The 68,812-nt window shown below is 60.6% G+C and overlaps 2 protein-coding genes across 5 annotated transcripts; one reads left to right on the plus strand and one right to left on the minus strand.

The window, feature by feature from the left end:
* The first annotated feature begins 6,867 nt into the window (after positions 1-6,867).
* LOC138088282 (maestro heat-like repeat family member 5) lies at positions 6,868-31,284 on the plus strand. Its single transcript, XM_068983406.1, has 15 exons — positions 6,868-6,996; positions 7,904-8,058; positions 12,596-12,629; positions 12,718-12,737; positions 18,502-18,658; positions 19,865-20,046; positions 25,889-26,029; positions 26,487-26,601; positions 27,295-27,438; positions 28,381-28,557; positions 29,566-29,721; positions 30,247-30,369; positions 30,457-30,559; positions 30,879-30,953; positions 31,187-31,284. The coding sequence occupies exons 1-15, from the start codon at positions 6,868-6,870 to the stop codon at positions 31,282-31,284; spliced, it is 1,809 nt and encodes a 602-aa protein (XP_068839507.1).
* A 2,450-nt stretch (positions 31,285-33,734) lies between these two features.
* PTP4A3 (protein tyrosine phosphatase 4A3) lies at positions 33,735-40,737 on the minus strand. 4 transcript variants are annotated; one of them, XM_068983651.1, is made up of 5 exons: positions 39,939-40,737; positions 37,909-38,001; positions 36,616-36,746; positions 36,044-36,118; positions 33,735-34,339 (listed from the first exon to the last, which is right to left on the minus strand). In XM_068983651.1, the coding sequence occupies exons 1-5, from the start codon at positions 40,041-40,043 to the stop codon at positions 34,222-34,224; spliced, it is 522 nt and encodes a 173-aa protein (XP_068839752.1). In that variant the 5' UTR covers positions 40,044-40,737; the 3' UTR covers positions 33,735-34,221. The 4 variants fall into 4 exon arrangements, with proteins under 4 accessions (XP_068839752.1, XP_068839753.1, XP_068839755.1 ...); XM_068983652.1 differs by having other exon boundaries at positions 36,616-36,706; positions 37,896-38,001; XM_068983654.1 differs by lacking the exon at positions 37,909-38,001.
* Between the last annotated feature and the right edge of the window lie 28,075 nt (positions 40,738-68,812).

The following is a 68,812-nucleotide window of genomic DNA, read 5'->3' on the forward strand; positions in this document are numbered from 1 at the left end:
GCTTTTTTTGGCATCCCCTAACATTTTCTCCGGGGAGCTTCCCCAGTGGCTCAGTGGTAAAGAATCCGCCTGCCAGTGTAGGAGACACAGGTTTGATCCTTGGGTTTGATCCCACAGGTTTGATCCTCTGTCCCTGGAGAAGGAAATGGCAACTCACTTCTGTATTCTTGCCTGGGAAATCCCAGGGACAGAAGAGCCTGGCAGGCTCCAGTCCATGGGGTTGCAAAAGAGTTGGACACAACTGAGCAACTAAACAGAAACGTTTTGTCCAGACCTGAATTCCAGTCCTGCATAGAGTTTGAGGGGATCCTTTCTGATGCCAGCCATGCTGGGGTGAGTGTGTGGCTGCTAGGATCTGCATAAGTGGTTCTCTGCACTCTTACTACAGCCCAAAGAGGACTTCAAACGAATTGGGCAGCTGGTGGGCATGCTGGGGATTCTGTGCCAGGACCCGGACAAGACTACCCAGTGCTCCAGTCTGGAAGGGGTGGACCATCTCTACAAGCTCCTCATGCACCAGAGAGGTGAGCCTCTGAGGGTCCCCACAGAGGACCTGCTCCCACCACAGCCACAGCCTCAGCCCAACCCATGCCAGCACTCCTGAACCCAACTCCCGCCAGACCTCCCCCAGACCTCCCCCAGGCCCAGCCTCTAACCTCAGCCGTCAGCACAGTCATGGCTTTGTCCTGCCCTGCAGACCCACTGACTCCCCACCCTAAACTTGGACCCAGGCATGACCCTGACTTCAGCTGACCCCACTCCACCCACTGCAGGTCCCAACCTAGACCCCAAGCCTGCCTTTGCCCACCCTCACCCCTGCCCCATCCCACCCCTGACCAGGAGGAGAAGCTTCACAGGAGCAAGCACCGGCCCCCCAGGAGCCTCCCCAGGCCAGCAAGGAAGGAGCCCTGCTCTGGAGCAGCGGGGACCAGGAGGCTGCTCCGCCCAGCCCCCGGGAGGTGGCACTCTTGAAGGACCACCAGCCCAGCAGCTCCCAAGTCATCAAGGTCAAAGCCTTTAAAATGCTGGGCAGATCTGGGTGGGGGGATGTGGCCATGCTCTGCTCCGACCCCTACCACTACCCCTCTGCCGGAGCTCCCCCTGGGGCCAGGGTGTGAGTATTAAAACCGAGGCCGGGATCTCACCTGCATCTCTGGTGATTAACTAGAGCTTTGGAGGACCATGTCTCCTGGGAAGGAGGAGTTGGGGGAGGAGGGGCTGGAGATAGACGCTGGAGTCAGCAGCGCAGGCTTGAGTCTCAGCTCTGTCTCTCACGGCTGTGCAATCTTGAACAAGCTCCGTCTGTCTGAGTCTCAGTCTTCCTCATGAAATGGGCAGAGTGATGCCAACGAAGTTCCAGCCGCCAGGAATTCCTAATAGACGGTTCTGGCTGGCTAGCTCCCGAGGTGGGCATCCTCTGAGGCACCAAACAGTGTCCTTCTCGGTGACCCTCTGCAGATACAGCCTCGACTTCCTCACTTTCCCAAGGTTTCTCCCCATCCTCTGAGAGCCAAACCCTCCTCCTTTGAAGGCATAGCATGTCTCCCCTCTTTCGCTGTCATCTGACCTCCTGCAGCCAGGCCCTCCTTAGTCAGTGGCCTGGGGTGTCCAGCAGCTCCCCAGCTCTGTTTTGTCATCTCAGTGAGATCCCGAGTCTCTGGGACCGTCTGTATCTGTGTGAACCTTGCCTTTTCTGAAGATGAGCGAGGCTGGGACCCCGGGTGTGGGCTGGATGCTGGCATTGGCTGGACTGGCCGAGTTTCGTAGAGCCTCATGTTTGGAGTGGTCAGTTCATGATGTCTCCGCTATGGTGGCCCCTCTTGCTGTTGAACCCATGACTAATGAAGACCCCTGTACAGGGTGTGTCTGTCAGTCTCCCCATTAGACCTCCAGGCCAGAAGTGGAGTCCCACCTGGGCCCCGCACAGGCTCTGGTGGTAGAACCAGGCTTCAGTAAACACCCATTCAGTGGAGTCAGGCTGAACCAAATAATGAAGTGGCAGTACCTGGCTAGTAGGTGCCCAGTGGGTTTTGAATCCAGCCCTGTCTGACTCCAGAACTGCGCTCTCTGCAGCTGCAGTGGCTGTGAGCCCACTGAGGCCAATCCGGAAAAGGTCAGTAGGGAAAAACCTAAAGCCCTGGAGCCATCAGTTGTCCAGGGCCAGGATGGGGAAACCAGGCAGGGCTTCTGTTTACACCTGAGGACCTGGACTAGGGGAGGAGACAGGGCTGGAGGGAGGGTTCCTGGGGCCAGCTCAGAGGCGTCCAGGAGGTAAGAGGTCCCGGAGCACTGGGGCTCTCAGGTGGACGGAGTGACTAGGAATGTAGAGTCCAGGACCTGGGAAGAGCAGTCTGCCCCACTCTGCATGGTCCCCAGCACACAGGGATGGGGCACTCGGCTCAGCTTCTCCTTGAACAGGAAGCAGTGATGGACAGAGCACTGAAAGGGGAGAGGATGGGAGGGTCTGCTGATCAAGGCATGATGGTTCGGAGAAGGTTTGGGGTGGAGAACAGACCTGGGTTCTTGTCCCAAGTCTGTCCTGCATTCCCCATGTGGTCTTGTAAACACTATAACTTCATCGCTACCATGAGCCATCTCCACCTTCACCACCACCTCCAACAGCGTTCCTGTCACCACCGTCACTACCACCACCATCATCCCCACCAACAGCACCAGCACCACCACCACCATCACTAACAGCACCACCACCACCACCATCACCATCACTAACAGCACCACCACCATCACTAACACCACCACCACCACCATCACCATCACTAACAGCACCACCATCACCATCACCACCATCATCACCACCACCATCCCCACCACCATCACCATCACAACCATCACTAACACCACCACCACCATCACTAACAGCACCAACACCATCACCACCACCACCATCACTAACAGCACCACCACCATCACCACCACCACCACCACCATCACCACCACCACCATCACTAACAGCACCACCACCACCACCACCACCATCACTAACACCACCACCACCACCACCACCATCACCACCATCACCATCACTAACAGCACCACCATCACTAACACCAGCACTATTACCATCACTAACAGCACCACCATCACCATCACCACCACCATCACTAACAGCACCACCATCACCATCACCACCACCATCACTAACAGCACCACCACCACCATCACCACCACCATCACTAACACCACCACCACCACCGTCACCATCACTAACAGCACCACCATCACCATCACCACCACTGTCACTAACAGCACCACCATCACCATCACCACCACCATCACTAACAGCACCATCATCACCATCACCACCACCATCACTAACAGCACCACCACCACCATCACCACCACCATCACTAACAGCACCACCACCACCATCACCATCACCACCATCACTAACACCACCACCACCACCGTCACCATCACTAACAGCACCACCATCACCATCACCACCACCGTCACTAACAGCACCACCACCACCATCACCATCACCACCATCACTAACACCACCACCACCACCATCACCATCACTAACAGCACCACCATCACCATCACTAACAGCACCACCATCACCATCACCACCACCATCACTAACAGCATCACCACCACCATCATCACCATCACCATCACCACCATCACCATCACCACCACCACCACCACCATCACTAACAGCACCACCACCACCATCATCACCATCACCATCACCACCACCACCATCATCACTAACAGCACCACCACCACCACCACCATCACCACCATCACTAACACCACCACCACCATGACTAACACCACCACCATAACCACAGAACCATCATCAGTGCCACCTCCAGCTCACATTTTTTCATGCCCTGGGCTAAAATAAGATATTCACAAGTACTTAGCAAACCTAAGATTGTAGTATTCTGGGATTCTGAGAGTCTAACTATCATTCCAGATTGAATTTCTTCAAAAACATTCTAATACTAGAACTTTAACTAAAATTTACCATTTTAGCAAACAATTTTAAGTGCAATCTTAAAACAAATGATCTAACCAGATTTATATAGTAGTCTAATATTCTAACACAAAAAGTTACTTTTAGCTACAAATATGCCTGTATGCAGGTTAAGAAGCAACAGTTAGAACCGGACATGGAACAACGGACTGGTTCCAAATTGGGAATGGAGTATGTCAAGGCTGTATATTGTCACCTTTCTTATTTAACTTATATGCAGAGTACATCATGTGAAATGCCGGACTGGTTGAAGCATAAGCTGGAATCAAGATTTCAGGGAGAAATATCAATAATGATATGCAGATGACACCTCCCTTATGGCAGAAAGTGAAGAGGAACTAAAGAGCCTCTTGATGAAAGTGAAAGAGGAGAGTGGAAAAGCTGGCTTAAAGCTCAACATTCAGAAAACAAAGATCATGGCATCCGGTCCCATTGCTTCATGGCAAATAGATGGGGAAACAATGGAAATAGTGACAGACTTCATTTTCTTGGGCTCCAAAATCACTGCAGATGGTGACTGCAGCCATGAAATTAAAAGATGCTTGCTCCTTGGAAGAAAAGCTGTGATCAACCTAGACAGCGTATTAAAAAGCAGAGACATTACTTTACTGACAAAGGTCCGTATAGTCAAAGCTATGGTTTTTCCAGTAGTCATGTATGCACGTGAGAGTTGGACCATAAAGACAGCTGAAAGTGAAAGTGAAGTCGCTCAGTCGTGTCCGACTCTTTGCGACCCCATGTACTGTAGCCTACCATGCTCCTCCGTCCATGGGATTTTCCAGGCAAGAGTACTGGAGTGGGTTGCCATTTGCTTCTCTAGAGGATCTTCCTGACCCAGGGATCAAACCCGGGTCTCCTGCATTGTAGGCAGACACTTTACCATCTGAGCCACCAGGGAAGTCCCTAAAGAAAGCTGAGCGCTAAACAGTTAATGCTTTTGAACTGTGGTGTTGGAGAAGACTTTGAGAGTCCCTTGAACAGCAAGGAGATCAAACCAATCAATCCTAAAGGAAATCAGTCCTGAATATTCATTGGAAGGTCTGATGTTGAAGCTCCAAGACTTTGGCCACGTGATGCGAAGAACTGACTCACTAGAAAAGACCCTGCTGCTGGGAAAGATTGAGGGCAGGAAGAGAAGGGAACGACAGAGAAAGATGTTTGGATGGCATCACAGACTCAATGGACATGAATTTAAGCAAGCTCTGGGAGTTGGTGATGGACAGGGAAGCCTGGCATGCTGCAGTCCATGGGGTCACAAAGAGTCAGAGATTGACTGAGAGATTGAACTGAACTGAACAAATATGCCATTAAAATTATCCTCACCTTCTAATCAATAACTGGTAAACTAACATTCTCACCAACACTTTACCAAAATTTTAAAACAGTAAGAGTCTGTTAATAATAAGTATTCTAACATTCATATATTTTTATATCTAATGTACATGCAAACATCCTAACAGACTTTCAGACATCTCAACAAATACCCTGACATGCCCAGGAACAGTTTACCATCCGACCATCTTTGCAAGCATTAATGTCCAGTCAGCCTTCCCAAGTATGACTCCACCACCAGCGTTCCGTCTTCCTTTGGTTTCCAGTGGCTCAGAGTCAGAGCTTTCCCACAGAATTTTCTGGAAGGATGAAGTGTCTGTATCTGCACTATACAGGTGGCCACTGTCCCTGTGTGATGACTGAGCTCTTGAAATGTAGCAGTGCAAGGAGTTCCCTGGCGGTCCAGAGGTTAGAGCACAGCGCTTTCTCTGCTGGGCCCAGGCTCAGTCCCCAGTCAGGGAACTAAGATCCCTCAAGCCAAGCAAGTACAGCCAAAGTAAAAAAAAAAAAAAAAAAAACAGTGGCTGGTGCAGCTGACAAACTGGATTTTAAATTTTCCTTCATTTTCTTTTATGGGCTCACCACGTAACTTGAGCTATGTAGGATTAGTTCCCAATCCTACACCCTAGGCGGTGAGCGTGCAGAGTCGTAACCACTGGATCACCAGGGATTCCCTGAATTTTTCGTAATTAAATTTAAACAGCTTGGTATGGCTGGTGACTACCATATTGAGCAGCACTGCTCTAAGTCTTTCCAGAAGGTTCCACCTGGGCAGTCTCCCTCTTGGAGACTGTGGTCTGAGGCTGTGGAGCAGGGATCCCACCCCCGACCTTGCATTCCCCGAGAGTACCCTTATCCCCCCAGAGTGGCTCAGGGTCTGGGGTGGGAGGTGACACCCACCCCCCTGGACACCCCCTCCCAGGAGAATGTGGGCAGCAAGCAGAGTCGGACTCCCCAGCAAGCCCTGCTAGGGCATGGGAGCCCTGGGTTCTGGACCCAGCCTGGCCCTGCCTAGCCCTCCCAGGCGCCGTGAATGAGGGTAGCTCACCTGCCTTCCCAGGCCTGGGGCTTAGTGAAGGTGACCCTGAAGATCCTTCGAAGATCTAAAGTTGAGTTGCTCTTGGTTAAAACTCTGTGAGAAGGGGAGTGGGGACAGACGAGGTGAGGACTGGCCAGAGGAAGGGCAGGGGCGAGGCTGGCCGGGTCAGGCGTGTCCCAGAACAGCCCTGAGGTCTGAGAGAGGAAGGGCGCCGTGCCCCCGCCCCTCTGCTGGTCATCACACCCTCTCTTCCTGCCCCTGGGCTGTGGCTGGCTCAGAGAGACGTGCAGGAGAGCACACTGCCAGACGGGTGCCCTTGCTGGGGCCCCAGAGGGGTGGGGCTCAGGCACCTGCAGTGCTTAGAGACTTGGGGAGCCTGGAGCATTGAGACGGGGTACAAGTGCAGCCAATCAGGTGGGCGCCCAGCGCCAGGGACCATGGTGACGGCGCCTCCCTCCCACCGCTACAGGAGGTCATGAAGCATCTCACGATGGCAGAGCTGACCGACCTTATCTGGACGGCCGTCGATGGCCTGGGCTCCACCAGCCCCTTCCGGGTGCAGGCGGCCGCCGACATGCTGCTCACTGCCATCCAGGAGCACGGGGCCAAGCTGGAGACTGTGAGGGCAGTGGGGCCCCCGTGGAGGGCCCACCAGGATGGGGCAGGGGGCAGGGGGCAGGGGGGCAGGCCCAGCATCGGCACCCAGGGGCTAGAGCCGCGGGTCCCAGGTGGCGTCCCCAAGCTTGGGCCTGAGGGGGAGACCCAGACCCCACCCTCTGATGGGTGAGTAAATGCAGGACGGAATGGCCCACACAGGTGTCCCAGGGCCCTGGGGGGTGTTTGCAGGGTCTGGGGCAGACATGGGCTGATGGAGCGGGGACAGGATGGGAGTGGGGTGGGAGAGGAAAGCCCAGCCCAGACCCTCCAGGAGCTCTGGATCTGACTACAGACTGAGGAGGAGAAGCAACGCAGGGCCCTGGGGGGACTCCCAGGTAGAGGATGACTGATGCCTCGGGGCGGGGGGGTGCTCTTGGAGCCAGGCATGAATGAATGAGTAATGAGACCCAAAAGTGCAAGGGGAGGGGCCTGCCAGACATCAGAGCAGCAGGTGCCAAAGTGATGGCAGGACACGACGTCGTCTGAACAGAAGGCAGACACCCCGTGTCCCCCCAGCCCCAAGACCGGGGCCAGACGCTCTAGCCCCTGGGTGTGTCTGAGCCTTCAGCGACTGGGCAATGTTTGGACAGACTTGGACGACCCCAAATGCTGTGCAGATGGTGCTCTCCCCCGTCAGCCCGGGGGTCCCCTTCTGACTCGTGTCCAGGGCAGAGAAGAGCCTCCGCTGTCAGACCTCCCTCTTACAGCCCCCAGGGCAGGGCTGTGCGTCCCCCTCAGGAGAGCACTCTACCCGAAGGGGCTCCACGCCCATCGGGGCAGCTCCTGCCTCCCTGTTCAGGCTGCCCGGGGGCGGGGCCTGGCCCCCTGCCCAGACCAGCCCTCTCCCCATACTCTCCCTCCCCGCACAGGTTGCCAGCCTGGGCCGGGCCATCCACCTGCAGCTCTGCTCCATCCGCATCCCCCAAGCCAAGGAGAATGCCCTGCAGGCCATCACCCTGCTGGCCCGGAGCCACACCTCCGAGCTGGTGGCCACCTTCCTGGACTTCTCCATTCCGCTGGACAGGTGCCCAGCCCTCCTTCCCTCCCCGCCCCAGTGCCCACTGCCCATCCTCCCCCAGGCAGAGGGCAGGATCTCTGCACCCTGCCTGCCCTCCTGCTTGCCCATGAATAGGGCTGGGAGTCCCAAGGGAGCACTTCTCTGTTCATTTACTGTGCCCCTCCTGGGGCCACCCCTGGGGAGGCACCACGCACTGTCCCTTCTCTCGGTGACCCCATAAAACACCCCGCCCAGCCACCACCACCCATCACCTGGCAGAGAGGGGCCCAGGATCCTGGGTGCTCCCGGCAAGACCCCTGTCAACACCAAACCCTCTCCCCCCTTCCTGCTCCTCCAGGGACCCTCACCCTGCCCCCGCCCCCCAGTGGCACCACAGTCCCCAGGCCCCTGAGTCTGGAAACAGTACTTTAGCTCTAAAATCCCAGTTCTGAATCCCAGGTCTTCAGTCTATACCACCTGCTTACCCAGCCACCACGCACCTGCCCTGGGTCACTCCTGGAACCTTGAGGTTGTAGCTCCTGGTCGCCAACACCCTCTCACTCGCTCCCACTGCCTTGATCTTGGGGACACCAACATCTTTGGCTTACCCTGATGCCTCAACCACCTTCGGTTTCAAGCATCTGTCCCCTGCCCTGACCCCCTCCTGCCTCACTCCGGCTGGCACCCACCCCCGACCAGTGAGCCTCTGCCCTCCGGGACTCCACGTTCACTGCCTTGCTCACCTCCTCACGCCCCCTCCCCTGTCCTCACCTCCCTCCTTGCCAGCATAGAACCTACCTTCCGGTGTCAAAGTAACCCCCTGAACACGCCCCAAGCCCCTTGGCCCCTTTGTCACACTCAGCTTGCAAAACTCAACTGGCTCCGCCTACTTCGTGCCCGCACCTGTGCAGCCACGTGCGGGAAGGAGCGTGCCGCCACCCCCTGAATTCCCAGCCACACGTCTCCACGAAGCCCTCGGGGCGGCCCAGAAGCCACACTTCCCCACCCCTCCCCTCTCCTCGGCCCCCAGCACCTCTGCCCCCGCCTCACACGTGGCCACCGACCTCGCGTCCATACCCCTGAAAAATCGGAAGCTGCCAGAAGAGAACTGTCACAAGCTCCCGACACCCAGGACCCTGTTTCCAGGAAGATTTCTAATCTTCATATGGAAGGGATTTTTTGCTTTTATTAGCAATGTCTAGTGTTATTGCACTGTGATCAGAGAATGCCATCAAATATTTCTGGTTTATGTAATTTACTGATCTTTTAAACAATTTTTGTGACTATTCTATGGGCGCTTGAAAGGGTGTTTGCTTTTTTTCCTACTGTCAGGTGTAGGACTTGCTATGAAGCTTCACTTTGTAGATCTGTTGTTTAGCTGTCTTCTGCCTCCTTACTTGTGTCTGTTCGATCTGCCTTGTACTGAGAGTGGTGTGTTAAAGTGTCCTGTTATTAATATGTCTCGGTCTGTGTCTCCTTCCCTCGCCTGTGGTTTTTGTTAATACTGCATAAGGTTGTCATGCTATTTGGTGTATACATATTCTTAAGTGTTGTGTCTCCTTTATGGGTTGTGCCTTTCAGCCTTAAAAAGTGCCCTGCCTCGTCACATGCGATGCTTGAAGGGCTTGAATTCCATTTTGCTATCAGAATCACGTCCCCCACTTTCCCATTTTCCCCCATTTGCCCAGTATTCATTTGTCCGTGCTTTCATTCAACCTTTCAGAACCCATTCGTTTTAGGTGTCTTCCTATATACAGCGCATAGTTCAGTCTTGACCTGTGATCAAATTGGAAATCTTTTTATTTTAATAGATGAGTTAAGTCCATTCGCACTTGTCGATGCGACTGATGTGTCAAACCTCAGTTCTGTCATAACATTTTGTAATTGCATGTGTTTTATTTGGTACATATTTTTCTATGGCATGGGTATTCTTTGATCTTTGGCTCTTTTCTTTATTTAGGAAGAGTTGTATTTTTGTTCCAGCTGTTACCTTTGTACTCCTAACCTATTTTAGTGTCCTTCCTCCCTTGTTTTCTTAACTTTTTAACATCTGGTTTACCCTTTTTTGCTGATACCCTTAAACTCCCACCCATGCCCCCATGGAACAACCAGTGAGATTATTCATCCCTATCCAGCTGTGTTTTCATGTGCACAGTTCTTTGTCAACATTTGCACTGTACTCCTCCCACGGTTTTTAGTGAGTACACACACTCACCCCAAGTCCCTTTGCCAAAGATTCTAGGTCATCCCTTATCTTGACTAAGTTAATGCTCTGACAGTTTCCTCAAGAAGGCTTGTGGGTTCAGAATGCCCTGGCTTCTTTTATGTTGAAGGTTGTTTACTTGAAAGGTGGCTTTGCTGAATATAAAATCCTTGGTTCACACTTTCTTTTACTAACTTTTGTTTTTTGGTGTGTGGTTTGTTTTTTTGTTGTTGTTGTTTGGTTTTTTTTTTTTTTTTTTGGCCACACCATGCAGAATGCGGGATCCTAGGTCCTGCAAGGATTGAACCCAAGCCCCCTGCTTTGGGAGCATGGAGTCTTCACCACTGGGCCACCCGGGAAGTCTCTAAGTGATTTTTTTTAGTGCTGCTCAGTTGTTGCCTTGCTTTGTTTTTGAAAAGCCTCATGACAGTTGTTTGGTTTGGTTTTGTTTGGTTGTCTTTGTAAGTTGTCTTTTGGCCTGGAGACTTTGAAAATTGTTTTATCTTTGAAATTCAACAATGATACTAAGAAATGTCTAGATTAGACCTTTCTATGTCCATTTTCCCAGGTACCTGATAAGTCTTTGGGGCATGTAGATTTAAGTCTCTAACATTTCTAGAAAGTTCTCTAGGTTGTAATTTTTCTCTTCCGGTTTATTGAGACATAATTGGACATACAGCACTGGTTAAGTTTAAGGTGTACAGGATAATGATTTGACTTACTTATATCATGAAATGATTACCACAATAATTTAGTGAACATTCATCATCTCATATAGATACAAAATAAAAAGAAAAATTGTTTTCCCTTGTGATGAGAACTCTTAGATCTCCTTTCTTCGTAACTTCCGCATATAACATGCAGCAGTGTTAATTAATCACGTTGTACGTGGCACCCCTAGTCTTCTTTATCTTATAACTGGAAGTCCTTTTGGCCACCTTCATCTAATTCCCTCATCCCCACCCCTCGCCTCTGGTAACCACAAATCTGGTCTCTTTCTATGAGTTTGTTTGTTTTGAAGGATACTGCTACTGCTAAGTCGCTTCAGTCGTGTCCGACCCTGTGTGACCCCATAGACGGCAGCCCACCAGGCTCCCCCGCCCCTGGGATTCTCCAGGCAAGAACACTGGAGTGGGTTGCCATTTCCTTCTCCAATGCATGACAGTGAAAAGTGAAAGTGAAGTCGCTCAGTGGTGTCCAACCCTCAGCGACCTCATGGACTGCAGCCCACCAGGCTCCTCCATCCATGGGATTTTCCAGGCAGGAGTGCTGGAGTGGGGTGCCATCGCCTTCTCCTTGAAGTATAACTGACCTACAACACTGCACTAGTACCTGATGCCCAACATGGTGATCCTGTGTTTCTATACATTTCATAATGCTGTCAGCATACAAAGGTATTACCTGATCACTGACTGTATTCCCCACCCTGTACATTCCATCCCCATGACTTATTTTGTAGCTGAAAGTTTGTACCTCTTGGTCTCCCTTGCCCACTTCTCCCTTGGTTACAATTTTAAATATTGGTTCCATGCCATTGTTTTTCTCCTTTTTCAGAGGCTCCAGAGATTCACGTCTTCCATTTGCATGTCTTCCATTTCCACTTCTTTCTCTGTGGCCCTTAGTGCTTCTCTTAAACTCATCTTTATTGTCTTGGTGATCTTTCTACTCTTCCTCAATGTTCCTTTCTAAATTTTCACTTGAGTCGTATCTCTCTCGAGCACTTTATAATTTTTTTTTCACTTCTGAGTTCAGTCAACTCTTTTTTTCCTTCCTTATTAGAGGGTGTTCTTGGTCCTTTTTGAATTTATAATTCAAGGTGGTTTTCCATGTCTTTAAATGCTTGCTTGAGTATATTGACCTGCAGGAGAGGTGTCGTCTTACACTTTTTTTCTGCATCATGACTGTTTATCAGTGGAGGAATTTTCTTATTGGATCTGTGTTTTCTGTTTTCCAGGGAAGGGTTGCAATGACTCTGTGAATCTGTTAATTTTTCTCCTGTTTATATACAACACTATTGGAGTGTTTTGTAGGATTTCAAGTTCAATGGCACCCTCTTCTGTCAGCATAACAAAGACCAGATAACTTAGCAGAGTTTTAGTTTTGGTGGGAGGTGGGAGGGTTGTGTGTCTTCCACTTTCGAGGGTGCTCTTTTCTCTCGTGCAGGTCCTTGAATTTTTCCTATTTCACACCTCTACCTTTCACTAACCGATTTCAAAGGGTACGTCTGTCTTTTCGGCCCTTTCTTTCCTCCCCGAAGCTGTGTGTCTCAGAGGCTGCCCTTCAGACGAGCATCCTTTTCGGTCCCTTGCCTGGGATCCATGCTATGGTTTCCTTGTTCTCTTTCTTCTTGTTGTTTCGTAGTCTCAGGCTTAAGATGGACCTCGTCTTCCTGAAGGTAATTCAGATCAGCTCCGAGCCCTGTTAGCAGCTCCCGTCTCCTCTCCTCTCTGGGGTTTCTCTCCCCCTGCCTTTGTCTGCCGCAGAGCTTTGTGGAGGAGCAGGGGTGAGTGAGAGGCGCTGCAGGCGGGGCTGCATAGCCCTCTCCCGCTCGCAGCGTCCCTCAAGGCACTCCGTGGTGTGGTGTAGCTTTGCTTTCCCTCTTGCTGCGTGGTTTCTCGAGGACATTTTGAGAGGTGAGGGGACCCCGGCAGCCACCGTCGTTCTCAGCTGCTCAGGTCTATAGGTCAGTTTTACCCATACTGGAATTTATATCTTGTTTCCTCAGCGCTAAGGAGCACATTTTTCATACATCAGCATCTATGCAGTGTGAGCACATTTTACACTGATGGCACCTTCACCTGGGCTGACGGGGGTGGAGGGGTTCTCAGTCACCTGGGGGCACTCTCAGCCGGAAGGAGTGCAAATTTTAAAGTCCTTGCTGGAGGGTTTTTGGGGGGCCCACACTGGTGGTGTGAATTCAGAGCCCTGTGTAGGTTTTGTGTCTCAGATTCTCAGGCGCACCCTCCTTCTTCCCTTCACAGGCTGAGCACGCACTGGATCGTCTCGCTGTTTCTTCCTGCAGGACAGGCTTTTTATCTTCTCTCGTTTTATCCCGTTTACCTTGTACACACAGCCCATGGGGTCCAGCCTTTATGATGGGGTCCCTATTAGACTCCCATCTTGGATAGCTTCCCTTTCTTAAGAGCACATGAAATAACGGTGGTGTGTCCTAAAAGTATCAACAGAATCGTGTGATTCGTGCCCCTCCAGTAGTCTTTTGTTGTCTGGCTTTTTCCCCCCTCAACATTTTGTGTTTAAGATTCATCCCGTTATGTTACACATAGTTGGAGTTCATTCACTTTGAGTTGCCGTGTCTTGTCCCATCTCGGTAAACACCAGTTACCCTTGTTAGTGTGGACAGACATTTGAGTTTGGGTCTGTGCTTAACACTGCTGTGAAGCTGCACATACATGTGTCCTGAGACACACCCACACTCAATTTCCTTGTGCAGGCATGTCACTCACCTAACATGATGCAAAATACTCCCAACATGCTTAAACCACCTCTCACACCCACAGTATTTTTATATATGTAGTTCCTGTTACTCCACGTCTTCACTGACACTTAACATCAATCTTTTAGCCAACCATCAAAATTTTAGTCAGTCTAAAATTGGGTGGTATTAATCATGCTGCTGCTGCTGCTGCTAAGTCGCTTCAGTCGTGTCCGACTCTGTGCGACCCCAGAGACAGCAGCCCACTAGGCTCCCCCGTCCCTGGTATTAATCATATTTCCATGTTAATTTTCATTCTGCTGATTAAGTAATGAGGTTGTACATCTTTTCATGCAATTTTTGGCCATTGGGGCATCTTCTTTGGGGTGCCTGTTCAAGTATCCTCCAGATTTTTCTGTTGAGTTGTCCCTCTTTTTCTTATCAATTTCTAGGGATTCTTTATGTAATCTGGATACAGGGTCTCTCTTGATTATTATATTACATGTCTTCTCCCCTTTGCAGCTTTCCTGTCTCTCCCTCACTCGGTCCTTTCATGAAGAGGAGTTCCCAGGTCGCTCATTTATTCTCAGCATTACCTTATAAAAGTCCTAGAGTGTGGGAACTTCCCTGGTGATCCAGTGGTTAAGACTGCTCTCCCAGTTCAGGGGGCCCTCAATCCCTCTTCAAGGAACTAACATCCCACATGTCACATGGCCAGGCAAAAAAAAGGCCCTGGACTTTGCCTTTCTCATTCAGCCCGCCGACTGCCCAGCTGAGGGCCGTGTGCAGGGCCCTGCCCTCAGGCTCTCTGCCTGGCACTGCTGCCTGGGCCAGGCAAGCACCCAAGGTTCTCATTCCTACAGCTTTAGAACGATTCACCTCCCTGATCCAGAAAGCCTTCCCCTCCTCCTGCTCCTGCTCCTCCTCCTCCTCCTGCGAGGCTGTCCTGGCCATTCGTGGCCCTTTGCCTTTCTCCGTACACTTCAGAATCATCACCAAGCCTCCTCGTTTTCTTTTTCCTCATTCACCCTTGGGCAGCTAGTTTTCTTGGATTGGCCCTCAGAGCTGGATTGGGAGTAACCCTTGCTTTGTCACGCTCACTCACCCTGGCTCTCAGCGTAGCCAGCTTTCTTTAATTTAGTTCTTTACTTAGAACAGGGATTCTTCTTGGTAATCAAATGCTCACCTGGGAGGCCATCATCCAGACAAAAGCCAGGGCCCTGGTTATGAGCTGCACCTAAGGGCCAGGCTGCCCACCCTCACTGGCTCCATCCCCTGCTCACCGACCCAAGGGTCTCCATTCTTTTTCTTTCATTTTATATAGTGTGTTTGCATCCAAACATATTCCTAAAACATTTTATTTGCAGTTTCTATAATTTATATAAACAGCATCATGATGCATATAGTCTTTGAAGACTTTTTCCACTGGCCTGATACTAATGTAGATTTTTAGGTCTAGATTCTCTATCTAACCTAAATCTAATAATCTTTAGGACTGTATTGTCTCTTTCCACTTTTTTTTTAATAGACTTTTTTTGGAGCTGTTTTAGATTTACAGAAAAATTGAGCAGAAGTTGCAAAGTTCCCATCTATTTCCCTCTCCTGCCAAGCTCTTTTCTTGGTAACATCTTGCCTCAGTGTGGTAGGCTTATTACACTTGATAAACCAATATTGATATATTAGCGTTAACAAGTCTATAGTTTACATTACAGTCCGCTCTTGGGGATGTACATTTATGGGACAAATGTGCAATGACGGGTATTGACTATTATAGTGTCAAACAGAATAGCTTTGTGGCCCCAAATCCCCTGTGCTCTGTCTGTTCATCCCTCCCTCCCTCTAAACCCCTGGCAACCTCTGATCTTTTGAGTGTCTCCATGGTTTTGCCTTTCCCAGAACGTCATAGAGCTGGAATCATCCTGTGTAGCCTTTTTAGGTTAGCTTCTGTCACTTTCTGATAGGCTTTCAGGTTCTTCTATGTCTTCATGTCAACCACTCTCACCCCCTAGGAACTCTTTCTTTCTTAGTTCTTTTGTGTTGGGGGCGGGAGTGTGAAACGATCCCCACAGTAAGTCTAGTCAGCAGTCATCCTCATTCCTAGTTACAGATCTTTGTCCTTGTGGCGAGAACGTGTAAAGCGGCAAAAGTTGGAGAGATGCAGCACAGTGTTAACAGTTACAGTCGCCCTCACTGTGCTGCGTCCCTGCAATTCATTTCCCTATTTCGCCTACCTCCGACTCCTCACCTCTAGCAACCCCCAACCTGTTCTCTGTAGAGAGGAGCTTGGGTTTTGTTTCTTTGGGTTGGATTTTGGTTTCATTTAGATTCCATGTATAAGCAAGATCACGTGGTATTTGTCTTCCTGTCTCTGATTTATTTCACTGAACATAATACCCTCAAGGCTGAGACATGTTATCTCAAATGGCAAGAGTTCCTTCTCTCTTATGGCTGAATGATATTTCATTTTATGCACACACATACACATACACGTATACATAGGGCTTCCCAGGAGGCTCAGTGGAAAAGAGTCTGCCTGTCAATGCAGCAGACATGGGTTCAATCCCTGGTCAGGGAAGATCCCCTGGAGAAGGAAACAGCAACCCTCTCCGGTATTATTGCCTGGGAAATCCCGTGGCCGAGGAGCTTGGCAGGCTACAGTCCAGGGGTTGCGAAAGAGTTGGACATGACTTGGCAACTAAACAACAGCATGTGTGTGCCTGCTGATGGGCAACTATGTCTTCTCCATATCTTGGCAATTATAAATATTCTGAAGGAGATCAGCCCTGGGATTTCTTTGGAAGGACTGATGCTAAAGCTGAAACTCCAGGACTTTGGCCACCTCATGCCAAGAGTTGACTCATTGGAAAAGACTCTGATGCTGGGAGGGATTGGGGGCAGGAGGAAAAGGGGACGACAGAGGATGAGATGGCTGGATGGCATCACCGACTCAAGGGATGTGAGTTTGCGTGAACTCCGGGAGTTGGTGATGGACAGGGAGGCCTGGCGTGCTGCAATTTATGGGGTCACAAAGAGTTGGACACGACTGAGCGACTGAACTGAACTGAACTGATGAACATGGGGGCTCACATATCTTTTCAAATTAGTGTTTTCATATTCTTCATATAAATTCCCATAAGTGAAGCCATGTGGTGGTCCGATTTTTAGTGTTTTGATGAATCTTCATACTATTTTCCATAATGGCTACACCAATTTACATTTCCGCCAATAGAGTATGAGGGTTCTATCTTCTCCACATCCGGGCCAGCACTCATTATTCCCCGTCGTTTTGATAACAGGTGTGAGCTGACAGCTCATTGTGGTTTTGAGTCCCATCTCCTTGATGATGAGAGGCGCAGAGCATCTTTTCATGGGCCTGTTGGCCATCCGTGTGCCTTCTTTGGAAAAGGGTCCGTTCAAATCCTCTGCCCATTTTTTAACTGGACGGCGCGGGGAGCTTTTGCTTATTTTTGATATTGAGTTGTGTGTGTGTTTCATATGTTTTGGATATTAAAACCCATTTTCATAAGCATGATTTGCAAATATTTTTCCCATTTACTGTGTCGCCTTTCATCTTGTTGATGGTTTCCTTTGTTGTGCAGAAGCGTTTCAGTTTGACGCAGTCTCGCTTGTTGATTCTTGCTTTTGTTCCCTCTGCTTTTGGTGTCAGATCCAAAACCTGATTGCCAAGACTGATGTCAAGAGCTTCCCGCCTATGTTTTCTTCTAGGCGTTATACAGTTTCAGGTCTCACATTCAAGTCTTTAATCATTTAGAGTTAATTTTTGTATTTGGGGTAAGATAGAGGTCCAATTTTATTATTTTGCATGAGGCTGCCCAGTTTTCCCAACACAATTTGTTGAAAAGACTGCCTTTCCCCATTGTATGTCCTTGGTTGCTTTGTCGTAAATTAGTTGAGCACGTCTGCGTGGGCTTATTTCTGGGCTGGGAACACTTCCTTAATGTGGCTTCCAGGCCCACACTTGCCTGACCCTCCCTACACCTCCCCAGCTGCTACTGCTCAGCCTCCTGGCTCCTTCCTCCTGTCCCCTGACCTCTTAGCTCAGGGATTGAAGGGCTGACCTCAGGCCTCATCTCCACTTATAATCCTTCCCTGATGGCCACACCCCAAGACCAGGTGGAAGGACCATGGGACTAGACATGCCTGACCTCCAATACCAGCTCCTAGTTATGAGGCAGGGCCCTGATCAGGGCACACCTTATCTCTAGTCCTCAGTTTCCTCACATGCAAAATGGGTACAAGGACTCTGGAAAGCCCTACACACGCCAGTGACGGCCACTAAGTTGGCCCAGGTCAGGCCCCAGGGAGCTGGTGGTCCCCAGCAAACCCAGGCCTAGAAGGAAATGGCCACTGTATGGCAAGCCCTAAAGGCTGAGCGGAAACAGGCCCTGTGAGGAGGCCCAGAGGCAGGAGAGGGGGGAAGGCAGAGATGCTGGAGGTCAGAGGGTAATAGCTTTGGGTATCAGCTAGACTTGTCCTGAGTATACTTAGGCATCATGGAGGGTGACAGAGTCCGCCACTGGGATGAGAGGGGCCTGAAAGAGGGAAGACCTAGGACCACGGGCCAGGGCAGCCAGCCCCACCTCTGCTGCAGCCCCCGGGCCACACACACCGCTGTCCAGGCCCCAGCCCTCACGCCCCTCCCCCATCTCACCCACCCATCCTGCCAGGGTTCAGCTCAGGACCAGCCTGGCTTCCTCCCAGGCACCCCGCTGCAGGCACCTGAGGCCCTGGGCACGGTGGCTGCTTGCTGCTGTGACCCAGGCTGGGCAGGCCAGAGTCTCAGCGCTGCCTTCACACCACGCTTTGCCTGCAGCCACGCCTTCCGGTTGTGGAGGGCCCTGGGTGCCGAGCAACCCGTGAGCCACCTGGTGCTGGCCATGCTGCTGGGCTGGCTGCAGAAGCGGCCCCTGCCCACGAGGACCAGCAGCGGCAGCCCCCAGCCCAAGAAGGCCTACCTGCGCTCCCTGGCCGTGAGTCTCTGCCCCCACCACCCCAGATGCCTTCCCAGCTGCCTTCTCGAGTGTGTTCAGTCACACATGGGTGTGAGGCACCCACCGCGTGTGCCAGGCCCCGGGGAGGGGGAGCCCCATACTCAGGCTGTGAAAGCCCTGTCCTGTCCAGCCTGGCCTGGACAAGAGGGCCTCCGAGGTGGCCCCAGCTGGGAGCTGACCCTGGGTCCAGGCCCAGCTCCCCACTTCCCAACCGAGGGCCCTGGACCCCTCCAGCCAGGTGTAGGCAGTGAGGAAGGGCATGGAGAGATTCGTGAATCTGCCCCCATACTAGGGTTCTGGAAGAATCTTACAGGCTGCCTCCAGCGGCTCCCACCCTCCTGTAGAAGTCCACACCCACACCCCACCCGCCCCCCAGCTTTCCCCACAAGCCCAGACCCTGCTTGCACAGTCCCCGGAGCAGCAGGCTCGTTTCCTAACCTGCTTCACCTGGGCTGGACTCTGATGGGGCTGCGGCTGTGCCCCAGCCCTGTTTGATCCAGGGCTGAGAACCCACTCGCACCCCCTATCCCCCTGAACAGTGGACAGAGCCTCCTAGGCAGGCTGCTGCCCCCAGCCGAGGGGTGTGATGGCCACACTCGGTGCCCAGGAAAGCCCACCCTGTCTCCATGTCAGCCCTCCATCAGCCCGGCCCCTCGACACCCCCAGACCTGGACCCTCCCTGTTGGAAACCAGACTCAGCTTGGGGTCAGCAGGGCGGCCTTCCTGGGTCCTGCCCTCCTCTTGTCATCCCCCCCACCTTGAGAACATTCTGGATCCAAGGCCCCTCTCCAGGTGTGGGAGGCCCTGGGGCTGCTGTCTGGTAGCTCCCCATTCGTGTCTCCCCCACCCAGCATTTATTCACGGGCATGTGCCAGGCCCTGTGTTGGGGGCATTGCAGGGAGCACAGCCCACGGGGCGGAGGGGCCAGGCAGGAGGCAGTGACTGAGGACAGAGGGCAGAGCAGACGGGGATGGTGGGCTGGAGGACCCGCCTGCAGGGCCGGCAATGGGAGGGGGCGGGCAGGGAGCATGCAGGGTTCAGAGAGCGGGCCGCGCCCCCGGGAGGTACGTCTCAAGCAGGGACTTGGCTGTGGTCCCGGAGACAGCAGGCAGACACAGGGAGGCGAGGTCAGCAGTGGGTTTTGTGGGAAGGCTGGCCCCTCAGCATCCCCTGCCACCCCTGCAGGCCATGAACACACTTCACGAGCTGCAGTTTGCCCGCGAGTTCAAGCAGGCCATGCAGGAGGCCTTTCCCGAGCTGCTCCTGGCCCTCCTATCCCAGACGCACTACCTCCTGGAGCTGAACCTGCCCGAGGAGCCCCAGCCCGGCAAGGAGGCCCAGGAGACAGCCCTGTTCGGCCCCCAGAGGTAAGTCCCGGGCCCCAGAGAGGCAGTGCATGGGCTTCCCAGGGCTGAAGGACAGAGCTCCACAGCCGGGCAGCTTAGAGCCACAGGCGGGTATGCTCACGCGGTGCCAGAGGCTGGCGCTCCGGATCCAAGGTTGGCAGGGCCATGCTCCTCCAAAACCTGCAGGGGAGGTTCCTTCCCACCTCCTGGGTGCTCCTGGCTTGTGGACGGCCCCCTCCAGTTTCTGCCTCTGGCTTCACCATGTGTTTCTGTGTCTCGATTTCTCTCTTGAGAACGTCAGTCCTGGTGAACTAGGGCCACCCTACTGACCTCATTGTAACTTGATGCCATCTGCAAAGACCCAAATGAGGTCGTTTTCCCAGGTACCCAGTGTCAGGACTTGGGTGGTTTCTGGGGACACAGTTGGATCCCCAACAGATGTGATTCCAAACACAGCTGCCTTCAGCAGTCAGCGTGGAGGGCAGGTGGGTGTCCCACTTCCTTGGACTGCAGGTGCCTGGCAGCCAAGATGCCCGGTGACAGCTGGCCCACAGGGACTCCAGGGGCCCGCACGGTGCACCATATCTTACCCAAATGTGGTCCCTGCAGGGATTCTGAGAGATGAATGTTGTCTTCCCCTTTGACGGATGAGGAAACAGGCTCAGAGCGAGCCAGAGGCTTCCCCGAGCCACACAGAGTGTCTGTGCACTGCTGACCTAGAACTCGTACAATGGCAGAGGTGTCTGCCCAGCAGCCACTGGGCCCTGCGGGCAGATGCCCCCCAGGTGCTGTTGCACAGGGTGCTCGACCCTGACACCTTTTGGCTCTGATGTCGCGGACAGTTGTCAGCCTCCCCACACCCGCACCTTGACCAGTGTGGACAGGACTCATGTGGGAGGGTCTGCTCCCCACCCCTCACTTGGGTGGTGCCACTGGCTGGCCGCCTGGCCTTCCCCTGCACGAGGGCGCATCTTGAGAAATCCATTAAGCGAGTCTTTAAAAACCGCTGGGGCCAACTCTTCATTTGTTTGTATTACGATGTGCTTCACACAATTTGTCAGTTTGAACAGCTCTCCCCAAGGCACATCACTGAAAAAAAAAAAGTCACTTCTCTCATATTGCTTCTGAATTCGAATGTGCATAAAGTTCTTTTTTATTCAAATCAACCAGGCAAAATGCATGAATCTTCCCTAATAAGCTAATAAAACGTTCTCCTCCCTGAAACAGGAGGGTTAGGAGAAAGCTCTGATGAACCGCCTCCATCCATCAGCTTCTCTCCTCTGCCCCCATGGGGCCAGCCTCCACCTGTTTCTCCCCTGCCCCCCCTTGCTGCCCTCCACCCCAAGTCAGATCAGGCCTCACCTGTGCTCCGAACCCTCCCTTCCTCTGCCCCTTCTTTTAACTCCAAGAAGGGCCGAATCCTTCCAGCGGTCCAGTGGCCCTGCGTCTGGCTCCCCATTGCCTCCAGAACCTCATTTCCTGCCACACACCCTCATCCTCTACACGCACCCTCTGCTCCAGCCTCAGCGTCTTCCTGCCATTCCTCGCCCCCAAGCTCCTGCCTCAGGGCCCTTGCACTTGCTGTGCCCTCTTCCTGGGACGTTCTTCCTGACTGCCTCACCTCCTGTGGCTCCCAGCCGCCTTCTGTACAACAGCGGTCCTGCTCCCCACTGTCATGCTCTCCCATCTACAGCTGTCATCTGTGCCCCGTATGATGGAGGCTCTGGGGAGCAGTGACATCTGTCTGTCTCACGCAGGGCTCTCCCCCAGAGAGCAAGGGTGTCTGTCATCTCACTGGGGGGCCAGGGGCCTTCTGCTCAGACCCAGCTGTACCAAGATGCTCCCGCACCATCAGCCCTCCCCCTCCACCTCTCAGGTCTTGGCTTCTCTCTGGGCCGATTCTTCCAAAGAGCAGGGTGGGGGCCCAGCAACCACAGAACAGACCAGCACCCTGGGCTCAGTCCCTCGGCCTTGATGGGCCCAGCTTAGCTCACACACTCACCCCTGAACCAATCGCCTTGGCCGCAGGGGCAGGTGGGGCTCGTACTAAGCAGGTCTGGGTCCACACCCTCCCTGGAGCTAGGATGGGACCTGGGCCCCCTTCCCAAGAGGACAGCTGCAATACTGGTACAATCCCCAGGGACCCGAGAGTGGGACAGGCCAGTCAGCAGCGATGCTGGTCAGCCATCAAGGATGGTGAAGAGGTCTGCAGCTGCTCCCAGGCCTCAAAGGGTGGGAGAGGCCTCAGAGTGTAGGCGGAGCACTGCAGTCCCAAGTCTGACGCCTGGAGGATGCAGAGGATCGAGGGAGCCGGGTGCCGAGGAGGAATCTGGGTGCAGCTGTTGAGAGGCCCACTGTCCTGTGGTTGCCCCTGAGAGTATGGTGGGGAAGGGTTGCAGCCATACCTGTTTCAGCCATGCAAGACTCAAGGCAGAGTCAGGCTAGTCCTGGGCCTCTGAGATTCCTGGCATCCTGCTGAGCTAGGCTGGCCCCTGGGACCAACAAGCGAGGGTTTGGTTCCACTTCCTTCCAGGGCACAAGCACCCATTCCAGCCCTGACTGTGGGACCCTCCCCTTCCTGTGCATCTCTGATGAACAGAACCCCTTTCTTGTAGAGACGTTTCCTGCTTTGTTCAGTTCTCAGCCAGCTCCTTCTCAAGTCAATGTCCATCCTGCCCTACGAAGGACTTCTCATCCCTCTTGTTTCATCCATTATGGGCTGAGTCTCTTTAACTCTAATGGAGCATCTCATTTCTCCTCATTCCAAAGACATGCCCATCAACCACTTGGAGGTATAAGCCAACATATTTCCCTTTTTGCCTGGCTGCCAGGAAGCTCGTAAATAAAGTTCAGTTCAGTTCAGTCGCTCAGACGTGTCCAACCCTTTGCGACTCTGTGGAGTGCAGCAGGCCAGGCTTCCCCGTCCATCGCCAACTCCCAGAGCTTGCTCAAACTCATGTCCATCAAGTCGGTGATGCCATCCAACCATCTCATCCTCGTCATCCCCTTCTCCTCTTGCCGTCAATCTTTCCCAGCATCAGGGTCTTTTCCAATGAGTCAGTTTTCGCATCAGGTGGCCAAAGTATTGGAGCTTCAGCTTCAGCATCAGTCCTTCCAATGAATATTCAGGACTGAATGCCTTTAGAATTGACTGGTTTGCTCTCCTTGCAAGGAGAGTATGTAAAGTTACTGTTGAGGAATCTCTCACTGTGGCACAGGGTGCTTCCTTTTGTTTCTTTCTTCCTGATTAGTCTTCTTTTCAACTTAAAGTGTTAAGTTTAATTTAAAGCTCTTTTATTTAAAACTGTATTCTTGGTCCTAGGTTTTAGCAGTTGACAAGTAACAAATCAGCAGTGAATAATGACATGCTGTGTGCCACCTGGATCTGAGATCTAAGATCTCCTCCTAACCCTGCTGTGAGCACTCCGAGCTGCTCACTCGTCTCACAGCCTTGGTTTCTTCTTCTGTGGGAGGGGCTGGTCCCTCGCTAGGTGTTGGGAGGGTCAGGAGCAGCAGAGGACTGGGCAGCCTCTATGCTAGGGCGACCCTGGGCAAGCGGCCGACACTCTGGGCCTCAGTTGAGGGTTGGAAGTCAAGACCCCAGCCCACCCGTCTTCTCTTGGATTTGTCTAGTTGGGATGCTGTGGTCTCGGGCCCTAGGGGCTCCCTGATTCCTCAGACTCACGGTGAGTTGAGATGTCACAGGGAGTGAGCCGGGATCTCTGAGCAGGGAGGGATGGATGGGGAGGTGCTACGTCCCAGCCTGGAGTCCCCACAGTCCTGCTCGGACCTGCCATCTTCCCTGCCCTCAGCCTTGGCCGCCCTCCCACTGTGAGGTCGAAAAGAGGAAAAGATTAACAGACCATGGATCATTCGGTCGATACTTGCTAAGTGTACCGGAGGCCCCACTCTTAATAATGAATACAGACGGCATGTGCTGTGTCTCTGACCGTGCTGTCAGCAGAGAGGCATCCATGCGCTCAGGAGCTCAGCTCCGTGGAAATGCAGACAGGGTCCGGTGACGGCCTGGTGACGATGCCTGGAGAGGGCCCTGAGGAGAGGCAGAATCTCGCAGGGGAAGACACGGGGGCGCCCCTGCCTGTGGGTCCCTGAGGTCCGTCTCTGAGCACAGACCTGAAAGACGGGTAGAGGTCACCGTGTGGGGAAGGAAGGGCAGACAGCCTTCCAGGCAGGGGGACCCCAAAGTGGAAGGTACAGGAAGGAGGGGACCCTGAAGTGGGGGGAGCCACGGGGGCTCCACACCGAGGGAGTGACAGGACCTGGTCGGCACTGGAGAGATATAGAAGCGTGAGGAGACCCCACACTGCCTCCAGAGGCTCGCGTCCAGCGGGGGGGCTCCGGGTGGAGAGGAAAGGCCCCGCCCCAGTCCCTCATCGGCCTGGGGACGCGTCCCGGGGCGCTGACGCACAGGAAGCCCCAGCTCCGGGCGGACCCCGCAGGCTCCCCACCTCCGCACCCTGCCCTCCAGCCCCCGCCTCATCTTCAGGGCCCTCTGTCCCCCGCCCCCCGGGGCTGCAGGAGGCAGGGAGGGAGGTCCTGCACGGCTGGCCTTGGACCCCAGGGGCTCTGCCGTCTGCTGGTCATGGGGCTGCGTGGGTTTCAGGTGACACAGGTCCTGGTGCAAGGCCAGGGGTCCGGGGCTGGGGGTCGTGGTCTTTAGGGCCCCACAAGGGAGGTCATTCACCCTGAGAATCAGCAAGGGAGCCCCAAGGACGCCCCACCAGCCGGACGCCCTGGTGCGGCTGTGGGGACACAGTGACCCCACGGTGCCCTGGGACCAGAAGATTCCAAGAGTCCTCACACAGCAGACAAAATGCCACTGCACCCAGAGCCCCTTCTCCCAAAGCCATTGTCACTCCGGCTGAGACCAGTGACATGGAAAACGCAGCCTCTTCTTGCTGGCACGGCTTGGGGCGAGAGGACAGGCCCGCTGACATTTGTGTGGGCACCACCGGGGACTCACAGAGTGGCATTTCATCCCTTCATGTCGGGTTTGGCAAATCTGATCAGAGTGGCTCCTGGTCAGAGCTGACAGCCTCGCTCCGGGGGGCGCTCACAGGTCCAGGGGAATACACCAGGCACGGGGTGGCTGGGCAGGGAGACAGACCACAGAGCTATTCCCGGGCCCTTGACCCTGCGGGGCCTGGGGCAGCCCTGGGCCTGTGGCTCGACAGCACCGTGCAGGCGTGGAGCCCGGAGCCTGGCTGGACTCTGCTTCTGCGGGCCCTGGCCGAGCTGAGTGCGCAAGACAGGGCCCCCGGGCAGCACAGGCCCTGACCTGCACGCGGTCTCACCCTGCTGCAGTCTGACACACTGTCTTGAGCCCACACAAACACGCCGCCAGCAGAACCCGGTTTCCCGCATCTTCAGGGTCCTGGCACTCGCTGGGCTCCCATAATGCCATACCCCGAGCTGCCCTCCCACCCCATCCACTCCCCCTGCATTCTCAGCCCCACATTCAAATAGCACAGCCTGTCAAGGCTCAGTCAGACCCCCTCCACCCTGCAACTTGGGGAACCACTGGTCCCCTGGTATCTCTACTTCTTTCTCCAGCCCTGTCCTCTCAGCCTCAGCCCTGAAAAGCTAGCTGCAGGCATCTCCCACTGACCACGCACCTAACCTATCTGGAGCTTCCCCCTGGAACCACCCCCCTCCCAGGACAGCCCCTGCCCATCCTACACCCCAACATTTCTGCTGAAGGAGAGCAGGAGCGAGCTGCCCCACGGAGGCTTGGTGGTGCCAGGCCCGGAGCAGAGAGGAAGCCAGGAGACACCTTTCCACCCAGGGCAGGGGGGCACTCTCCCCGGGGCCGAGGCTGCCCAGTGACCCCTCTGCTCCCCAGCAGCACGTCGCTGGAGGCGCTGAAGAGCCTGCTGTCCACCACCAGGCACTGGCAGGACTTCGCCCACATGGAGCTGCAGGGCGCCTGGGACCTCTTTGCCACCATCCACACCTACCCACAGGGCGTGTGCCTCCTCGCCAGGTAGGGGCAGGGTGGGGCCAGGGGAAGGGGCCCATTCTGGGTCATCCCTGCCCAGGAGGCTGGGCTACAGACTGCAGCGAGCCCCAGGACCTGCCGTGAGCACATCCCCAAGGACTCACGCACGTGCACACTGGGCGCCAGGGTACAGACGGCGCGGGCTCACTGGCACACCCTAGGAGCCTAGAATGCAGACCTCTTGCCCGACGCCTAGCCCTCACCTTGGCCGGAGGCTCCTAGGGGACCAGGGCCAGGTCCACTCCCCTGTCCATCCCACGCTTGGCCCTCGCCTGGCAGCCAGTGGGTGGCCAGCGGTGCAGAAGGAGCAGAAGGTCAAACAGAGGCGTGCCCACTCCGCTCAGCAACACTTCTGGCCGCCGGGCCCCTGGGTTGGGTGGTGGCGGGAGGGTGGACATGGGCTGCGCCCATGAGCCCGGCCCGCCCTTCACCCTGTGCCCAGGGCCATGGTGCGGAACCACTGCAGGCAGGTCAAGGCGCTGACCTTCCAGCTGCTGCCCAACCTGCAGAGCCGGGAGGAGCGGGAGAGGAAGGCAGCCACCATCATCTTCACAGAGGTAGGGGCCTGCGGGGGCCCCTCAGGGACAGCCTGCACCCTGTCTCCAGCTGAACCCACCAGGACCTCCCTTGACCAACAGATTCCTCACACCCCGCCTTCCCACTGCCAGCTCCTCGGGGCCCACGGTCGGGGGCTCCTGGGTTAGGTCCCTCTCCACCTGCATTCCTGGGGGACCGTCTTTCTACTCCCCCAGCCCTGATGTCTTGGGGTCCCTGGAACAGTGAAGCTGAAAGGGCAATGGCTGGAACCAGACAGGCACTGGGTATACCGGGCCCTGGGGCTGAGAGCTGGGCCACGGCCAGACAGGGTGGGGGCCTTTGTCATTTCCATAATGGACAAAGCCTGGTGCGACTCCACACACCACCCCTGTAGTGACATCTGGCTCTCCCTGCATGGGACTGGGTCTCCAGGTGCCCCATGAGCCAGGCTGTATTGAGTATGTTGTTCCCAGCTTCGCTGTGTGACCTCAGACAAGGCCCTTTCCCGCTCTGGGCCCATTTCCCCAGCTATGCACTGAAGGATTGAAGCAGCTTGGCGTTGGGTTTAAACACTCATTAACCAAGATACCCGGAGAGGGGCAGGTCAGCCACCCTCCCCGAGCCCCAGCCTTGGTCCTAGAGCCCGGCTCCCACAGACGCAGGCCCCCTACGAGAGGCTGCCAGGCCTGACCGCCTGCCCTGGGGGCCCCTAGTTCCTCTACAGCCCCACCCTGCTGGAGGTGCTCCCCAAAGAGGCCGCCCTGTCCGTGCTGGTGCGAAGCCTCAGGGACCCCAGCCCCGAGATACGCGTGCTGAGCCTACAGGGCCTAGGAAACATTCTTTTCCACCCAGAGAAGGTAAGTGGGTGCAGGGAGCGGTGATAGACGACCCATAGAGCGGCCGGGCGCACAGGGCCTTTGTGTCCTTCCCGTTAGAAATCTGCTCTGCTGGTCCAGCCCATGGTCAGACCTGCGTCCCAGCACCCAGGTGGTGCTCAGAGAGTGTTTGTGCTGTTAAATGACTCACTGGCTGAAAACAAATCTAATATTGTAGAACCAAACAGAGTTTAGGAACCCAGTGAAGCTGCCGAAAACTTGTTTGAAAGTTGCAAAACCAGCCTAGCTTGCACAAGGAGTCCCTGATAAGGTCTTTGACGATAGAAACTGTTCATTTGCTGACGTCACTTCCTGACAGTTCATCCAGACAGTTCACACTGCACCCGAGAGGAGCAGAGCTTGCGGAAAAGGAACTTAGCTTTTCCTTTTTAAAGTAATGTAAAACTGGGAAATGGTCATTGCCACTTAGAAGGTCTGGGGTCCCCACTGGGGTACCCACTTCCCTGTGACATGAGATGCCAGGGACTTCAGCGGTGCCCACCCAACCAAATTTGTCTTGTCTGGCCCCCAAGACCCCTCTGTCCCCTGGGGAAGCCAGGAATGGGGGCAAAGGCAGGGTAGGGCAGAGGAAGGGAAAGTTGGTCTCCAGGACTTGGTGGGGGACCCTCTGGCCAGAAAGGGGACAGACAGGAAGGACCTGGCAGCTGACTGACACGGGTTAGCGCTCCCCTGACCCCAGGAGGACCCCAGGGTCTCAGAGAGGGGAAGCCTGTCCGGTCTGTCCACAACTCCCGGGGGACAGACCAGGGCTAGGAGCACGTCTCCCTGGACGGCAGAGCCAGGGCGAGATGGAGTGGGGTGGGTACAGCATGGGTGCCCAGGCATGCATGGGGGTCTGGGAAGGGGCCTCAGAGGGAGCCAGCCCCGGAACTCACGGCCCACCGTCCCCCTCCCCCCGGACAGGGAAGCCTGCTCCGCGGACAGCTGCCGCCCTTCCTCAAGGGCTTCTTCCAGAGCAGCGGGCAGGTGCTGGTGAGCGTCATGGGCACTGTGTCGGACGTGCTGCACCGCCTGGGTGCACACAGCACGGAGGCCCAGGGCCTCAGCATTGCCGTCAATGCCCGCTCCTTCTTCGATGACGTGAGTGCGCCCAGGAGGGGCGGGCACCCCATCTTGTGCCCCTCCAGTGCCTCCCCCCGCTCCCTTCCTCGAAGGCCACTGTCCCACTGGGGCAGGGAGGTGGAGGGGCAGGGCAGCTCCCCGGGGGTGTGGCATGCGTGGCACAGGTGGGCCGGCCAGGGGCTGCTGTTGGCACTCGCCCTGCACCTTCAGCTGAATGCCACACTTTCATCTCAGCCCCACGTGTCTTCACCCTCCTGACTCATCAGCCCCTGTGGATTATAGATTCTCCTTCAGGGCAAGTCAGAGGGATAAGCCCGCCCTCCCGAGTCAGCATCTGGGTTATCAGGATGCCACTGTAGGCATGAGAGGAATGAGTGTAGGTCCCTGAGGATGGCCTGTGACCCTCCCCAGGAGCCGGCAGAGCTGGGAAGCACAGCCCTGCCCCGAGAGGTGTGTGAGGGGGGAGGCACATCTCTGCCCCAGAGCCCCGTCTGAGCGAGGAGGCCGAGTCCTGCCCCAGAGCCCCGTCTGAGGGAGGAGGCGCAGCCCCGCCCAGAGCCCCGTCTGAGCGAGGAGGCCGAGTCCTGCCCCAGAGCCCCGTCTGAGGGAGGAGGCGCAGCCCTGCCCAGAGCCCTGTCTGAGGGGCGAGGCGCATCCCTGCCCCAGAGCCCTGTATGAGTGGGGGAGGAGGAGCCCAGCCCCCATAGCCCTGTCTGAGGCGGGAAGCTGAGTCCTGCCCCAGAGCCTGTCTGAGGCGGGAGGCGCATCCCGGCCCTAGTCCTGTCTGAGGGGGGAGGCCGAGTCCTGCCCCAGAGCCCTGTCTGAGGGGGGAGGCCAAGTCCTGCCCCAGAGCCGTCTGAGGGGGAAGCTCATCCCTGCCCTAGAGCCCTGTCCGAGGGGGAAGGCTGAGGTCTGTTCCTGGAGCCCCGATGAAGGGTTTCCTGCTGAGGGTACTAGGCCCCACGTCCCGCCGGAGTCGAGGGTCCCAAGGTGGGTCTGGCTGGGCTCCGAGACTCTGCCTTGCAGGAGCGGGAAGAGGTCCGGGCAGCGGCCATGGCACTGTTCGGGGACCTGGTGGCGTCGGTGGCAGGCCAGCAGCTGGGCGGCCTGCGAACCCAGGTGCAGCAGACCATGGTGCCCCTGCTCCTGCACCTGAAGGACCACTGCCCCACCGTTGTCACGGTCAGTGCCCGCGCCAGGCCTTCGCCTGGAGGGGCTGGGGCCCCACGGTGGGCAGGGGGCTGCTGAGAGCCAGGGACACCCCCTGGGCCGCGGGGCCAGCCCCCACTGGGTTCCTGCTCCTCCCCGTGTGCACACACGTGCACTCACACGTGCCCACGTGTGGCTGTGCGTCTGTGGTCAGGACACCGTCTGTCCTGCTTACTGCTGCGTCTCCAGCGCCGGGCACGTCCTCAGGCGCAGGTGGTTCACTGAACTTGAAATATGGGCTGAGCCCTACGTGTGCCAGCCGGTGCCCCACACCAGGCCATTAAGACATGCTCAGCCTTCCTGCAGCTCCCAGCCACTGGGGGCCAGTTTCCAAGCGGATGGGGACTGAACACTGCCTTCAGTCCAGGGGGCCGTGGTGCTGGCCAGGGAGGCGGGTGGGCTCAGAGTGCAGCGTGAAGGCAGCAGGAAGCAGCCCGGGAGCCCAGGCAGCTTCCTCGGAACCGCCGCCCACGCCCGGCCCTCCCTGCCGTCCCGCAGCAGGCCAAGTTTGCCTTCTACCGCTGCTCCGTGCTGCTCCACTGGCGGCCGCAGCACACCCTCTTCTGTACGCTGGCCTGGGAGAAGGGCCTCAGCGCCCGCCACTTCCTCTGGAGCTGCCTGGTGAGGGCCCGCAGCGGGGAGGGGATGGGAGGCTGGCCGCCAGGTCCCCACTCTGGCCCCAGCGAGTGACAGAGACGTGCTCCCCAGATGAGCCGCAGCCGGGAGGAGTTCGGCATCCACTTGGCGCAGGCCCTCAGCTACCTGCACAGCCGCCACCACCACATCAAGACCTGGGCAGCACTCTTCATAGGTGAGCGGGGAGGGGGCCGGGCTCAGGAACCCCCAGGCCTGCCCTGCCTGAGCACCCCAACCCTCACCCTCGCCCGTTGCTCCACTGCGGCTGGAACGTGGGTTCCGCTGGCAAGCGAGGAGAGGGGCGAGTGAGGGCGTCTCGGGGTGTTCAGTTCTTTGGGCCAGGCCCTTCTGTGCTCTGGCCCTGTCTTTCCAGCAGTCCCTCACACAGGAGAACTCCTTCCCTATGCCAGGGAGGGGGAGAGGGAGAGAGGGAAGCGGGGAGAGGTTCAGGAGCCCCCTCCCACTGGCCGCCATGCTCCTCGTCTGTCGCGCAGGTTATACCATCTGCTACCACCCCCGGGCTGTGTCCCAGATGGTCAGTGACGTGGACACAAAGCTGCTGTTCTGCAGTAAGGAAACATCCTTACTCCATCCACCCCCATCCGTGTCAGCAGGGAGCATGGGCCCCCAAACACAGCAGGCAGGGTAGGGAAGGGGAGCACCCAGGCCTGGAAGGCCGAGGAGGCAGGGTCTGGGTGCCCAACTGCCCCCACCCCATGTGGGAAGGAGGGTGCTACTCCACCAGGGCTATGGGCAGACAGGGCGTGGCGGGTACCTCTGATTTGTCCCTCCTTTCCTGGAGCTTTTGAGGATCTCAAAAAGAGCCCCGAAGCCAGCGTCCGAGACTTCGCCAGCAGGCAGGCCTCCTTCCTTCAGAAGGTGGCAGCCAGACCGCGGTGACCTCCAGCTGTCATCCCCCCCGTCCCCCTCCCCCGTGCCCACTGCACCGTGCAACCCTGCCCTGTCTGCACAGAGCTTGGCTGCATGACATTTTTCCATTTGAAAGAAAGACCTAGATTCAACAAAGAAGTGTCACACCTCTGCGCTCCCTGCCCACCATCCCATGGGCCCCCCGGAGACACTGGCAGGCCAGGAGATGGGCCTGGACTGTGTGTCCCTCAGAGACAAACTGTGAAGTCTGGACAGGGACTCCCACTTGTGCCCACCAGGTGGCTTCTCAGTGACCAGAGCCCAAACCACGGCCTGCCGATGTCCTGGGTGCTGAGTGGGCACTCCCAAGGCATCCATGGCCCTTGGGGCTCACGGTTGAGTGCAGTCGCTCACCATGGCGCCCCCGCAGGCTTCAGTCTGTCTCCAGCTTAGAGCTGGTCACTGGGAGGCTGATGGTGGGGAAGAGGTCCCTTGGCTGGTCTCCCTCTGCCCAGGGGACTCGAAGTCACCCTCCACCCCCGTCTCTAGCCTCCTGAGCCCCGTCAGGGCTGGCACTTGGAGTTGGCAGCAGAACTGACCTGGCTCAGTCACATCTTCCAGGTGGGCTTGGCCCACCCTGAATGACTGAGGCAAGGGTCTCAACACTCTGAGCCTCAGCTGTCCCATCTGTAAAATGGGTAGTAAAACCTTCCTCCAAGACCCCTTGGAAGGTTGAGTCCAGAAGAGATCCCCGGACTCTGAGGAAGCCCCTGAAGACCCACCTGAGCTCCAGCGGGTCTTTCCCCTCCCAGCCTTGGTTTTTCCACTTGTGCAATGGCGGGGTGGGCCCTTCCCTTGCCTGAAAGAGCCTCCTTGCTAGAGTCCTCCCTAGGGCCTCCCCCAGCTGGCCGCTCTCCAGCAGGAGGTCCAGCCTCGCCCAGCCTACCCCCTGCCTTTCCCCCCACGTGCCCTCCCAAGCCCTCCCCACTTGGCCCAGGCAGAGCTTCTACCCAGACAGCTCTCTCCACACCCCCCACCTTGGGACCTCCACGTGACCCGGCCCTCAAGAGCCTACCAAACAAGGCCCCCCACCCCTCGTCAGGCTGTCCCACCATTCCCCATAGACTGTGAGCCCCTCGGGACAGGCCTGGGGTTACACCCAGGAGGCCCCACAACTTGGATGGTGGGTTGAAAAAAATACAGCAACTGCAGACTCACTGGTGGTGTTCAGTATGACCGGGGAGAGGAGTAAATGACCCTGGGCAGAGCTGGGGCCCCTGCCCACCCATCTGTGAGTCTCTGAAGGGCGCCACTTAAGGAGGGGCTCTGGGTGGGTTTGGCTTTTCACAGCCCTCCATTTTGTCCGCGGGCCCCTGTGGGTGCCCCCATCCCACTTCTGCTACAACCCCTGGCTGGGAAGAGGGTTCCCTGAACCCAGCTGGGTGGGGGGGTGCCATCTCCCCTAAAAGGGAGGCTTCTCTGATTCCCCCCAGTGGGCAGTGGGCAGTGGGGCCTCCTGCACATCCCCCTGCCTCACCCCAGTTCATCCTGCACCTGGGAAGTCTGGTCTTAGTAAAAGCCTGGAGCTGGCTAGGCCTGGGCCCCAGAGGCTTCTGCAGCAAATGGTGACTAGATAAACCCCCGGGGGGAACTGAGACAAGTGAAGCCTGAAGTTGAGGGACCACAGGCCTTACCAGCAGGGTGGAAGGCTCTAGACCCGGGCACACAAGAGGTGCCCCACTAACCAGCAGCAATAGTTGACTGCCAGGCTGGCCACAGCAGGCCAGGGGCAGGAGACAGGGTCCTGAGTCCTGGTGGGGGGACCACCATCCCACCCGGGGTAGGCGCGGCCAACCTGACCCAGGGAGGGGCCAGCCCCCAGTTCTGCAAGAGCAGAGAGCTGCTCACAGAGCAGGGCAACATCCGTGCCCTCCAGCAGGCCCAGCCCCCAACACACTCTGACCTTTCACCCCAGGAACCCCGGGGTCACCCTCCACCCCTCCAGCTTCCCCTCCCCACCCTGAGGTGAGGAGTCGGCATGTCCCTCCACCCCAGGCCCAGTGGGCATCATCACCCTCTCCCTTCTCTGGGCTTCTAAGACTGTAGTGAGGACACTTAGTGGGGGGCAGGACAGGGAAGCCACCCCACTGGACACATGGCCCAGAAGAATTACCAAGTGACCCATCCTGTCCCTTACGGGGGCAATGCCGGTGACCTGGCCCCCAAAACAGCAACAGGGCAACTGGGCAGAGCCCACTCAGGCCTCAGCCCCTGCTCTGTTCAATCCGGGACATCTCCGCCTTGAGCCAGGGAGTGCAGGGACCCAGCGTGGACGCCAGGGGGTGGCCAAGCACAGCCGGCAAGAGGGAACGCGCCCCGCAGCATCCCTGGGTGCCGCCAGCCCCCCAAGGCCACCCACACCCCGTTCTCCAGGCACATACAGCCACAGGGTCTGGTTTTATTGCCTTCGAGTGTCCAGAACACCTGACTGCCCCAGACCCAATAATTTAAGGTGCCAAGAACAGGTCAGGGTGAGGGGCCGCAGATGAGGGGCTGGGCCCAGTGGTTAAAAAACACACCAGCCCCCAAACAAACAGGCCAGGAAGGAGAGCTGCCCGGAGGCGGTGTGGGCAGGGCATTAACAGGACAGCCAGGGACACAGGGCGGGGAGATTGAGGGGATTAAGCCTCAGAGGGACAGTGAGGGCTGAGGGCACAGAGAGACAGACACGCAGGCAGAGATAAAAGGAAGACTGGACCAGACAGCGGTGCGCACGCTGCACACACACACACACATACCTGGCGTGGACAGAGAGGGAGGGAGCAGAGACAGAAATCACCCACGAGGGGTGCGGGGGGCGGGCTGGACGGCTGGTGGCGGATGTGCCCGGGGGGCTGGGAGCAAAGAGCAGAGGGCAGCCGTGGCGGGAGCCCTGCTGAGCCCGCGGCCAGGTGCCCAGGTCCTGAGCTACATGAGACAGCACTTGGTCTTGTGCGCGTGGGGGTCCTTGAACCGCAGTCTCTGCTTCGGCCGGTATTTTTCCAGGTAGGTGAGCTGTTTGCTGTTGATGGCTCCGCGCCGCTTCCTGGGCAGATGGGACCGGGGTGGGGGTCAGGTAGGACCCAGGCTCGGCCACCCGCCCTGCCCCAGAGCTGCAGGCCCCAGAGGCGAGAGGGGCTGGAGTGGGTCCCCATGACCCACAGAGCCCTCCCACCTCTGGGCCTTTGCCCGGACTGTTCCTTCCGCCAGAATCACAGTCACTGCAGCCACCGCTGCTGCCCTTCAGGTCACCTGGCTATCACTCCTCCAGGCTGACCGCCTCACCTCCCCAACCCCAAGGTCCCCATACTCCAAGGCCCGCGTGTTTACCTGGGGACCACCCCCTGAAAGCAGAGCCCGCGGGGATGGAGCCTGGCATGCCGGCTGGCTGGGAGGGAGAGGAGAGGAGGCGAGAGGTGGCCCTCAGGTGCCTGGGTGTGGGCGTACCTAGCACTGCCCACCAGGCACTTCCGGAGGTCACCTGTCCCCACCGCCCGTGACCTCGGACATGGCCGTGGACTGGCTCTGGTCAATGATGCATGGGCCAGGGAGGAGCAAGCCTGCGCTGCTCTGAGTCACCAGGTTGGGCCCAGCCCCCAGTCACAGGCCTCGGACTGGAACTAGGGAACCGCGGGCTCAGCGAGGTGCATGGGGCAGAGCTGACGGTGAAGGCCCGGCCCTTACCTTGGGGCCGCCCGAGATCTGTGCCAAGGCACAGAGCTGCACACAGGCTCACGGAGAGAAACCGTGTGTCTTGTGTGTGTGCACACGTGCCAGGGTCCCGAGGAGGCCAGAGCTCCTGTGGGCACACGCAGGGCTGGCCGCCTGACTGGTAAACAAGCCGGCCTCTGGGAGAAAGAGACGGCTGTGCCCTGGGAACTGTCGTCGGGGGCGCAGCACAAGAAGACACCCAGGCACGGACTGTGCGCGTGTCTCACACACACACAAACTCACAGTGGGCGGGCTGGGGGCTGGCCCCAGTCCTCTGTGCCCACCCCACTGCCCCTGCTGCCACCCCGGGACCCTGCTCCACCGGGGCTCCTTTCCCAGGGGCCGCGGCAGACAGCAGCCTCCTCCCCGCAAGGAGAGGAGGCTGGGAGACCACCATGGGGGCCGAGAATGGGGCGCAGAGGGCCCAGGGGCCAGGGCTTCAGAGGGCAGTCCTGAAAGATCCTGGGGTGTCAGCTGTCCCGGCGGGGGGGTTGGGGCAGGTGGGGCAGGTGGCACTGGGGGGGTCCTTTCACTGCTGGGCTGGGTTGGATGGCTTCTGCGGGTTCCTCCTCTCCCAAGAGCTAAGGGGAGTGACACCCCGCGTCAGGAGTGCTGGAGACTTAAAGAGGTGTCTGCCCCAGCTCCCTGTGTCAGAGATGGGTTTGGGGCAGCCTGTTACTCAGCACTGCAGGGCCTGTGCAGACTGATGTACCCCAGGCTGAAGGAGCCATGGGCCCCAGAGAGGGAACAAGCCAGGCACTCCGTGTAGCCTCTCCTCACCCTCTGCTCCCAGTCCGGGAGCAGACCACACACAGAGACCCATCCACAGTCGGGACTAGGCAGCCTGAGAGGTGCGCTGGTACCACAGCAGGAGGCTGCACTGAACTGGGGAAGGCCTCAGAGGATGGCACTGGGACAGGGGTCAGGAGTGCCTCCTGTCAGGGCCCTGGGCCCCTGCAGGGTAGGGAGGGAAGGATAAGGACCCCCTTCACCCAGACCCCGAGCACCCACCAGAGCCCTTCCCCAACCGGCCACTCACTGTCGGATGAACTGGATGGCGTCCTCATACTTCATCCCGCTCTCAATGAGGGCCAGCGCCACGAGGACTGGAGCCCTGGGCGGACGGCAGGGCCAGGTCACCCAGGTCCAGGCACCCACGCCCTCCCCAACGCCTTCCCCCTCGGGGCCTGGAGCGGCCCAGGCTTCCCCAGTGGCGCTCCCGCCCCATGGAGGGCACAGGCTCCGCCTGCGCCTGCTGTGTGGCCCCAGGTGGGCAGGGCCACCTCTGTGCCTCAGGCTCCTCGTGTATAAACGTGTAGGTGGGAGGGCTGAAGGACAGAGAGCAAAGTGCTGGGCTCAGGTCTGCCCGTGGATGAGAGCTTGACTCTCGGTTACAAATCACGTTCACGTTTCCCATGATTAGCTGGCGGGTGTGGGGTCTTTGTGTCTGGGGAGGGGAAGGGCTGTCAGCTCCTTCCCACATAAAGTCCCAGCCACAGCAGTGGGGAGCAGGGTCAGACTTTGGGAAGGACTTTCGCCACCCACACCCAATGGCAAGCCAGGCCAAGAGGTCCCCAAGTTCAAGCCAGCTGCCCTGCCCCACTGGCTCACCGCCCCAGGCCGGCCACGCAGTGCACAGCCACGCAGCTGCCAGGGTCATCACAGAACTTGCTCTTCAGCAGGCTCAGCCAGTCCTCCACCACTTTGCCGGGCGGGGGCGCCCCGTCATCAAACGGCCAGTCCTGCAGAAGGCAGCAGCACGTGACGACCCCCAACTTGAAGGTGGGGTGAGAGCCAGGGCCCAGGCCAGCCTGCCCAGGGGCACTCTGACAAGCAAGGAGGATATCGGGAGCCCCCAAAGGGTGACGGTCGGGGCAGAGGCCCCAGAGAGCGCCCCCCTGCAAGGCTCCTCCCCATCGTCTCCTCCAGGAAGCCTTCCCAGAACACCCTGCTCTTTTGGGGGGGCAGCCGCAGGAGTCCTACTCCCCCTCTCGTCAGTCCACGCTGTGGTTCTGGACTCACCCAGCCTGAGCCATTCTGGGCCCACAGACCCAAGGGGCCTGGTCCATGAACGTGGCTGACATAGGCCTGCCTGTTTCCCCAGCCCCCAGCACAGCGGCACAGAGCAGGCCGGGCCCAAGGCTGGAGGCAGGGCACTTCCCATGGGGCACATTCACGGGGGACCGAGGGGCCACCCCAGAATCAGCACCGCTTGGCAGCAGGGGTGCATCCACGTGTCCACCGAGGCCAGGTACCCGGGCATCTGACCCTGTTCCCAGACTTCAGATTCAGCACCCCTGGAGGGCCCCTGGAGGCCACGGGTCTGCCTGGCAACTGCTTGTCTAACCTAAAGCCCTTCCTGCCGCAGGGGAGGCATGGGAAACCCCTGTGCTCTGGGTTACTTTACAGCGTTCACCTGGTGCCCTTCAGGCACCCCCACTCTAGACGGGAGGACCCCGGGTCACTCAGTGGGGAAGGGGCAGGCCTGTCCGCCCCAAGGCTCCGGCCCCTCTCACCACCTTCATCAACATCACCTGGCTCGGGGGCCTCCCCACAGGGCAGGAACCACGGGGCCCATCCCATGGGGCCTGCTGCCTGGACGTCGGTCCCCACTACCAGGGACCAAGGAAACCGCCCCAAGGGTCCCTCCCCGCAGCCTCCGGAGAGCCTCCCCAGGGACCCGCCAGGTGCACCCAGCCCACCCCGGAGAGGCACCCGCTGCCTGGCAACAAGGCCCCAGACGCCGAGCGAGACGGAGAGGAGCCCAGGGGCCGCACCGACGCTCTGGAGATACAGCCTGCCCACAGACACGGCGGGGGCAACCGGGTGCGCAGCAAGGCCACACACGCCTGCCACCCCACCCAGACCCGGCCACCCCCCCACCCCACCACACGCGGCCCTCACCACAACCGTGATGCCGTCCTTCTCCAGCGGGGCCTTGTCGTAGGTCACCTCACACACGCGCACCACGGTGGTGGCCCCGTACTTCTTCAGGTCCTGGCAGGGAGGGAAGAGGGAGACAGGGCTGGGCAGGGGACCCCACGGCCCTCTACGGGACAGAAAGGCTGGGGCCCAGCGTGAATCGCCAGCGGCTCACGGACTTTTGGGCTCAGGGACCTGTGGGGATGGGACAGCTCTTCCTGATGCTTCTGGGGGTGAGTGTCCCTGAGCTTGCCCCACAGCAGGCAGGGTGACCCACCCACCCACGTCACCACTGAGGCGTCAGAGCTGGGAGCCCAACTTCCAGCACGACCTCCCTCCTCTTGGATGCTCAGGACCCCAGAGCACTCCAGCAACTTCCAGACCAAGCTCCCGGGTCCCCAGGCAGGGCGAGGACACCAGAGCCCACACATGAGCCCCTGTGTAGTCCTGCTCTGAGCAGCTCTCCCAGCCCGGACTGCAGGGACAGGTCCACCCCGGGGCCAGACCCCGCATGGGGGCCTTCAGGGTCTGAGGGGAGGGGCACCTCGGGGCGGGGAGGGTGGGCACCTGCCCAGAGGACACCCAGGAGGAAGCCCCAAGCTACCCGGGGAAAGGTCAAGGCAGTTCACAGCCAGCACAGGGATATTTATACGCCGGGGTGGGGGCGATTCGCTGCATGGGGTCCACGTGCACCCACCCCCACCTGCTCCCGGCAGCTATTTTAGGAGCAGTGAGGAATCAGCCGCTGGACCTTGCTCATCATGCGACGGGGACACTGGACACAGAGAGGAGAGCACAGAGCTATTCTGAGAATGCGGGGAGTAGGGGGCGGGGCAGGGGCGGGGCGGAGCGGGGCGGGGCAGGGGCGGGGCAGAGCTCTGAGCCAAAGGGGCACCGCAGATTCATCTGGGCCTGCAGCCGAGGGTGCTGCCACCCAGACCAGGCTGGGCCCGGACCTCATGACAGACTGAGTGCTGACACCTGCCCCACTCTGAGCCCTGACCCTGGTCACACACTGAGCCCTGAGCCTGGTCCCACTCTGAGCCCTGAGCCAGGTCACACCCTGAGCCCTGACCCTGGTCACACTCTGAGCCCTGACTCTGCTCACATTCTGAGCCCTGACCCCAATCATGGGCCATGCAGGGGGACAGCCCTCCCCCACAGAGTCCCCAGCTCAATGTCTAGAGTCCAGGCCTCCCGACGGCAGGGTGCCAACTGCCTCCCTCCATAGTCTAGCGTCTACACAGTTGCTGAAGTCCTCCTGTGCCCAGGCCCCTGTTCAACCACGAGGAGCACTCAGAGGGGCTTATATCTTGCTGCAGAGGGAACAGCTGGAGGTCTGAGGTCACAAAAGGCCCAGCACACAGTCACAGGCTCTGTAAACAGCAAGGAGCACTGCAGAGGCCAGTCTCCTCCAGGAGCCCCGCGGAGAACGGCAGGCTCTGCAAACATTTGGTCCTGTCTGCCGGGGCCACGAGCAGCAGACAGCTCGCCTGCTGGTTCTCGGGGTACAGTGGTCACTGTCTCCCGTGGCTGGCTTGGACTGCTGCCCAGCCCTTCCTCACACAGATACCTGTGCCGAGAGCTCCCAGGAGCCCCTGGAGCCCATGGGCTTCCCGCAGCCTGGGCTGGCTGTGAAGCTGGCATTCATGCCCTGTCCCCACTCTGCTTTCTCCAGGCTGTCTAAGCAGCCGGTCCTCTCCTGGGGGGACCACCGCCCTCTTCTCCTCCTGCTCAGCCTCTGTACAGAGGCCAGACGGCCAGCAAAGGGCTCAGGACTGCACCAGCCACAGGGATGTCCTGAGGACGCGAGGCCTGTCTCACCTCCTACCTCTGCACCTGTCTCTGCTCAGGTGGCACGGGTCCCACTGCCCACCCCGCTGACCCCCCGCAGCCCTCACACCCCAGCCCCACACGCACTCTCGTGTGCCTCTCCCAGGGGGCCTGTCATCCCAAGCTCTCCTCTCACTCGGAGGCCCCCAGCCTCGCCATGAGGCGTGCCAGATGCTCACCTCGATGAAGCTGCTGAGGGTGGCGTTGGTGGGGTTGTGCGTGATGAGGAAGCGCATGTTCTTGTAGCTGACCTCCACAGGGGCCGGCCGGTTCATCCGCGCCATGGCTGCTGCCCGCAGATGGGGCTGGGGACGTGAACGCAAGAGGGGCCCACCACCCCCCAGAACCCGAGGGGCACGAGATCCCTGTGCTTGTCCGAGAGAGAGAAAATGCTTTAAAAAAAAAAAAAAGAAACCCTGCCCCCCAGACCCCGCACAAATATTGTGCAAATACTTGGGTAGGGGGAGGATGCTGCCCGGATCACGGGTGGATGATTAAAAAAAGAAAACCCAACACTTTACAACACAGAACAAAAGAGCCCCCAGAAGTAAAACAGGCCGAGTCCAAGCTCCTGCCTCTCAGGGCTGGAGGATTACTAGTGGGCAAAAGCAGAAATAACAACCACCAAAAAACTCAGCAAAGAGAACTTTAAAAAGCCCAAAGTGAATCCGGCTGCCGAAGCCGTGGCCAGCGCTGCGCCTGTCACCAGGAACACCCCCCTCGGCATTGGTGGATGGCTGGAGGGCCACTCTGCTCCAAGGCCCCAGACCCCAAGGATTAAAGGCAGAACGAACTTGAAACTGAACCAATGAGGCCACCGTGGGGTGGGGGTGACAGGCAGCAGCCGCAGGCGGACAGCGGGCGACAGTGACACGGGGCCTCCGTCACGTTACCCCATTGGGGTACGGCGAGTCCTGGAGCGGGGCGGGGGGCTCAGGCCACAGAGCCAGCCCCAGGCCAGGCGGCGGGGGCCATGAGCGGGCGAGGGCAATGGTGAGGCCGGAGGCACGGGGGCCTCAGCAGCGGGCACGGTGCAGATGCTGGGCGCGGCAGTACTCAGGGCTGCCCTCCGAGGGCCTCTCCATAAATCCCAGGCTGGTCAGCCGCAGGCAGTGTCTGGGGAGGGGAGAGAAGGCAATGAAAAGGGGTCCCGGCTCATGCCCCTCCCTCACCAGGCCTCGGTTTCCCTCTCAGGAATCGGTTGTGCTGAACCCCAACACACGATTTCAAGGCATCTGTGGTGACAGAGCCACCCCTCGAAGCCCGGGCCCCTCCACAACGCCCCGCCCCCGCCACCAGACGGTCAGCCCCGTCCTCCGCGGAATTCCGGCCTCTGCGGTGTCTCTGGGCCCAGATCACTCTGGAGCAGCCCCGGTCCTCAGGGCAAGGGGCTCCAGCACAGAGGCCAAGGTGACAGCACAGTGGGGGTGGGGGCGGCATGGCAGCCCCCCCGACAGACACGAGCCAACCTTACACGTCTCTCAAGGGCTCCCCCCTGGAAACCGGAGGCTCTGGTCAGCCTCTGCCCTGGGCCGCTGTCCACCACTCACCCACAGGGCTGGCCACAGGATGGAAGCAAATAAGCCACTGCCCTCCAGGAGCTCAAAGAAGCAGGCACAGCCCACAGGAGCCCACAGGCCAGGGCCGGCCGCCAGGCGCTTGCCAAGGTGGCGACAACACGGGTGGCCGGGACTGGGGTCCCACCGTGACAGGGCCTCAAGGAGGGACATTACCGGGCCTCAGATATGGCCGTCAAGTACCTGCAAGCCTGTCTCTCCCTCTCTAGGCCCCAAAAGGCCAGGGCCAGGGGCCCCAACAGGAGCAATGAGCCCCACTCCCACCCCCACGGACAGGCTGGGAGACCTTGAGCACGTCACTAGCCTCGGTTTCCCCATCTGCAAACTGAGGGCCCAGAGAAGATGCCCCCAAGGCTCCTCCAGCACAACCCAGTGGTCAGCAGACCCCTCCATCCACTGGGCTCAGCCTGGCCCCGCCGTCAGAATCCACACCTGCTTACCGGGCAGGTCCTTCATCCACCCACCCAACACCTCTTACCTCTGCCCCGCCCAGCACCCCCTTCCCCAGCTGCCCACCAGGCTGGCTGGGCCCCTGGAGCCTCAGCCCAGGTGCAGACCGGGCCTGCAGCTGTGACCCGGACACGGCGGGGTGGGGGAGGCGGGCGGCTCCACGGCTGCTCCAGGCTCACGCTCTTCCCCTTGCCCAGTTCAGGAAGGTTACGTGGGGGTCCCCAGGGAGGGGGTCAAAGGCAGGGAGAAGGGACTGCACACCATCCCAGAGCAGGCTTCCGCTCGGAGTGCGGGCAAGGAAAGAGCCAGCCGCCAGCCGCCTTGAACAGCACGTGAAAACCTGCCCTCCTGGGGCTGTGGGAGGTCCCCATGCATGCATGTTTACACAGGGAAGGGAGGGAAGGGGCCCAGGGAAACCACAGGACGACAGGCCTCTCCTAAGGGCCCGACCCGCCACCTCCCCACCTGCTGGGCACCTGGGGAGACCCCGTGGGCAAGGGCAGACGGCCTGACTCTCCTGCCAGCGTCCCTGGAGAGCCACGCCACAGTCCTGCCCGTGTGAAACCTGTCACCTGCATGCAGGGGCCTGGGGTCAGGCTGGCTGGGGGCAAGGATCAGGGCCCTAGATGGAATGGGGTCAGGGTCTAGGCTGAGGCTGGACCAAGATCACTGCCCAGCTGGGCTGGGGTCTTGCCAAACACCCCACTTGTCTCCTCAACATCTAGGGCCCCCACCCCCAGGTGAGAGGGAAACAGTGAAACCCTTCTTGCTTCCCCCAGGCTGTCCCACCGGGCTCAACCAGGCCTGCGGCCTCCCCCTGGGGCAGAGCCCCCCTTCCTAACCACACCACCCCCACCTTGAGGTCACCAAGCAAGTCCCCAGGCAGGTGAGCCAAGTTCACCAGCCAGTACCCCTCACGCCCACCCTCACCTCCACCCTGGGAAACAGGAGCCCTCCTGGAAGCCCGAGGCCCCTCCCTCTGCCTTCCTGCCACTGGCCCCACACCGCCATCCTGGGGCCCCAGCTGCCCCGCAGCCCCACTCGAGGCTCTAAGCTCTCTGCTATGTCCCTGACAGTCCTCCTTTCCAGAACCATTAGGAGAGGCCCCCGCCTGGCCCCTGTCCGCAGTCGAGTAAACAGGCCAGGGCGGGCTGGGGGACCTTCCAAGGCCCTGAGCAGGCCAGGCCCGGGAAGAGCTCCCCGTGAGAGTTCCCAGGCTCAAGTCCCGGTGGCACAGCTGACTGAGGAGCTGGAGTTTGACTCCAGAGGGCTTCCAGAGTGCCAGCCTCCGTGGACCCGGGATCCTCTCTGACATGGGGGAAGGCTGCAGGGCCAGGGTTCATGGGGGTCCCAAGAGAGCTAAGGAGGGGTTGCGTGGGAGCACCGTGCCCAAGACCGGCGGGAGGGCGCGGGTGGGGCGGTGGGCGGAGACCCCCTGTCCCGCAGCGCGCACCGTAGGGTGCGTGCGGGAGGGGCTCGTTCCAAGGGCACGGCTCCCTCCCGGAGCGGGGCTGGGGTCCTCCCGGGACGCCCCCCGCCCTCGCGGCCTCGGCTCACCGGCGGGCCAGAGTCCTGCCGCTGCCTCCATTCGCGCGGGACCAGGCAGGGCCGGGCGCGGCGGCCAAGATTCAGGGCGCGGGGCGCGCCGGCCTCCCCGCGGACGCCTGGCGGCCGGGCTGCGGGGGGGCTATTTATAGCGCCCGGGCATCACGTGGGCGGCGTGGCCGTGACCAGCGGGCGACCCTGCTGGTAGTGACTCCCACACCTGCCGCCTAAATATAACCACAGGCCAGCCCGCACGCCGGGGCAAACAAAGAGGGCTGGGCCGGGAGAGGAAGCGCCGGCGGAGGAAGGGGAAATGCAAGGGCGGGGGCGCTGCCCGCGCACCCCGCCTTCCTCCCGCCGTGCCCTGAACCCTCCAGCGGCTCCCCCAGCAGGGAGCGGGCGCTGCCCCAGGTCCGGAGGAGCTCAGCTGGAGCCGGGGCCCCGGCGGGGAACTCGGTGCAGGCCCAGAGGGCGAGCTTCCTTTGGGAATGGAAAGGAGGGTGCCCCGTGGCCCAGGTGGGCTCCAGAAGCTGACGCCCACAGGATGAAGGATGGTGACGGACACCTGGTCTGGCCCTGCTCAGAGACCTGCCCAGCTCCCCAGCCTCAAACGCCAGGACCTCTCTACTTGCTGAGCACCTACTGTGTCCATCAGTGAATCCTCAACACACCCCTGGGGGTGCTGCCGTCGCTCCCTCTTCCCCAGTATGCAGGTGGGGAAACAGGCAGGGGGACACTCGAGGAGGCAGCTGTCACCCAGGGAGGGTCTCCACCCCTGCTCATCCTCCAGTGCTCAGTGCAGACGCCCCCTCCCCAGGAGGCCCTCTGTGATGGGAAACCCTCCCCTGGGCCCAGGCCTGAACCCCCAGCAGGGTGCTGGCTTCACCTCCTGGAAACACCAGCTCAGGAACACACACGCTCCCCAGACTGTGAGCCCTGAGAGCGCACAGCTGCGCACCGCAGGCAACCGTGTACCTGCCCCGGCCAGCTCAGGGGCCCACGGAAGGCGGTGGAGCAGGGTGGGTAGAGCCCCCAGCACACAGGGTCCCCAGAGGCCCTGCCTCGCTGGGAACCCGGCTCTGAGCCCAGCTCCCAGCCAGCCAGCCTGGCCCCTGCAATCATCGGTCAGCGCCGCAGGGGCGGGGTGGGAGGAACTGGCCGGGGGCCCAGCCCAGAACAGGGCCGGGTCCCAGGCTCTCCCCACACACATACCCAGAGTGTCAGCCAGGCCCAGGGACCCACACTCCCCCACCCCTGCCAGGCGAGCAGGCAGAGGCGAGGAGAGGACAGCCGTGTGCAGAGCAGAAAGGCTGGCCAGAGCCCCGCCCCAGCCAAGCCAGGTCCCTGCCACCAGCTCAGGAGCCCCGGGGCAAGGGCTCCTCCACCCAGAACCAAGGTGGGCTCAGCCCAGGACGCCCATTCCAGTGCTCTTAGGTCCCAGCTTCCAGCAGCCTCTTCCTACAGGCCAGCTCTGGGCCCTCAGGGCCCCACCAGTATCCCATCTGGATGGCTTCCTGAGCGTTTGTCCCCTCAGACACCGTGGTGGGTGCTGCACGCCATGAGCAGAGCCTCGAGGGACTCAGCCCAAGTCACACAGCCGACAAGCAGAAGAACCAAAGTCGAGCTGAGTTTTGCTGACCTCCGGAGACCCTCACCCTCTGGAGAGAGGACCCCTGGGCAAGCTGCTCTCCTGCCACGTCACGCTGCATCCCCATCCATACAAGCTAAGAGGTCCCATCAGCTTTGTGGACCTGCACCCAGGACCCAGAGCCCACCAGGCTGCTGAGGCCGCAAACTAGCACCCCTGTGCCCCCCGTCACTGGGGGCACCCGCTCTGGCCAGGCCTGGGGGGCACCTGCTGGCCTGGCATCATCCCAAGCCCTTCGGAGAAGTCTATTTTTATCAGGGCAGGAGCCATTCCTGGAATCCTCCCAGACAATCCCAAGTCCACTTGCTGCTTGGGGGCGGGGAGGGGACCCAACAGGCCGAGCCCACACCCACCCCTGGGGAGTCTCCCCAGAGCCCTCTGCTCCTGTGCCCACAGCACCGAGGGTCCGGCCCCCTCACTGACCAAGTTCAGCTGCCTGCCCTCTCTGCAGCCACAGGCCCTTCAGAGCAGTTTCCCCACCCCCCGGGGAACGTGTGTCCTGAAGGAGGGGCTCAACTCCACCCGCCTCCTCCGCACAGGGCCTGGCACTAGGAGGCCCCCCACTTGTTGTGGAAGGAACAAATGACCCAACGTCCTGGGCAGAGCTCCAGATCTGGGCACCATCCAGAAACCATCACGGGATCGCAGCCCCTGAAGTCCAGAGGAACCTCAGAGGTCACCCGCGCCGTCTCATCACCAGCTTGCACACCTCTGGTGACAGGGGGCGGGGGGTGGGGGGCTCGCTGCTCTTTGGCGGCACCTTCCATGCTGGGCAGCTCCCCGAGTTATGCATCCGCTCCTTCTAGGGCCTCCTGGATGGGCCCCAGCAGGAGGCACCCTGCAGAGCAGGCGCTGTGGAGGGCAGAATTGGAGGATCGGGTGGTCAGGGAAGGCTTCCTGGAAGAACTGGCCAGGGAGGGCGACAGGCATGCAGCTCATATCTGGAAGCTCATCATCAGGGCTCAACCAGCTGCCCCGACTCCCTGTGCGACCTGGGGCTGTCACTTGCTCTCTCCAGAGTTTGAGACCTCCTCTGTAAGTGGTGACACTGCCAGGAAGGGAAGCCACTTTCCAGTGGTGCCAGCTCCAAGCCGGTCAAGAGGTGCCCAGGCTCTGACCTGGAAGCAGAGCTGTTAGGAGCAGGCTTGAGTTTCCACCCGGGGAAGGCACCTGTTCTCTGCCAGGATCTGGGGATAAGAAGAGGGCTGCAAACACACTGCCCCCAGACGCTGCACAGGGCCGCCCTCACCACACCGGGTTTAACAGTGCCTCATGGACTTGGTGCACGCTTGCCAACCCAAGTGGCCAGCACCCACGTGCCATCAGCCCCCAGCACGGCCCAGGCAGGCCACGGTACCACTGTGGACTCAGGAGCAGGCAGGTGGGTGTGGGTGAGGCTGCTGGGCCCTGGCCTGGCCGTCACCAGTGGTGGGCACAGAGCAGGCAGCCAGGTGAGCCAGACCAGGCATCTCGGGTCTTCTGAACCCCGTGGCCACCCCGAGTCCACCAGGCCCACCTGAAGCCTCCCTGGTCTCAATGGCACCACCGGGCAGGCACCCAGGTGAGGGGTTTGGCCTCCCCACAGCCGGGCTCCCGGGGCCCTGGCCCTCCCCACCTTGGCCTCAGCTGGCCTGGCCTCACCGTACGGGCCCTGGGACCTCCCCTGAAGGGCGCAGCGCGAGAGGAGAGGGCAGAGGACAGGCAGAGGGCCGACATGCCCACGGGCTCTGGGGTTGAGCCTGACGCTGTCTGGGACCACCCACCTCTGGGGGCCCCCGCTCCTCATCAGAAAAAGGTATGACAAGCCCTGCCCGGCCAGGACAAGGGCCCATGGGCACTAATGGCTGGAAAACAGGGCCCCTGTGGCCAGCAGGCAGCAGCTCCGACGAGGGGACAGGGCAGCAGGGGAAGCAGGACTGCCAGGAGCCCTGCCGGTGTCACCTCTGCCCACCACAGCGTGGGCCCCCACCGGAGCCAGCCCCCTCCCGCATGCTGGTCAGCGCTTCCTGCTGGGGCCCAAGGCGGGGGCACGTGCAGGGTCAGTGGCGCGTGGAAGAGGCGGCTCCAGCTGCCCAGGCAGTCTGCCTGTGCCGCCACATGGTGACACCTGGCCACAGCTCATCCCAGGGGCCCGCACATGGGGGACTGTGCTCTGGGGCTGCCTGCCTCTGCCCGAAGCCCCACCGTTCGCCCATCGCTGACCAGGACCCCCTCCCCAACCTGAGGCCTCAGCCCTGGCTCTGAGCCCAGTCTGGTGCCCGGGTCCTGCCTGCAGCCTCCCCTGCTCCCACCCTGGACCTCAGGACTCCTCCAAGGGGGACAGGGGAGCCAGCACCCGTTCATTCATTCATTCACCCAATTCACAAATGTCCACTGAGCATCTTCCTCCACTGCTGCGTGCTAGGCTGAGCTTGGGGACACAAGGGAAGAAGTCACCAGTAGATGCAAAAAGCCTGCCCTGCCCTCTCCTGCCCCACCGCCACCCCGATGGGGCATCTGGCCACCCCTCTGCACCCCAACCCCCACCCTGAGAAGCCACCTCCCAGACTGCCCAGCACAGGTGGGCTGGATAATACTGTGGCTGCCCAGAGGGGCTGGGAGTGACCCCCAAACCCGTGCAGGTGGCATTACTGAGCCTGGGGTCACTGCAAAGAGACCTCACTCCCCCAGTGCCTCAGTTTCCCAGGCTGTCACCTGCAGGGTTAGAATGTGGCATTTTCACAGTGCTACCTGTCACTGGGCTACCAGGTCCCACCTGGACAACACAGGCCAACGGCCCAGCTGCCCCTCCCCTGGCTTACCCCGGGGGAGCACCACCCCCCTACAACTGCCCCCTGGCCTCCGGGGGTGGACGCTGGGGGGTCAAGAGTGAGCAAACCTCCATGACCCCAGGTGGGGTGGGGGTCGGTGGCGGGACACACAGCCCGGCAGTGGACTGAGTTAGACAGAAAGGACGCTGGTGGGGTGGGGGACACGAGGCCTCCCAGCGGGCGCGGCCTTTGCACAGAGACTCAGGACGCACACTCACGGCACAGGTCCCCAAGAGGGGACACGCCAGACCCCCTTGAGCCCCGCAAGAACAGCACGCCCTGTCTCGCACTGCCTGCCAGTCAAGGACGTTTCCACCACCACCATCGCCCTCGCCTTCACCCTACACACCCCCCACCTGAGGAAGACTGTGTGCCCCGTTCCACACAGAGGCCAGACGGAGACGCAGAGCAGAGCTGAGACATGGGTTCCTTCTCTTCACCCCAGTGAGTCTTGGAAACCTCACGGTTGGGAGCCTGGGCCCGGGGGCGTGCTAACACAGACAAGGCCTTCAGTGCAACCGCAGCAGTGGCCCAGCAGCAAGCATCAGCATCAGCAGCTCCGCATCCTCAACTCAGAGCCCAGCAGCTCTCGGGCTCAACACAATTAGCACCAACCCCTCAGGGGGTTATTAAAACCCAAGGTAATAAGGGCTGACACTCTAAGCTGCCACTCATTAACAGTAAACATTAACAATGGTAGTTACCGCCTGTCGAGAACCTGCTTTCTGAGGAAGCCCTAAGATAGCTGGAGTCAAAGGCCAGGAGGTCCTCACTTCCGGGCTGGGGGTTCCGCCTTCCTGATCTGTTTGGTACAAGGCGGCTGGACAAGGCCCAGCTGGTCACTGTGAGGCTCAGAGTCCCAATCTGCATTAACAGCCACACCAACCACAGACGCACGTGGGTCAGGCTGTCGCCAGCCCCAGAGCACCCCCTAGGGCACCTGCTGACCGGGTGACCCAGACAGCCCCCCTCACCCCGGCTGGCAAGGACTGCCGCCTCCTTTCACTCCCCAGCATGGTGACACGTGACCAACCATGTGGTCACTGTGTCGTGACCCTCGTCTAACAAGAGAGGACACGGGTGCAGGGGGTCTCGATCACTACTCAAGGGGCAGAAGAACCAGGCTGTACACTCCCCCACTGGCCCTGGGGCCTTGCTCTGCACTGTGACCCTGTCTCTCTGCCGACTGTGTGACCAGCGGTCCAACTCACCCTCACCCTGTACCACTGAGGCAGGGGTGCCACGCCCCAGAGGCCCAGGGCGCACAGCAATATCACAGGGCCTGGAAGGACAAGGCCCCCTCACCCCATTGGACGGAGGAAACCACTGAGGCTCCCCACTGAGCCATAAGCATGAGCAGGAAGGCCTGGGGACCGTGAGGCCCGTGGTCTCTTGGGCTCTGCCCCCACGGTGCCCACATCCCAGGCCCCACCCACCTGAGCCTGCCGGGAGCCCCAGACACTCACTCGCTGTCCCGCGTCCTGAGTCCTGGAGGCCTGCAGAGGCCGCGCCCCCAGCCCAGCTTTATCCCAGGCCTGGCCTCCCGCCCTCCCCACGTCAAAGGCCCTGGGACCGCCCGCCGGCCCAGGAGGCGGGGGCTCAGGCAGGGGCAGCCCCGGAAGGATCCGGGCTCCCAGGGCAGTCCCAGCGGCCAAGCAGGGAGGTGCGGGGGGGGGGGGGGGGGGGGGGTGGTGGCAGGACACAAGTCGGAGTTCACGGCAGGCACCCCAGTCTCGGGAAGAGGGCAGGAGAGCCCCTCCCCCGTGGGCCAGGCTCTGGGGCCCACTGGGGGCAGGACAGTCCCCAGGGCCCTGTAACCGCTGGCAGGCAGAGCTGAAGGAGACAGGCGGGGCAGGTGGGCGGCAGCAGAGCAGTGGGGAGGGGTCAGAGGCCCAGCCCGGGCCTGCAGCTGGCAGGGTGGGCGCTCTGAGACACAGGCTGGGGGCTTCCCAGGTCTCTGGCCTGTCTCCTCACTGCCTGCTGTGGCTGGAAAGGGGCTCCCCGGGGCCCTTTCCTTGCAGAGGGGAGCTCACTGCACCTCCAGAGAAACAGCCCAGCCCTCTGCAGTCTGCCCCCCACCTAAGAAGTCCCCCAGGAACCCCCGAGCCTACTCAGGGGGCAGCCAGGTTTGGCCAGAGCCCCCTCTGAGCTCAGTGCTCAGCTCCTCCTGTCGTCCTGTTTTCTCCACAAGGAAGTGGGGGAGAAAGCCAACAGGCAGGCTAGCCCACCCACCCAGGCCTGGGGCCGGCTGCAAAAGCACTAAGGAAGTGGGAACCCCCGCCCGTGGGGGAAGGGCTGTTCCTGCTTCCCAGGGTCAGGGTCACTTGCCCCTCCCCCACCAGGATGTTGCCCCAGTCTTGGTGACATCAGGAGGGGTGGAACCCACAGGGCTGGGGTGGGGTGTGTATTTCAGGCTCACCCAACCCCCAGGCCTGTACTTCTTGGGGGCAGAGGGAGGCCATGCTCTGCTTGCACCCCTCCCGGTGCGCCATGGGGGCAGTTCCTACCCTCTGCCACACATTCGGCCGCCCATAACCTCCCCCTCCCTGCCCCATCACTAGGTCCCCGCTGGTCCCCACCAGCCACCACCCCAGACGGAGGCCCTTCCCCAAGGGCCTGTCACCCAGGTTCAGCCCATCGTGACTACCCAGTGCCTCGGCCAACCCCCAAAGCCCTCTTCAGCAACCCCCCAGCCCTCTGGCCTGACGCTGCCTGGGTCCCCCACACAGACATGGGGTGTCCACCGTTCTGGGCCCAGGCCTCCCACCCACCGGGGACCTTGACATCTGTATTCACACAGGCAGCTGGGCTGACCTGGGCGGCTGGGAGCGGTGTTCTGTAGGTCCTGCCAGGCCCCCAGGCTCTCCGCTGGGAGAGCCCCCCAGCCCCGGCAGGGGTGGGGTCTGGTTATCTGGGATGCAGAGCCCATCACGCTTGGATTCTAGACAGGAGGAACAGAACTTCAAGCCTGCCCTGCGCTCGGAGTTAGACCTGCACCCACAGCCCTGGCATGCTCCTCCCGGGCCCCGTGGGGCTGGCACCAACTCCTGGCACCATGCCACCCTGTCTCCAAGGCCCCTAAAGGCCGATGCCCAGAATGGGCCTGGCTCCGGGAAGGGCATGGAGTTTCACGGATCCACTTGACACTGATGGCCCCTGAGAGGCCCACACCGCCCCCCCACCAGCGCAAGCCCCTGCCAGGAACACGGAGGCCCCAAGGAGTCCCCTGATCCTGGCCTCCCGAGAGCTGAGCGCTCCCCAGGCAGAGCCCCAGCCCCTCCTATTTCACGAGCACATCGCTGGGACCCTCAACAGGCAGAGGGATCTCTGGGCTCCCACACTGGGGCCTCAGAGAACATGGGTGAGAGACGGGGCCTCACAGATGGTCCATGTGGCCTAACAGGCCTCACTGCCTGAGAGGAGGCTGCCCTTGCCCGCCAGGATCAGCTGGAGACCCCACAGGGGTCCTCAGCCGGCAAGGGGACAAGGCCTGCACGAGTACCCACGGCGCAGAAGTCCTCCTCCCCTGGCTGCTGGGTGCCCTGGGCCCATCTCCTCCCTTCTCTGGGCCTTCTGAGCCAGCAGCCAGGTGCAGGACGAGAAAACAGAACCGCACAGAACCCACAGAGCAGCCATGCGGCCTGCCGGGCGGGGGCGGAGTGCACACACGATTGGGTTCCAGCAAAGCCCACCCTGCGGGATGGATCCTGATCAAGCTGGGTGATGGCCCCCACCCCCTCTCCGGGGAGAAGGGGCTATGGCTAACTCCTGGGGACAGTGAGGGGACAGGGTCCCTGAGGGTGGGCAGGAGAGTCTGAGCAGAGGAGAGGGGCTCTGAGAAGCAGCCAGCACCCGGCAGGCACTCCCCCTCCCAAAGGGGAGCAGGGTCGGCTCCCCCCAGCACCCTCAGGCAGGGCCGCCAGTCCCCTGTGCCCACCCGAACCCTCTGCACCCACCAGGGAGGTCGGGAGCTGAGCTGGCCCCTCGTCCTTCAGGACCCTGGCAGCAGGGTGCCAGGGACCTTGGGGGCCCAGGGTCGAGTGGATCTTGGAGCATCAGGGTGTGACGGTCACTTCTGTCCACCCCCACACCCAGGAGCCTGGCCAGAGCAGGACCCCCTGCCTGGGTCACTAGACAGGAGATTGCAGCCCAGCTGAATCCAGGTCCATGGGCCCCCCAGCACCCCCAGGCCACCCTCAGCCACTGCCCAGCTCACCCCTCCTCTTACCTCCCATGCACGTCCCAACCCTGGGCCCAGGGTCCAGCCCCATAAAGGAGGAGAAGGCCGGAGGCCCCTTCCACGTACTGGCCCCACACGGGGCCCTTGTCACGGGGACCTCCCCACATTCAACCCCAAACTGGAGCTGGAAGGCACCCAGCCCCTCATTATCTGGATGAGGAAACCGAGGCTCAGGCCTCGCAGGGCAGCTCTGAGGGGCTGAGCCAGCATTCCCGGCCAGCCCAGGGTGGGCACTTCTGTGTATTTTCTCCTCCAACCAGGCCCCGGAGAGGAACCTGAGGCCCAGCCTCCACAGACTTTGGGGCTCCAGGAGGCCCCGTCACCCGGAGCCTGCCCAGTTCCCCCTACCCCACCCCCGCCATGTGCCCAGAAGGCAAGGCCACTGGGGGTCAGGCAGGCAGGAAGGGGGCGCGAGATCATGGAGGTGGCCGGGGCCCTTGGCCAAGGCCCTGGTGGACGCACGTCAGAGGGGCCTGCAGGAACCGCGGGAAAGAGCGCTGACCTGGCCTCGGGAGGCCACGTCCAAAATAACCAGCCCAGCCACCCTGCAAGGACTCGGCCGGGCGCACGTAGGCCTCTCAGCCCGGGCGCTGCCAAGCTGGGTGCAGAAGGTCATGGCTATTTCTGGGCCAGCCTGGCAGCGAGACGCAGCCCCCCAGTGCCCCCAAAGAGCCGGTGCAAGGGGACAGCCAAAGCAGGTCCCAGCCGCAGGATGCGCGGTCTCTACCTGGGGCGGGGGTCCTGCCGGGGGACCCCACGCTGTCCCCTTCCAAAAAGCCCACTGGCATCATCAGCATGTCAGGGTCACGCTGGTCTCATTGGGCAGTTCCGGGCCTTCTCAGCCACAAATCCCTGTGCTGGGCCCTTGGCCGCACAAAGAACCATAGCCTCCCGCAGCACGCGGGGGTTCTGCTCTCTGCTCTCCAGCAGCTCCAACCCTAAGTGCACAGGGGAGGCTTTGACTATGGCCGGAACCCCCTGTGCCCACATGGGCACCCTCTGCCCTGCCGGGCCACAACCCCAGGAACGCTTTGTCACACACAGCCTCCAGCCTGGGGCTCCGCCTGCCTCATGCGGGTCAACACCACTACCCCCATAACTTTGCGGGTGCCAGTGATCGTCTGACCGATGGGAACCTGGGGCCCAGAGAGGACTTGAGACGCTGAGGTGCAGCCTCACTCGAACCCCCAGGCCAGGCACATTCTCCGTGGGCCAAGGGGAAGGGAACGGTTCCCTTTCATTACCCCAGACCCAGGCTTCTGTCCACAGAGTCAGCCCCTCCCAGCAGAGCACAAGCTTGGGAGCCTGCCCCGGTTCCCACCCTGGCTTCCCCACTGCAAGCTGTGTGCCACTGGGCACATCTCTCAGCCTTGCTTTGCCTCAGTTTGTTCATCTGTGAAACGGGTTCACTGGAAGCTCATTCCACATGGAGCTGCTGCTGGCTGTTCTCCTGGGTCTGGAAGGAAGCGCCCCTCCCGAGCAGCCTTGCCTGAGTCCCTGGATGCTCCCACTGTGCTGGGCACCCACGGGGGCTCTGACAGGACTCTGGGATCCCCGGGAGGGTCCACGTTCAGGGTCCTGATCCTCCCAGTGGTTCGCTGGACACTTGAGAGGACTTCTTCCCGCAGGGTGACTCGGAGCCCTCATTTCTCTACACACAGGGCAATCTGGAGGCGGGCAGTCAGCAGCGCATTTCCAGAATGTTTCTGAAGCCAGGCACTAGCAACAAGGCGCCTCCCAGAACCCACCTCGGCAACAGCAGGCTAGGCCAGAGGAGGGCCCCAGCCGCAAGGGTCCGAGAGCGTCCAGGCCTGGTCCCCCCTCCTGCTCGCCTGTGTGTCTGGGAGCATCTCTCTGAGCCTGGGCCCCATCTGTGAGGATGGAAGATGAAGACTGCGGGCAGGGCTTTCAGGGGTGCGGTGGGCAGGCCACGCTGGCAGTCACTGCGTGGCCATCACAGCAAGGCGAGGGCCGAGCACGCACTCCTCCCCTCCCCCGTGTCCCCACCTGGGCCATGCCATGGCGACAGTGACCTGAGGGTGGCAGGATTAGCTCCTGGATGCAGGGATCCCCTTCCACGAGAACAGCCCAGATGCCCAGCCCAGGAGGGCAGCTGGAAGGCCCCAGCCGCGGGGAGCTCAGCACCCCCGCCACAGCCCCACCAACCCCAGCAGCGCGGCTTCCCCAGACAGAAGGGAGCAGAGGCCAGCACCGCATGTCCGGGGCAGCCGGGAGTTAGGACCTGGGCGCCTGCACCCCCAGCTTAAGCACCTGCTCAGCTCCCGAGGAGGGAGCGGGGACCCATGGGGACAGAGGACCCGTGGGAAACCCTCCTCTCCAGGGCTGAGCCTCCTGTGGGGCTGAGGTGCCTTCCAGCCTGGGGTCTGCACTGGGCCCCAGCTCCCTTGAGGGGCTCTGGGCATGGCTGCGGGCCAACGGGCAGCCTCAGCCACCCCACCCCTCCCTGCCCAGCGGCTGACTTCAGCCCCTCTGCCTGGACCGCACAGCACAGCTCCACAGCCTCTGGGAGGGCCTGGGGGCAGAGGCTGGGGGAGCTGGCCTGAGGGTCGCCCCCAGGGCCCAGGGACTTATCTCCACCTGGCAGCATCATGCCAGCCATTCCCACGGTCAGAGGAAGCAGCGGCCCACAGGCCTCCTCCCGAGAGCCAGGCCAGGACTCGGAGGGGACGCTGCCGGCCAGCATCTTGGAGGCCGGGAGGCCCCTGGCGACACCTTCTCCAGGCCGGGCACGGACGCCCAAAGTCAGACAAGCAGGTCCTGCTGTGCAGCACAGGGGACTCTGCTCAATATCCTGTGCTGAACCATAAAGCAAAAGAACGTGAGAAAGAATGCGGCAGGCTTCCCTGTGGCTCAGTGCGTCAAGAATCTGCTTGCAGTGTAAGACCCAGCTTCGATCGCTGGGTTGGGATGATACTCTGGAGAACGGAACGGCTACCCACTCCAGTATTCTGGCCTGGAGACTTCCACGGACAGAGGAGCCTTGCGGACTACAGTCCACAGGGTTGCAGAGTCGGACATGCCCAAGTGACTAAAGAGTATATACATACGTATAAGAGCCACTTGGCTGTACAGAAGAAATTAACACAACACAGTAAATCAATTAGACTTCAATTCAGTAAAAATGCCCAGGGCCAGATGGGTGTGAGTGCCAGGCAGCCCCTCCTCACCAGACCCAGCAAGGCCGATGTAAAAAGAAAAATATGGGCAGGGACAGACCAGGCAGGGGACACCCTTCAGAGGCCACCAAGCGGGCGCCCTCTTTGTTCCATCTGACCCCTTGGCGACGCTGAGCCCCTGCGGGGACCTGGGGGGCAGAGCACAACAGGGGCTGCCCAAGAGCCCACCAAGCTCTGTGCCCAGGCCCCTGGGGCACCCTGCCGCCTGGGCTCTGGGACCAAAGCGGGGGAGGCACCGACGGGTCCCAAACAGAGAACACAGGCCCCACGCCGCAGGGGGATAGGGGTCCCAGAGCAGGGGAGGGGCCTTTGTGTGCAGGTATCGACCTGCCCCAAGGCCATCAGTCCCCTCTCCGCACAGACCAGGGGCAAGGATGCCTACCTGTGCTCCAACACCTGCTGGGCCCGGCGTCCCGACAGCGAGCAGGTGCTGCTTCAGTTTCTCCTGCAAGAGTGGCCCGAGCCCCTGCCTGCTGGAGCCCTGGGCCAGAGCCGGGTTAATCCTATTTGCCAGACTAACTGTGAGCCTGCTCAAGCCAGGCTGTGTAGGGCAGGGGAGCTGTTTAAAATTTTTTTTTTAATGGAGATAAAATTCACCTAACGTGATGTTCCCCCTTTTAGCTATCTGAAAGTGCACGCTTCGGTGTTTTTTTTAGTACACTCACAGTGTCGTGCAGTCATCACCACTACCAATTTCAGAACATTTCCATCACGCCCTAAAGGTACCCCACGCCTGTCAGCAGGCACTGCCCATCCCCCTGCCCCAGGCCTTGGCAACGGTGAATCTGCTCTCTGTCTCGGTGGATTTGCCTGTTCTGGACGTTTTACACAAACGGAGTAAATCACGTGTGGTCCTTCACATCGGGGTCCCTTCACTCTGGATAACGCCTCCCAGGCTCACCGACACTGTCAGGTAGATCAGGACGCTGAGTGACGTCCGCAGTGTGGAGAGAGGACATGTGGGTCGTTTCCAGGTCTGGTCTCACTTCGCCCACGGGGACTGAGCTGCAGCACGTTGCCAGGAGCAGGGCTGCACGGGAGGGTCCGGGTGACACGGGGGCCACACGTGGCAGCGCCTGGTCAGCTCCCTCCCAGGCCCACCAGGCTGCCCAGGTCACTGGGCAGGTCCTGGGGGGACAGAGGCCCCAACAGCTGGCCGGGAGGGAAGGGGCCTCCAGGGTCCAGGCAGGACAGGGCTGGCCTTCAAGGAAGGGGAAGGTCGGTCAAAGCCTTTTTAGAAGTTAAAAACAGAATTGTCAGACAAGTAGTGACCACGGGTCTAAGATCTATTCCATCTGTGATGGGACTGGCAGGCGGCAGTGCTGGTTCAGAGGAGAATCCTTCGATTCCAAGTGCTAAAACCAGAGAGGAGGAGAGAGACGGGAGCTGTTCGACAGGGCAACGCCACCATCCGTGCCAGACAAAGCGGCACGTCCAGGAGACTCCCCCACATCCAGGGCAGGTACAGACGTCCCGAGAGAGCTGGACAGCACTCAGCAGTCACAGGAGGGCACGCCGACCCCCTTCTGCCTTAAGAGATCCAACCGGGCGAACGGGGGCTGGCGTCTGGGTGGAGGGCACGGCCTGAGCAGAGGCCTCAAGGCAGGCGAGGGCAGGGTTCCCAGGGCGGGTGGGCTTGAGGTGGGCACTGGTCCTCGGAGTCGCCAGAGGGATGAGGGGGTCTCTGCGATCCCAGATCCAGGCATGTCACAGAGTCAAGCGCGAGACTCCCCAGAATCCCTGGCCGGGGGCGAGAGGACTGCCACGGGCAGTGAGCTGGCAGCACCTGGGCCCAGGTAACTGAAGCCACCTGGGGTGACCAGGACTGGGGAGCATCTACCCAGAGCCAGTCCCCTGCTGGCATCCCAGGGCCCCCACGCCACCCCCACTCCCTACGTGGTGAAAGCTGAATCAGTCCTGTCCGCCTCGGCCAAATCACGCCGAGGGAAACACGGCATGCTTACGGCTGGAAGGAAGGCCCCCCGCCGTTTCCGTCCTCCTCTTCTTGGGCCTCACCTGTGTGCTGCATAGAGGCGACTCTCTGCAGCCCCACGGACTGTAGCCCACCAGCCTCCTCTATCCATGGGATTCTCCAGGCAAGAATACTGGAGTGGTTTCCACTTCCTTCTCCAGGGAATTTTCCCGACCCGGGAATCCAACCACGTCTCCTGTGTCGCCTGCACTGCAGGTGAATTCTTTACCGGCTGAGCCCTCGAGGAACTGCCCTCCTGCTATTACTGAATCACACCCCCAGACCCTGCCTCTGGCTCTCTGCGCCCACGGTGAGTCTGTCCCCGCACCATCCTGCACCACCACCAGGCCTCTGCCTGCGGGTGCCACCACCCCAGGACTCCCTCCTGGCTTTCCTGCGCCTCTGCAAGCCCCACCTCCTTGGAAGCCCGCTCACCTGCTCACAAGCTCTCACTGAGCTCCCACAGGTGCCCTGGCTGTGCTGTGGACCCCAGGGCACTCTCAGGGAGCAAAGCTCAGTTCCTCACATGACAGTGAGTTCGGCCACAGCAGCCCAGGGATGACCCTGGAGGCCAGACACCCCCAGAGCACAGCTCTAGCAACGGCAAAAGAAGAGAGGCCCTCAGCTGCCAAGGAGCCCCAGCCTCAGCTGAACCCCCAACACACTGGGAAGCCCCCATCTCTGACCCAGCTTCCACCCAGGCCCCTCACTGAAGGGCAGGGCCGTGGAGCCCCGCTTCACAGGCCATCACAGAGCGCACCGCATCCAGGAAGACACAGTCTGGGGGTCCTCGGCTCAGTGTTCCCTAGCACCCCTCAAGGCTTCTCCCATTTCAGAAACCTCTCGACGAGCACCAGAGAACCCAGCCTCAGCCTCTGCCGCCTCCCAACATCTCTTAAAGAGAGCACCCCGCGTTCTGCTGGACTCTGTCTCGTTCCAAGGCAGTGGAGCAAGGCCAGCACTGCTCAGACCTGGGTCAGCCACACTCCACCTCTGGGAGGTACCCACACCCCCAGGGCGGCTGCAAGGCTGGGACACAGACTAGCAGGCCTGGCATGAAGTAGGTGCTCGGGAAGAAGGGTCAGGGACCCTCCTGGGCCAGGCCCAAGGCTGCCTGTCCTAGGCCCATGGGTGCCCCTGGACCATGCGCCCTGGCCCAGGGCTGGCTGGTGGCCACGCCTCCCGGCAGCGGGTCCTGCATCCCAGATCGCCCAAGCCCTGGTTCTCACGCTCACTTCCTCGGGGTGGGGAGTGGGGGCAGGGCACGATGCGCTCACCCAGGCCCTGAAACCCCAGCCCCCTCTCTGGGAGCCTGTGCCCACAAGGACCCGGGGCCAGAGCCTTTCACTGGGAGGAGGGTGAGGGGGAAGGACGGGGAGCCAAAGGCGGGAGACGGGGAAGAGGGGGCGGGAGCAGAGCAGGAGGCCCGGCGGGGATGCCCCCTCGCCTCCCCAGGGCTGGCCAGACAGGGGCGTCTGACCCCGAGCCCACCAGGGTCCTTCTGAAAACAGGAGGCCAGGCAGGAGCAAGGCAGCCAAGAACACAGGACGCAAAGGACCAGCGTCCATCCTGAAGCCGGGCAGGCCTGGCAGTGTCCGTGGGAACACTCGGGCCAGTCAGTGGGCATCGGGGTCGCAGCAAAGGCTGGGGCAGCTGGGCATGTCCCGAGCGGCGGGAGCCCAGGCCCCAATCCTGCCCCAGCCATGTCCAGACCTGCAGGCTGATCTGGGGCTGGGGGTGTCTCGTGGGGGCCCTGGGGAAGGCTGGAGGGGCCATGAGGGGAGAGAGAAAGGGCCGGCAAGGCACAATCACCCCTACCCTCACCATCCACACCCCCAGACCCCGCCGGCGCTCCCCTCATCTCCTGCCTCCCCTCAGCCCCAGCCCCCTCATGGCCAGTTCTACCTGTAGCCTTCTCCCTGCTCCCTTAGCCACCTCCTCCCTGGCCCTCAGCTGGCACCAAGTGTCTTCCTCTGGGTTAGGGGCTCCTCCTCCAGCTCCCTGGACCCCCACCTCCCCTAACCGCACGCAGCCCGCCCAGGGCAGAGGCCGCAGCGGCGTCCTGCATGTGTGGAGACCGTGATGTCGTGGACTGTGCCCACACTGGACCACAGGTAGGGGACAGGGGCGGCTGACAAGGTGGACAGACGGCTGGACACTCTGATGAGCAGCTCATTGTGCACTCCAGCCCGCACGCCCCGCAGGCTCTGCCCGGCTCCATCCTCCACGCTCCCTGCCCCCCACACCCCATCCGGGGACCCCCAGCCGCTGGCTGTCCTCACAGGCCTGGGGGCCCCTCGGGACGGCCCTTCCGGTGACTTCCTGCCAGGGAAGCTGGGGGGAGGGGTAAACAAGGCCTCCAGATGGCTTCCTGCGGGCTGCCCGCGAGCGTGGGAACGGGCCAGCCCCGGGGCCATGGAGGAGGGGAGGGCTGCGCCCTCAGCAGAGCACCTTCTGCCCCCCTCCCTGGACGCCCCCTTTGACACCTCCCGACACGCGCACCTCCATCTACGGAGCGGGACAGGCCCCACCGGTGGGCCAGAAGCAGGGCCTCCTGCTCACCACAGCCCTTCCTTATCAGGCCTGCCCGCCTGCAGAAGCAGGGACCCCTGCCCCATCTGAGAGGCAGGGGACACCGAGGCCAGAGAGGAGAGGGTCCCCAGGGCACGATGAGTCAGTGGCTGGGCAGAGGCGGGTCAGCCCCCACCTCAGCACGCACCTGGAGGTTCCCCATCTGTAAACGGGGGGACGACAGTCCAGCTCCAGGCCCCTCAGCAAGGACAGCCCAGCCCCAGCTCAGGAGGCACCCGTGATAGCACATCTGCCCCTGGACCGGGGCCCTTGGTTCTGGGAGGCCGGGCAGCGACAGCCACTGCCGCCCAGCTGGCCGGGAGGACGAGGGCCGCTCCTGGACCCGCGCCCCTCCAGCCCACAGTGGCCTCGTGACGGCCACTGAGGAGCTGCTCTTCACTCAGGCCCTGAGCCCCGGGGAGCCACCCTCGCCCGGCTCCCCTCCAGCCGCTGTGATGACCACATCCGTCAAGCCCGGTGGGATACCATTTCCTCTCAGAAGGCCTCCCTGACTTCCCGTCCCCACACAACCTCAAAGTCTGGGGGATGCACGCTGCAGGAAGGTGACAGCTGTCCCCTGCAGGTCCTCCTGTTCACCCGTGGTCCCTCCCAGGGTCAGGACCACCTCTCTCTGCCCTCCCCCATGCCCCACGGGGCCAGTGCAGGCCTGGCAGCCCCTCGAGGGGCACACGAAGGCAGGAATGAGTAGGGGGCCAGCAGCCTGCACCCCCTACCCCGCTACACAGCAGCCAAGCTGGTGGTGACAAGGCAAGAGGGGCGCACCTGAAGAGAGGAGTCTATCACGGGGGTGCTGATTCATAAAAGGGTCCATCCAGGCCCCCGGGTGCCACCAGGAGAGAGGCCCGCAGTCAGCGGCGAGGGAGATTCAAGTGAATAACTGCACATTATTCAGCAGCCTGTTCCTGTGTAATCCAGCACAGGCCCAGCAGCCCAGTGCTCGGATCGGTTATGAACCTCCTGGGCTGCCTGAATTTTCAGGAGGAGCCCCAGCATAGGGAGCACCACCAAGTCTGTGCTGAACACTAACACGGGGCATGGTTGAGGTGATGCTCCATCCACCCCCGACGTGAGCTCCTGGGGCGGGCGGTACCGTCAAGGTAGGGCCCCAGGCCCTCTCTGCCCATGCCCTGCACGGGGTCAGGCCCAAGAGCACAACTTGACAGGCGAACGGAGGCCCCCCAGACGGCCCCTTCCGAGGTCGCAGCCTTGGAGACTTAAAGGGCTAGTCTGCCGGGCGGTCACACGGGGCAGACGCACGGTTGCAAGTGGGTCGTTTGGCTCAGGTGGCTCCAGCTAAACTGCCAAGGCCACCAGCTTTGTTTTGATCCCCATCCAGTCTGCAGTGGGGTCCAGGGTCTACTCCGAGCTCCCCATTCTCTAGACAAGAAAATTGAGGCCCAGGAAAGGCAGAGGCTGGCCCAGGGTCACCCAGAAGCCTGGCAGAGCTGGGGCCACGGCTCTGGGCTCCCTAGGGCCATGTGGAGGGGACAGCGAGGTCTTGGTGGGAAGTCCCAGGCACCCTCGGGCACCCCCTGAGCTCCTCGTGGCAATTCCCAGCAGATGCGCTGGTGGGCAGCCAGCCAGAGAGAAGTGAAGGCCAGGAGAAGGCCCAGCAGCTGACCCCGTAGGGAGATGAAAGCAGAGGGAATGTTTGGCTTGGCAGGGCCTGGGCTAGGCAAAGGAGGAGGAAGGCCACCCTAGCTTCAGCAGACGATACCCAGGGACGCCAGCGGGCACAGCAGAAAGGCGCACGGCTGGGTGCGGGCGCAGGGCCGGCAGCAGGTAACCCGCTGCAGGGGGCCGCCGCGGAGCTCCGGGTGGGGTGTCGGGGAATCCTTCTGGCCCTCCCACGCCTCTTCCAGGAAGCCTGAGTCACAGGAGGGCCCCGGGGCCCGGAGAGCGGCCGGGAGCACCAGTCCCACGGGAAGGGGACAGGGCAGGGCCGCCCGCCTCCTCCAGCTGGGCCAGCCCCGGCTTCGGGGTCTGTGCGGCGAGTGAGGCCATGGGAACAGGCTCAGGCCGCTCCCAGGAGGGGCTAGGGGGATGGAAGAGCTGGTGACAGCGGGTCAGAGCCCCCCTTCCACAGGAGGGCAACTGAGACCCCAGAGGAGAAAAGTTGGCTTAGAGCCAGACAGTTAATGACTTGTTATCAACCAAGGAGGGCTCCAGGCAGGCAGGCCTGGGTGCCGGGGAGACCCACAACCGCGTGCACTGACCTCCTGGCTGAGCCCCGTTCCAGCACATCAGCACCCCGCCTTGCACCAGAGACCACCCCACCACCCTGCTCTAGAACACTCCATGGCTCCCGCCGCCCCTTCCCTCAGAATCTGAGTCAGGAAATGGAACCAGGGCACAAGGCAGCCCCAACCTTCCACCTACCTGCGTCTGCCATGCTGCTTCCTGCCTGGGGGACGTGGGGGTGCACACACAGAGCACCAAGCTTCTATGGGCGCTGCCCCCCTTGACAACCTCAGATCCGATCTTGGCCCCTCATTTGCGGGTGCAGGATGGAAACCCAGGGCGATGACATCCACCCCTGGATTCATCCAGGACTCAGCCAAGCTCTGCGCAGGCACACAGTAAGTGCACAATAAAGGCGGCGGCCGGGAAGACCCAGGAGAGAGAGTGGGTTCGTGGCTCAGAGGCCTGAGAAGGGGAGACGCCGGGAGGAGCCACGCGGGGCTCAGGTCTGACCACTGGGCGAGTTGCTCCTGATGTGCCTCCCGGAGGCTGCAATGGCCAAGAACAGCAGAACCCCCGGCCAGCCATCCTGGAGGATCACCACCTTCTAGAAACGAGCGCTCTGGTCTCTGCAAGGCTTGAGCCACCTCCCTGCCCGCCGAGGCCTCTGGCACTGCGGCTCGGTGCTCACGTCCAGTGTACACACCACCTGCCTTGTGAGGGCTGGCAGGGGACTCACACTCCTAACAGAGGCCAGTGGGGGGCCAGACCCCAGGCCAGGCCAGACCAGGGCCACTAGGCCACAGAGGGGTCACTGTAACAAGTCCTGGGCCTGGCCGTGGCTTCCCCCCACCCCTGGCCTGGGCGGCCCTTCCAGATTCCCAACAGGAACCCTTTCCAGCCACCCAGGGGGACTCGCGGCACCAGGTCAGAAGTGGCGTTGGACAGAGGGGCGCCCCTTCCCGCACCACCACTGCCTGGGGCCCCTGTGACCTCGGGAAGTGAAGAGGCTCAGTGAACTTTGGCCTCTCGCTGCAGGGCAGGCGGACGACGACTCCTGTTGCTGGGGGACAGACCAGGATGGACGGAAGGGGCCTGGCACTCAGTGGGCACCGACACACCCCAGTAACCACTTCTCCGAGGCTCGGCTTCATTACCTGGAAGGGAGCCACCACCCCTGCGGCCCGGGCTCCCAGCGACAGGAGACTCTCTGGCCCTGGGGACGTGAACAGAGTCTTGTTCCAGAGAAATGGACCTGCCCTCATACCCTCCAGCCTTCGGAGGGCCCCCGGGCCTGGAGTCCTGGCCAGGAAAACAGAAGGATGGAGAGAAAACAGCAGGCCAAGCCCTGCACCCTCCAGCCAGCCCAGCAGCACACCCCACCGGCCACCCAAACACCCAGCCCTGAAGGTCAGGTGCGTGAGAGCAGGGCCACACGTGTACCCTGGTCCTCAGTGCCTGCAGCGTGGCCCCTGGACGTGTGCGTCGTGGGCATACACAGCCTCATCGGCCACTTGGTATCACTCTCCCAAGTGAGAGAAGCGTATGGTGAGGCAGGGGACCTGAGGCGGGCGTGGGGGTCCACCATGCCCAAGACAGGACAGCCACGCCAGCCCCTCCTAAGGCTGCCCTCTGCCCCTCACCAGCCCCCAGCCCAGCTCCACTTCTTCCTGGCACTGTCGCCACCTGCAGGCGTGGGCACTGCCACCTGACTGCCAGCTCCACGGGGCCAGGGCCAGGTCTGCCCTGTTAACAGCTTATCAAGGCCCAGCACACAGTAGGCACTCAAGTGTTGGTGACTGTGAGACGGGAACGCCACCTTGTGGCTCCACCAAGGACCACACTCAGACAACAGACCGGCGCACCATCACCCACCCCTCAGTCCAGCACGGCGCCTGGCACAGACTGCGTGGCAAGCACTGGGGGGCTGTTGGCGGAGGCCAGCTCCCCGAGGGGACAGTGGGGGGCATTCTCTCTTCTTGAATACCTGCAGTGAGGGAGGCCTGGGTGGCTGTGGAGAGACCCCCAAGCCCACCTCCGGCCCCCTTTACTCTGCACAGCAGCCTGTCGGGTAGGGCCACCAGCATCCACTTCACACGGGGGAAAACAAAGGCCCTGGTGAGGGGCTGGACTTGACTCTACCTCTCTGGGCCTTTATTTCCTCACCTGAGAAGCAGACTTAATAACCTCATGGACAGATCTGAGGAGGTCACTGAGGCAAGGTGCCCACACAGAGCTGCAGAGGTGGGGTCCCCATCCAGGCAAGGCCACAGGCACCCTGTGTCCACTGACCGCCCTCTAGTCCACAGCCCAACACGACTGCAGCCTGGGACCAAGGACCAACTGGAGTCTACACCTAACCTCCCAGGCGCTGCTCACCACCACCTGCTGGGCTGATCACAGAGCCCACCAGCCAGGAGGGGAGGCACAGTGCCTGCCCGCCGCCCAGGGCCAGAGTGCCCAGCACACTGTGACCTCTGGCCTGGACCCCACTCACCCTCAGACCCGTGATCAGGGTCCGGCCTGTGAGGTCACCACACCCCACCCTGGTAAGGCCAGGCCCAGGGCCATAGCTGCTCTGCGGTCATGGAGCTGACATGCCACCCACCTCAACTCCACCGGCCACCAGCTAGCTGCCCTGGAGAACACAGGAGCGTGCCCCCGCGCCGCCTGGCCAAGGCTGGGACCTGCTCTAAGCTGGGGTACTGATTGGACAGATGAACCGCTGCCAGGCTACCAGCGCCCACGCAGTCTGAGAGCCGGGGCTCGCACGGGTCCCCAGCACCTGGAGCTCAACCTGGGCGCCAACCGCGGGGCCGGGAAGCCCCGTGGGGTTTGTGGCGGGCAGGGGCGCTAGAGACCAAGTGCCCCCAAACTGTGCGGAGGAGCAAACTGAGCAGGGGGTTGGGGGGCGGCACGCGATCCCCGGCGCTGCTTGAGGCACAGGGACTCCGGATGAGGGTCTTCCGCCCCCGGGATCGGGAGCAGGGACCAAGCCTCCCAGCCCGGCGTCCACCGCCCGCCACGGAGGGGAAGCAGCGGGCGGCGCCCCGAGCCGGCCCCCCACCCCACCCCGGGCTGAGAGCTGCACGTGGCAGACGCCGGGCCCTCACTCGCGCCGCCGAGGCCGCGGGGCGCTGGGGTCCCGGCCCCCCAGGAAGCGGCCCGCCCTCGGCCTGCGCGCCCGCACCGCGCGCGCCCCCGCCCGGGCGGGCGCGAGGAGACTGACCTGGCGGTCCCGGCGCCGGCTCCACGGGCGGAGGGCTCGGGGCGCGCGTGCGCGTGCACGAGCCTCCAGCGCGCGCAGGCGCGGCCCCGCTCCGGGCGCGCGAGGCCCTGCCCGCCGGGTCACGTGGGCGGCGCGGCCCAATGGGAGCGCTCCCCACCCGGGGGCACCCGCGGGCGCGCGCGCGCGGGCCCCAGATCCCCGCCCGGGAGAGAAGGGGCGTGGCCGTGGGCTTTGAGCGCGGTCCGGTCTCCCTAGCAAGCCGGCTGCGGCAGGACGGCGGGGCGGTTAGAGGACCGGGGTAGACTCGACTCCGAGGTGAAGCCGAGGCCGAGAGATGGAGTCCGGCGTCCCAGGCTTTCAGGAAACTTCTGGAGTCCTGGACTTTCCCCTGTGTCATTTGGGGCTGAGCCCCACGCTCACAGGCCGGTTGCCGCGAAGACGGGGCATGGAAAAGCAGTCACCCCGCCCGAGGCTTGGGGTCAGACCGGGGCTTGAGGCCTCCAGACTGCCCCTAATGCATGCAGCAGGCTGGGACCCCCAGGAGATCTTAAGGTGCCCCCTGGGGGACTGGTGGGAGGTCCCCTTCTGGATCAGCCCTTCCTAGAGAGCTCACGGCTCCAGCAGTTGTGACTAACGGAGGAGACCCAGCACAGAGAAGGGAAGGAGAGGTGGGCGTGGAACCGGGCTGGAGGTCTCCTCCGGACCTCACACTCTCCCCACCGTGTCCCCCACACCAGTCCATGGACGCGCAGCCCAGTCAAATGCCCAGCCTCTCCTCGCAGACCCTGGTGCTGCCTCCGTTCCCCAAGAAGGTGCCCTCCTACCACCCACCCACCCGCAACAACACCTGGACCCCAGGCCCCCAGAAAGGCAAGAGTGAGCGCCCATCTTTCTCTGCAGAGTCCTGCAGGGCGGCTCCCGGGCCACCTGACCCGGCACAGCCTCCCTCCTCCAGGCTCCCGCCCCGCCCCCATCACTGCCACAGCCTGACAGCTGCGTGCAGCTCCTCCCACAGGGCAGGGTCCACCCACCGCAGGGCCCTTGCACTTGCTGTTCTTTCTGCCTGGGAAGTCTTGGGCGCAGACCATCCCTGGGGTGCTGTCTTTCGCACGTGGTCCCTCTCAGCTGTTGCGTCCTCTGAGGACTCAGTCTCTGCTAACATCCCCTTCACTCAGCCCCACAGTGCCTCAAGCTCTGCCAGAAAGTCCCCCGGAGGAGCTGGTCCAGGCCTGCCATAAGAACCGCAGAGCTGGGGCTCCCGGTCCTTGGTGCCTTCGGGCAGGGAACAGCGGGAAGACCGTGTTGTCAGGAGAGGCAACATCTGGCTGTATTCCAGCTGGGAAGTCCTGGGAGCCCCACTCCCGTGAGAGCTGGCCACCCACTAAGGCAGCCCATTTCCCATAGCACTGTGGGACTTTAGGGTCCATTTCAACTATTGACTTTCCTTTTGATGTTTATCTTGACCTCACCAGAGCACCTGCATCCTGCAGGTTCCATATGCTTCCTCCCCTCCTGTCCCAAGTCTCAGGGCAGGGGTTGTCCCCAGTGCCCTTTGTGTGGAGCCCTGGGTATGGTGTTCTCTGTGGGCTCCCAGGCTGGGGTCTCTCTCACTTCCATGTCCCTGGCATCAGAGTGGGACCCTGAGGAGGAGGATCCCAGAGTTCAACTCCCCAGATGTTCGCTGAACACTGGCCTCTTGCAAGGCACTTATGCCGTCTGTCCGGCCAAGCCCGCACCTCACCCTGCAGCAGAGGGACCGCCACCCTCATTCTGCAGGTGAGGAAGTCGAAGCTCAGTAAGGCAGAGCCGTGGGAATTCCCTGGAGGTCCAGTAGTCGGGGGCTTCCCTGGTGGCTCAGTCAGTAAAGAGTCTGCCTCCAGTGCAGGAGACCCGGGTTCGAGCCCTGGGTGGGGAAGATCCCCTGGAGGAGGAAATGGCAACCCACTCCAGCATCCTTGCCTGGAGAATCTGACAGAAGAGCCTGGTGGGCTACAGTCCGCGGGGTCACAAGAGTCAGACATGACAAAGCGACTAAACCACCACCACCCAGTGGCCAGGACTCGGCCCTTTCACTGTCAGAGCCAGGGTTCAATCCTGGCTTCGTGATGTGGCCAAAAAAAAAAAAAGGCAGAGCCGAGCCGAGACTCAAGCTCAGGCCTGGGGAAGCCAGAGCTGGCACCACTACTGTGAGTTGAATGGGCGAGGCTAGAAGGGAGACAGAGCTGAACTTAATTCACAGGCGACTTCGCAGTAGGGAGGGTTGGCTCAGAACGGACCTCCTTTACATGGGAACAGGGCCACAGAGGTGGCAGGTGAGTGACGGAGAGGCAGAATTGAAATCTCAGCCTGAACTCCTAATGCCCAAATCCTCCCTGGGATTGAGGGTCCCACACTACCTACCCCCAATCACTGGACCTGCCCCCCCCCACCAGCATGGCTGCCAGCTGGGGCAGAGGACCTGAAGGGGAACTGGGTTAGGACGGGAGAGGGCCCCCCAGGGCTACAGGATTAGCAGATTAGCTCCAAGGAGGACAAAGATGAGGTCAGTGCTAAGTGGATTTCCAGAAAGCAGCCTCCAGCCCAGCAGGCCCAGCCCCAGAGGAGGCAGGGCCCTGAGGAGGGGCCGGCAGCCAGCTGTGGTCAGTGGGCAGGCCCCCCACCAGTGGACAGACCGCAGGTCTTAACCTCTTCCTGCCTCTGTCCCCTCATCTGTGATGGGGTCAGAGGGACAGCTCCATCTCTGAAGATGAGGCTGGATGCCGGCTTGGCTGCTCCTGGCACTGAGCAGGTGCTCAGTACATGTTCTTAGGACGCTCCTTCCAGAATAGTCTTCAGGCCCCAGCGTCAAACATGAACAAAGAAAAAACAGAGCTTCTTGGGGTTTTTTGTTTATTTGGCTGTGTCGCACAGCGTGTGGGATCTTAGTTCCCTGACCAGGGATCGAACCCTGGTCCGAACTGCATGGTCCTGCATGGTCCATGATCTGCTTGTCCCCAGCAGTGGAAGTGCAGAGTCCCAACTGCTGGACAGCCAGGGAAGTCTCAAAGAGCTCCTGGTTGAACATTAGGCCAGATAGATGCAAACGCTGGCTGCAAGGTATAGGGCGAGAAGAGTAACTTGGGACTGGCCTCTGGTGGCCGCGTCACACCCACTTTAGACCCCAGAGGCAATGACACATCCCGAGTCCAGTGGAACTCCCCCACCCCGGACGGTGCCCCACCCCCAGTGTGCACACCCAGGACAGCCCTCACCTGAGGTCCTCCCCAGCCTCCTTCCCGCAGACAGACCATCCCCAGGGGGTCCAGAACACCCGCAAAGCCCCGGAGGCACCGAGAGATCTCCACGAGGCCCCTGTGTGAGGGCTCTCCCACCCTTACCTGGGGCCAGCCGGGTGACCCTCCTGCACCCAGGTCCCCACCGCGGGCTCTGCTGTTCCGAACATAAAGAGGAAGCCAGACTTGGAGAACAGGGCCTTGAGGGTTTGTGTCTCTCATTCCCAGATTTCCAATAACACAGTCAAGTTGCTTAAATGATAAGACATTTTGGGGGGGAGAAAAATTAATGTTTTATTTCTGTTTACGATGGTATAATTTACTACTTGGTATAAATTAT

The sequence above is a fragment of the Capricornis sumatraensis genome, chromosome 11 (genome assembly GCF_032405125.1).
Source record: "Capricornis sumatraensis isolate serow.1 chromosome 11, serow.2, whole genome shotgun sequence".
Classification (NCBI taxonomy): Eukaryota; Metazoa; Chordata; class Mammalia; order Artiodactyla; family Bovidae; genus Capricornis; species Capricornis sumatraensis.

What these genes read in the sequence shown, in the direction of transcription:
- LOC138088282 (XM_068983406.1), top strand. Translation starts at nt 6,868, where the DNA reads ATGGCAGAGCTGACCGACCTTATCTGGACGGCCGTCGATGGCCTGGGC. An exon ending in CCTACCTGCGCTCCCTGGCC is followed by an intron (nt 18,659 to 19,864) that starts GTGAGTCTCTGC and finishes CCACCCCTGCAG; the next exon opens with GCCATGAACACACTTCACGA. An exon ending in ACTTCCTCTGGAGCTGCCTG is followed by an intron (nt 30,370 to 30,456) that starts GTGAGGGCCCGC and finishes CGTGCTCCCCAG; the next exon opens with ATGAGCCGCAGCCGGGAGGA.
- PTP4A3 (XM_068983651.1), bottom strand. Translation starts at nt 40,043, where the DNA reads ATGGCGCGGATGAACCGGCCGGCCCCTGTGGAGGTCAGCTACAAGAAC. An exon ending in CCCTCAGCAGCTTCATCGAG is followed by an intron (nt 38,002 to 39,938) that starts GTGAGCATCTGG and finishes CCTCCCTGCCAG; the next exon opens with GACCTGAAGAAGTACGGGGC. An exon ending in GCCATCCAGTTCATCCGACA is followed by an intron (nt 34,340 to 36,043) that starts GTGAGTGGCCGG and finishes CCATCTGCCCAG; the next exon opens with GAAGCGGCGCGGAGCCATCA.